The sequence below is a fragment of the Suncus etruscus genome, chromosome 9 (assembly GCF_024139225.1).
Source record: "Suncus etruscus isolate mSunEtr1 chromosome 9, mSunEtr1.pri.cur, whole genome shotgun sequence".
Lineage (NCBI taxonomy): Eukaryota > Metazoa > Chordata > Mammalia > Eulipotyphla > Soricidae > Suncus > Suncus etruscus.
In genome coordinates, this window is record NC_064856.1 from 94,145,041 (window position 1) to 94,216,021 (window position 70,981).

The following is a 70,981-nucleotide window of genomic DNA, read 5'->3' on the forward strand; positions in this document are numbered from 1 at the left end:
TTCGTGCACAGCTCTTCACAGAACTTCAGCCAAGTGTCGGCCAAACAGAGACACCAGGTTCTGCTCTTAGAGATAGGACTTGAATTTTTAGTGGGGACATTCAGCAGTCATCAAATAAGTAAGATCAATGCAGAGGGAGATCATGCCTATGAGACAGAAAAAGCAAGACTATGTGCTCAGAGAAGCAGCCTTTGCAGTGTGAAGAATCCAGACTATAGAACAGCCAGTCTGAGTTTTTCCACATCCATGAACAGGGTAGAACTGGGGAGAGTGCTTATAGTGACTGGAATTGGATGTGCTAGTGCCCTGGGATAGGAAGGGGATTAGGACATTTGAGATACCTAGTGTGGTAAATTGGGAGGGGAACAAAATTTGAGCAAGGTTCAGATGCCATGCATGCTAACAGACTTAGATTTTTGTCTAGGCTAGGGCAACTAGGCACCATAGAAAAGTTTGGAGCAGGAACAGAAAATTGCACTTTGTTAAAAGGATTGCTGAGAGAGAAAGTAGGATAGTTGAACGGTGGTTATATTCATGTAGAAAAAAGACAATGGAGGATGAAGTGGGTTGGAAGTGGCATAACTCAGATAGAAAAGTTCAGTTGTATTTGGGGCAGAAATGACTGGGCACACTAAGGGTACACTTGAGGAAAGGGAGTGGAGTGCATCCAAAACTAGAAAATTCAAAGGTGTGTTCTAACATTTGGGCTGTGATAGATGATACTCTGACTTACTGAGATGAAGAAGGCTGGGGCACACAGGTGGAGCAAAAGGCAGAAGGTAACAAGAGATCTGTGTGTGGTTACTCATGAGACAGGACAGTCATAAATGGAACATGAGTATGGGAACTGTCAGATAAGATCTGGAGTGATAAATTTGGGTGGCATCTTCTTAGGAAAAGTCAACTATGACTGGAAGAAGAGAGTCATAATTCTATACCCAGACAAAATGAACTCAATATTACCATCAACACCACCAATGTCAACACCATACCCATAATCAAGGATACAATCAATTCAGTACATTATTGGTAGTATCATCACTCACTACCAGCACTACCATTACAGTGAATGATGACACCACTGTCACTTAGATTATCATACCACTATCATCACCACCACCACCATGACCACCATCATTACTGTTGTATATGAAAATAAGATTATTCTTTGCTTGTAGACACCTTCCAGGTGGGGGCGCTGTTGAGAGCCGAATAAATAGCTTGGGTGCCAGTGTTCGGGGTCTTTGGCCAGAGTTGGCTGGCTGGCTCGAGGTATGTTTTGGAGCTAGCAGCAGGCTGACAAAGGACTCTCTTCACCCAACCTTTTACCCCTTAACCCTCCTGTCTGTGTGGATTATTTGCTGCGGATAAATATTACCAAGGTCTCCCCCCAAAAGGGGATGGGGATCAATTTCTCATTCTGGGAGCTCTTTGAGGATTCACAAACAACCAATAAAAGAGTAAATGGGACCCAACAATTACCACCATCACCACAATCTCACCATGATAACTGCCACCATTAATACAGAGCAGTGGGGTTGCAGAAAGGAGATATTTGTTACCACAGCATAAACTCACCTATGCTGACTAATGCAGATACAGGGAAGTTCTGGAAGGGATCTCAGATCTCTGCTAGCTCCTATTCTAGATTATCTGAATCTTTCTCAGCCAAGGAAACAAGATAGAGCAGACCCACCCTGCCACAGGGAGGCAAGCAACAACCCTGATTGGAGTCAAGCACAGCCACTCGGCAGCTATGAGCCAGAACCTAGCTGGCTGAGTTTTTACATCTTTCCCTCATGATGGCCTCCAAAGGGCTTCGTAGGGCCTAGGGAGCTCAGCCTGCCCGTGCCTGGTAGGCAGTGTCCCTTCTATCCCCAGAGTTGCGTTGACGTCGCTTTCTAAACAGGAGTCCTCTGTTAGGAGACAGCATGTTCTCCACACCCCTTAACCCCCTGCAAGTGGGTCTGGGAGCTCATGTGCAGCCTCCTGGGAGACAGTGAGTAGCTGAGGTCTCCTGGCATTGGAAAGAGGATGGCTGGAGGCCAGGAGATGCTCAACTGGCTGAGCGCAGGCTTTGTTTGCCAGCCTGGGTCTATCCAGCCCCAGCACAGAGCTGTGTGTGTAGTCTCTGGGTGTGGGCCCTAAAGAAAGAAACAAAGTTGACAAAATATCACACACAAAAATATATCTCACAAACAAAAGCAAAGCAAGGTTCAGAATGGAAAGGAAAGGAGGCTGGCCCTCTGTGGGGTGTTTATCTCAGCCCTGAATCCTGAGACTGTGGGTGATGATTCCGTGGGAGATTCTGTGGCCACTAAATGTGATAGCTTTGAAGAATCGGCCACTAAGTGTGCCCAAGAACAGTTCCAAATTCACGGCACCGTGAGGCCCAGGCGTCTCTGGCCACACTCCTCAGGTGAGCAAAGGCCAGGAGTGGGGGAGATGGAGAAGCCCTGAGTTTCCTAGCTGGGCTCTGCAGGAACTCGTGGGGTCTCATCCCTGATTTCAGGTCTGAGTCTCAATCTCAGTCAACAGCTCAGGGGCTTTACAGATGCCTTTTTATTTAAGTACTTATGTCAAATTCATTTTATGGTATGTCTGATCTTGAGGGATCACAAACAATAGTGCTCAGGCATCACTCATGGTGGTGGTCAGGTTTCACTACTGACAGTGGACCATATGGGGTGCCAGGGATTGCACTCGGGTCAGCAGCATGCAAGGCAAATGCCCTATCCACTGTACTATCACTCTGGCCCCACAAATACCTTTTTATGTGGTGGCCATACCGGCAATGCTCAGGGGTTATTCCTGGTTCTAAGCTCAGTAATCACTCCTAGTAATGTTTGGGGGACCATATAGGATGTTGGGGATCAAACCCAGATTGGCCATGTGCAAGACAAGCACCCAGCCTGCTGTACTATCACTCTAACACCATGTGTGCCTTTTAATACTTTTCCGTGAACCCACCAGGTTCCCTGTACAGTGATGGCCATGGTGTAGTTTCCTATGTACTGTATGTATAGAGGGAGCAGTTTGAGTTATATCTGAGAGTGCTGGGGGAGTCACAACTGTCAGCGTATAGACCAGGGGTCCTCAAACTTTAAACAGGGGACCAGTTCACTGTCCCTCAGACCATTGGAGGGTCTGACTATAGTAAAAACAAAACTTATGAACGAATTCTTATGCACACTGCATATATCTTATTTTGCAATGAAGAAACAAAACAGATACAAATACAATATGTGGCCCACGGGCCATAGTTTGAGGACCACTGGACTGTATAGCTTGAAAGGGGGGGCAAAGAGATAGCATGGAGGTAATGTGCTTGCCTTGCATGCAGAAGGATGGTGGTTTGAATCCCAGCATCCCATCTGGTCCCCCAAGCCTGCCAGGAGCGATTTCTGAGCATAGAGCCAGGAGTAACCCCTGAGTATTGCCGGATGTGATTCAAAAACCAAAAAAAAGAAAGGAAGGAAGGAAGGAAGGAAGGAAGGAAGGAAGGAAGGAAGGAAGGAAGGAAGGAAGGAAGGAAGGAAGGAAGGAAGGAAGGAAGGAAGGAAGGAAGGAAGGAAGGAAGAAGAAGGAAGGAAGGAAGGAAGGAAGGAAGGAAGGAAGAAGAAAGAAAGAAAGAAAGAAAGAAAGAAAGAAAGAAAGAAAAAAGAAAGAAGAAAGAAGAAAGAAAGAAAAGAAAGAAAGAAAGAAAGAAAGAAAGAAAGAAAGAAAGAAAGAAAGAAAGAAAGAAAGAAAGAAAGAAAAGAAAAGAAGAAAGAAAAAGAAAAGAAAGAAAGAAAGAAAGAAAGAAAGAAAAGGGGTCAACTAAGAAATCCCTGAAAACCCTCTGTCTTATCTCATTGGCCCTTGTAATTAAATCATTTCATTATTAAATAAGAATCACCAAGTCCTTGAGTTCTCTAGACCCTTAGAGACACTCCAGGGCAATCTATAAGGAACAATCTGTCAGGGCTACACCTGACATGGCTCCTTGCCCATGGGAGCTTGGGTGGAAGAGGAACCTACAGTAAATGGCTGCTAAAGAGGCCTTATCGTGGAGACCAGAGAGATAGCATAACAGTAGGGCATTTGCCTTGCACGCAGCTGACCCAGGACAACGGTGGTTCGGTGGTTTGGGTGGCATCCCATATGGTCCCCCAGAGCCTGCCAGAAGCGATTTCTGAGTTCAGAACTAGGAGTAACCCCTGAGCCCCACTGGGTGTGACCCAAAATACAAAAAAAAAAAAAAAGAGCCTGCCTTCCTTTGGTACTCAGAGTTCAGCTCTTCTTGACTCCAGGACTGTGTAATCCCATGAGGAACCCCCCATACCCCATCCCTCTTCCTGACCCACCATTTTCCTTTTCTTGCCGGCTTTTCCTCGCTGGCTGCCCTGAGTGCTCTGGACAGCAGAGGGCGATAGATGCTCGTTTTGGAGAGAGGGGTGAGCTGCAATGTTTGTTTCTCGCTGTTTGGAGAAATGGAGAAATGACTCAAGGACCTCTGACAAAAAGAAGTGTGTGTGTGTGTGTGTGTGTGTGTGTGTGTGTGTGTGTGTGTGTGTGTGTGTGTGTGTGTGTGTGTGTGTGTGTGTGTGTGTGTGTGTGTGTGTGTGTGTGTGTGTGTGTGTGTGTGTGCTGGAGGGATGGCTTCAGGGGCTGAGAGAGAGCATGGTTGATATGCAGGCATGCAGGAGACCCCAGTTTGATCCTTGGAATCACATGGTCCCTGATCACACCACCAGGAGTAACCCCAGCCCCAACCAAATAGCCTCTGAGCACTGCCAAGTTTTGGGCTAGCACAAAACAAAAGAACAGAAGTGCAAATGATGGCTGCACGCTGTGACATACTCTTGGAGGTGTAGAAGACTCAGGGAAGGTGCTTAGAAAGCGAGTAGAAACCATACAGCTGTAACATACTTTGTACTGGTTCCGGAGAGAGAGAGAGGAGATAAAGTGGGGGTGTATGTTTCCTCGCAAAAATATCTGGACTCCCTTTCAATCTCAAACCCAGGCTGCAAACTCAGGGGCCTGGCCCAGGGAAAGAGGAATAAGAAAAGTGGGTTCGGTGGGTGCTAGAGTGGTGGGAACTGAAGCCAGCAGGTGCTCAAATATTACCACTACAGAGGGCATCTGAGCCCAGCTTCTGCTACCCTAGGAAAAGGCTCCTCAGGGTGCTTGGGCTTCTCTCCAGTTTAATAGTACATTGAGATGCTAATGTGAAAGTTCCTGGTTTTGCAATGCTGATGACAAAGTCAAAACGTTTCCAATGCAGCAATTTGCTGCTAGGAGTAAGAGTATTTATACCTTGGGAAAGTCCACTTCACTGGTTTCTCAGGCCACCAAAGTTTCTTGTGTTTGTGGTGGTGGTTTTTCTTTTTTTAATTTGAAAAAAAAAAATTTTTTTTTTTTGTACTTTAGGCCATGTCAAAGCCTAGGACTCCCATATGCAAAACATGCACCCCACTGAACTGTTTCTCCAGCTCCATGGTGCTCTGGTTAACCTCAGGCCCCATTCAGAGAAGGACCCCACACTGGTTTTTACGCAGCTGGGAAGGGGCTGGTACCCAAAGGCAGCTCTCTCATCTGTACCCAGCTTTCTTCTATCTCAGGGATTTCCCAAGAATCCTGGGAAACCAGTAATAAATAGACCCTTTGAGGGGTTTCCAGGATAGCTGCTCCCTGCACCCTGCTCCTCCCTTCTTCCTGCTCTTTCCTCCTCCTTATTGCTCCCAGCTCCTTCCTACTTCCTGCTCCTTCCTAATTCCTGCTTTCCTGAGGCTCCAGCAACATTGCCTGGGATTCAAGGAGAAACCCAGCTCAGAGGGTTTAGGGCTGGGATTTTTTCTCTGTCAGACCAAAGGACAGGCTGGGACATTGTGGAGCCCATTCAAAAGCAGAAACCCCTTGAAAATGACAAGACTGAGGGAACCTTTGTTTACCATGTCCTGGCGGAAAGACAGAATATGGAGCCTCCCAGGGGCCTACTCCGGGCCTCCCAGGAGAATAAACAACCTGTTTCCTGCTGGGACAAACCTGACATTGAGCATTTCAATAAAACTCAGCCACAGGAGCCAGAGAGAGAGCAGCAGGCTAGGCACTTGCCTTCACTCGGCTGACCCCATATGATTTCCAGAGAACTGCCAGGAGTAATCCCTAAGCACAAAGCTGAGCCGTGAGTAATACCTGAGCACTAACAGGTGTGGTTCAAAATCTAAACAAAAAGAAAAAAAGATCTCTCAGCCACAAAGAACCAGAGCAGATAGGGCATTTGCCTTGTACACAACCAACCCAGGTTCAATTCTTGGCATCCCCATATAGTCCCCTGGAGCAGGAATGCTTCCCGAGGGTGGAATCAGGAATAACTACTGAGCATCTCTGGGTGGCCCCCCCAAACAAAACAAGGCAGCTACAGAGGGCAAAGGATGGTACAGTATTTATAGTACATGAGCATGTACCCAAACTAAGTAACTGAGTTCAATTCCCAACACCACCTGGTCCCATCCAAGCATTGCTGGCTAAGTGCAGCCCCGGAGGTTCCAAGCACTATCCGGGTAGCTTGGATATTCCCAAACCATGAGGGCCAGAGCAACATAGCATTCCCCTCTGGTCCTTGCACTGAATCCAGGGGTTGACTGAGGATCACTAGTGATTCTCCTAGAACTCCGAAGATTACTTATAAGGTGTCCCTTTCCTCACACCTTCTAATCACCAAGTGGCAATAATTCTTCACTGAGTATGCCATGGACAGTCTATCTCATGTGGAATTCTGAAGTGTGGGCACACTGTATACAGAGTGGTTCTGTGGAAGCTTCTACAAGGTAACCACTTCCAAGGAGCCACAGAGAATGGAAAAGGTGCCCGGGGTGCATGATAGCTCCAGAACAGGCCATCTCTGATGGCCCCAGGACTTCCATCTCTGATGGCTACAGCTGCCAGCACCTTAATCTGGAGTGACAGATAGGGCAGGGATAGGATAGATAGGACCACAGGGATCAAATGTCAACCAGGAGATGAGAATTTGTTGCAGGGACCCAGCTGTCTTGCCCACTGCCAATCAATCACCTCCCAAACAGCCCCAGCATAAGGGGGCCATAAGGTAACATGAAGTAGAGGTTTTTTGGGGGAAGGGACTGTTTAGGAACCTAAACCCAAGAAACAGCTGCATGTGGCTCTCTAAGCCTGTCCCAGAACTAGCCTCAGGAACATCTTCTGACCACCTGCTACGTTCTTGGCCCCTGACAGGAAAGATGGGGTCCCTGGGTAAGAGGGAGGGTGGGAGGGGCACCATTTGTCACTGCAAGTGTCCATAGTCCACCCCTCTGACTTGGTATAAAGAATCTGAAGCAGAGACTCTGTACTGGGAAGATGCATTTATTAAGCACCACCAGGGGATGAAGAGCGCATGCCAATCTTAGTCCTTAGCAGCCACCCCTGGGACTGCTGAGTGTGCTTGGACTTTCCTTGTATTTTGTTTAGTTTTTGTTTTGAGTCACACTCAGGGAAGCTCAGCAGTTATTACTCCTGGCTCGCTCGGGGGAACATATGGTATTGAGGTAGATCAGCAGCGTGCAAGGCAAACACCCTGCCCAGTGTACTAAGTCTCCAGCCTTAGTGTGTGTTGTTATTATTGTTATTATTGTTGCTACTGCTGCTTCACCTTTATTCCCAAAGGCTGACCATGGACAAAGTCCATCAGGTTCCTCAGAGGTTGCCTTGGTCTGTGCAAACCGGTCTCAATGCTGCATGGAGATACCCACTCATGTTTCTCAGGCTTGTGTGTAAGCCCCAGTCACCTGAAAGTCTTTATGCTCTTCATCCACCTGTGATTGGCCCACCCTCAGCTGATAACACCACACACGTCTTAGATCAGAGCTGGAGAAACTGGGTACCACAGAGTCTAGGTTCTCCCCCCAGACATTCTGGTGCAGGGGAAGAGGGTGGGGGGCAGGGCACATTCCTACCAAGTCCCTCAATTGCACTTGAGGCACCACCACAAAGCTGGGCTGGGATCCAGCTCCCACCTACTCCCCCCACCCCAGCCATGGGCCTGTAATTCTTCCCTCCCCACAATGGAGCTCCTGGGAGAGAAAGAGCTTTGTCAGCAGCCAGGTAAAGGGCCTGCTCCCACCCCTGTGGGCTGATCCCAGGCCCTGGGGAATGCAGATGTCTCGAGATCTTTGGTGACCCATCTTAAATTCTCCACCACTTCTCCAGGAGAAAGCCACATTCTGACCTTAACCCTCCCACGCCTCTGCCTCTGGGACCTCAGACAGCCTGGCTGCCCCAACAGCTGGTTCTCCCAGCTGGCCTCTTTTCCAAAGGCCAGTCCAGGCAGGCAGGGGCAGCTGCAGGCCTGAGATCTGGAGTCCAGGGCTAGCTGGGCTCACCTCCAGTGAGTGACTCAGAAACCACACTTCCCCTTTAGCTCTCCCTTAGGTTGGTCATGGGGCAAAAGCATCCACTGCCCAGAGCTGCGAACTCAAGTGCCTGGTACATTTTTTTTTCCCAGCAACTGGCAGTGAGTCCGTCCCCTCTGGCGAAGGTCCAGTCAGTGGTCACTGCTCGAAACCGCCTCCTTGTAGAGGCCTGCCTTGGAAGGAGAAACACTTGCAGGCTTACATAGGCTGTAGCAGGGTTGTGCCCGGATATACCCACCCTGGAATGCCAGGGTGGGGCCTAGCCTGCCAAAGGGCTTGGGGTTTGCTTTGCAGGACAGGGATTAAGGAGTCCTGGAGGTGGAAGGGACACGCCTGGGACGTGACTACATCCTAAGAGGACAAGAGTAGGCGGAGAGCAGACTATTTAAAGGAGGGAGGGTCTCCAGGGCTAGAGACCTGGGAAGAACCTGGGAAGAAATAAAGATCTGGGGTCGTTTGCCTTGCATGCAGAAGGATAATGGTTCGAATCCCGGCATCCCATATGGTCTCCCGAACCTGCCAGGAGCGATTTCTGAGCGTAGAGCCAGGAGTAACCCGTGAGTGCTGCTGGGTGTGACCCTAAAAACAAAAAAAAAGGAAAGAAATAAAGATCTGCTGCTGAGCGAAGAAACATTTAGAAAATAAAGTGAGAGCGGTATTCCTATACAAAAGGACTCCAACGCCTAGCAAGGGGAACCCCCAGGGGCACAGCACCTCGGGGACAGGTACGCAGCGGAGTTCAGCTATAGCACCTGCTCGACTAGGAGGCCCGGACTGACTGATAAACACGGCAGCCCTAAGGGGGCGGGGCAAGGGGCGGGGCCATCCTCTCGCGAACTTGCGACAGGATTGGCCAACGCCACGAAGGGGCGGGTCCCGTTCCAGTTCCGCCGGAGGCGGGGCGCGCCAAGTTAGAGTAGAAACGCCATAAGTGGGCGGGGCCAGGCTACATTCTGGGGGCGTGGCTTCAGAGCATATTCAGGGGCGTGTAGGGGCGGAGCCTCCGAGAGTGGGCGGAGCCTGACCCAGACTTTTGCATTCTGCAGCCGCCGGGAGGCAGACGATCTAGTTCGCAGGGAAAGAGCCCAGGATTGCTGCGCAGTCAGTCGGACGCTATCTAAGTCGGAGCAAGCAAGCGGCGGACTTCGGACTGGTGCAGTCCAGCAAAACTGCAGAACAGGTGAGAAGGGGCTCTGGAGAGGAGGCGGGGAAGCCGGCCGGCAGCGAAGTTAGTTTTTGTGTCCCACTGCCTGAGCCTGCCTGGAAGACTTTCTCTCCAAACAAGTGACAGGTCGGCCGGGCCAAGGAGGAGGCAGCTGTGTGAGTGAGAAGGCACAAACGTTTCTGGGTCCTATCCCAGTTGGTCTGGTTGTGCCAGGCACCAGCTGTTTGTGCCTCTGGACCCGGACCCCGCCCCCTTATTCCCACTCCCACCTCCTGATCCGACTGGGATTCATTCGGGTTCCAGGGGAGGAGGCAGGCAAAAGCAATTGCAAAGTGCCAGGTTCCGGCTGCCCTTTTTCATTCTTAACCCTGGAAGGTGAGGACAGGCAGGTGAGAGCCAGCTGCAGCTCAGCCACAGATATCTAGATCGCCCTGCTTAGATTGCACTTTCTGAATGCAGAGTGCCTCTGGGCAAAGCGAACTCGAGTGCCTGGACTGCGTAGGGAAACTTCAGACGGGGTTGGAACACTCACAAGGCAGTGTGAGGGCTCTGGACAACCAAATCTGGGTTCCCCACCTCTGAAACCTTTGTATGACTTCAGGATATATGAGCAGTGAGGGGGTTATCATATTCTCTTCTCCCTAGTCCTTAGGACTCTTCCAGGTGCATGATTCTGGGGCAACAGGGAAAGACTCTGGCAAGTTCTGCAACTCCTAGAATCCCAGGAGATTTAACTGCAGCTTAGTCGAGTTAGTTCTTTGAATTGGAGGTATTCCGCCCCAGTGGAAGTTGGTGCTCTTGGGCCCTGGCCATGGGGAGCTGGGGAACCCAGTTCCGTGATCAAAAGCTTGGACCTTGGCACCCAACAGGACTTCGATCCCACCTTCCCTCCAGGTGGTTACTGCTTCTGTAAAATGGAACCTGGGTACTCCGGGGTCACCTGGACAATTGCAGAGAATATTGTACATGTGGTCTTGCACGTGATTGTCACTCTCCCCCGGAAAGACTGGCTTCCTGTTTGGGGATGAACTCACTGATAAGGGATAAGGGGTGGGGTGAATTATGGGGCGGGTGGGATCCAGGGATCTGGTCACAGCCCTTCCTGATCCTGTGAGCTCCAGGCCCTGTCCCCTCTCCCCCTGTCTCCAGCATTCTTCTGCCTACTCAGGAGTGGGGGAGCACACAGCTGGACCCAGAGTGGCTGTATTCTTGTTTAGATTGCTGGAGGTTGGTGATTGTCCCATGTGCACTGATAATAGTTACTGAGTACCTGCTAGAAATTAGATAGTTAGGGGAGACATAGTTGATTCTAGATCTGGGCTCTTCCCTCATCTTTTATTTGGGGAATTGGGAGTGGGGGTGGAGCTGCTAAACAATGTTCAGGGTCATTCCCAGTGACAGAATCCCGGTCACCTGGTGCTACTTGGCCATAGGTCACCTGAGCCACACCCAGGGAATCCTCTGGGGGATGTGTGGAGCTGTGGATGGTGCTCAGGACCCCTATACACTAGACATGCCCTCCAGCCTGCAGTCTCTGCCTACATTTTTTGTGGCTGATGGCAAGTTGCAAGGCTCTGGGTCAGGCTGGAGGTGTCTTTGCAGGCCTATGCTGCCCGTTCAGTTCTAGCCATGCGTTGGGCTGGGACAGTGGTGCAGGGCCATGAGGATACCAGTTTACACCTGCTCAGGCAGGACTGAGTGTCCAGGGAGACTGACAGTGCTGCCTGCTGGCTGGTACCTGCAGCTGCCCCTGGGATCAGGCATCTACTTAGGAATCAGCTGTAAAAAGGACAGTGCAACAAGGTCTGGTCTGATCACAGGTTGTGTTGACTAGAGAGGGGGAGAGAGAGTGAGAAAAGAAAGAGAAAGTGTATGTGTGTGCTTAGAAGTGAGACCCTGTTTGAGAAACTGGGACAGGGAGATGGGGGTTTCCTGAATTGGTGAGGCCTAAGCAGGACTTTCTGCCTGGCCTCCCAAATCCTCATTGGACTTGGATCTTTAAGCATTCTTTCTTTTTTTTTTTTTTGGTTTTTGGGCCACACCCGGTGACGCTCAGGGGTTACTCCTGGCTATGCGCTCAGAAGTTGCTCCTGGCTTGGGGGACCATATGGGACGCCGGGGGATCGAACCGTGTTCCGTCCAAGGCTAGCGCAAGCAAGGCAGTCATCTTACCTCTTGCGCCACCGCCCGGCCCCAAGCACTCTTTCTTTAAGCATTTGAGAGGCATAAGTTCAGAGTGTGTGCATGTGTGTGTGTTTGTGCGTTTGTGCAGTGCGTGTGCATGTGATTTCATGCAGAGTGCAGTGCAGGGTAGTTGGTGGTTTCCATGGGGAGAGATTCATTTCTGACCGTGCTCACTAAACTGCTTGTGGAAAGCCTTTTCCACTCCCCACATGATAACTGCTATACCACCTCATACACACACACACACACACACACACACACACACACACACACACACACACACACTCAGTTGCCTGCAGTACTGACTGCCTTAGGCAGGATCACCATGACTGCCGGGAAAGATGTGATGCAAGGACTAGTTTCTTGGAGGAGGTGTAGAGTTTGGGGGAAGGCCCGGAGGATCCCAGTTTCAGCAACCAGTGATGAGATGACATTGGGATAGAGGAAAATGCGCAGGCGCAGGCCAGCTCAGAGGGTTCTGGAGATTCTGCAGAGACATGTGGGCTGGCTGGAGGAGCCGCACAGGCTGGGGTCAGGGATGCCATGGGTGCCAAGCTCTAATGTTTGTGCTTGAGGTACAGAAGTTGGGAAGTCATGGCAGGTTTGAGAGCAGGACTAAAAGAAGCTGGGATTCGGATATGCTGGTCTGGGGATTCCAGTTGTCCAATTGTCCATGGAGCAGTTCCCCAGAAGAGGGAAGAAGGGCCTGAGAGGGTGCTGTGGGGTACCTACAGCTGGGAGACAAGGCAGGGCCCTAGCAAAGGGGTAGGAAGAGAGCCTGGGCAAGCAGGACAAGAAGCAAATGTGCCAAGGGGAACCCTGCATAGCTTTCTATGCCTCCACCCAGCCTAGACCCTGCTGCATGTCTGGGACTCATGATGATGAGTGCTACAGAGTATTCATCACTGTGAAGGGGGTGACCCCCCCCCAAGGTCAGTGGGGGAGGTCCCAGGACTTGCCAGGAAACAGAGATGATAGAGGAATGGGAAGGAGGCAGTGGTTTAGGGTATAGGGAGGTGGGGAAGAGATGCTGGGTGCTTCCTCCCTAGCCTCCCCCAGGAAGTGTGGGGGTGAATGACACATCCACCCTGCATTTCCTGGACATGGATGGATGGGTGGGGAGATCAACAATCCCTGGGCACTTCAGAACTTTCTCTTTTATTTTTGATTTTGGTAACATCTGGCAGTGCTCAGGGATTACTCTTGGCTCTGAGCTCAGGAATCTGTCCTGGTGGTGCTTGGAGGAACCATATGGGACTCCAGGATCAAATGTAGGTCAACCTCATGTGCAAAGACAAGCACCCTACCCATTGTACTATCTCTAAATCCTTATTTTTCATTCTATTTTTAAAAATATGTTTTAAGGAGTGGGGTTGGACCTCAACCAGCAATGCTCAGGGGTTACATATGGCTTTGTACTCAGGAATCATTTCTGGTGATGCTCAAGAAACCCAATGGGATGCCAGAGTTCATCCGTGTGCATGGCAAGTGCCCTCTCCATTATACTATTGTTCCTGGCACTGGAGGTCTGACTTTTGAGTCATAGCCTATCCCAAAACCCGGACACACACTTCTGGAGACCCCCTGCTTCACCCTAACCCCAGCTTAGAAGATCCAAGTTCAGAGTCTTCCTTGGGAGATGAAGCTTTCAGGCCAGTGGTCATCCTGGGTTGGGCTTGACCTTGACACCTAGTTCCAGACCACTCCAGCCATTTCCTCCACCACAGGGGAAGCTGAGAGGAGCAGAGGGTTTAGCCCAGAGTGGTAGTGAATAGTGAATGGATTTTGGGAGCGGCAGGAAGGGAAAAGAACTTGACCCTTTCTTTGGTTGGAAGGGTTGTGGGGGAGACAGCCAACTCTCAATTGCCCTTGCCCAGACTACCAGCTTGCCACCCTTCATTCAGAGATTGAGGAGCCCCTGGGGAAACCCAGAGGAAATAATGGGCCATGCCATGGGGGTAATTCCATTTTGCCCTATGCCAGGGCTGCCTCAGCCAAAGTAGGCAGCAGCAGCCCCTGCTTTGAGAGCAGGCCCCAGTGGTAGTCTTGAGGAGATAGGGGAGTGGAGTGTGGTCGTCCCTGACTCACCCCTGGGGTTCCCCTGCCCCCTGATTTTCCTCTAGCAGCTGATTCACTCTGTACCCACATAGTTAGGTCACAGAGGAGAGGCAGCGGGTTCCAAGAACTGGCTCTGGTGTCTCAGCACATCTGCATTGCATCTTTCCTCACTTCCGACTAGGTGGGTACCTGGCCTGGTCCCTTTTTATGGGGCTTTCTGGGGATGCTCCAGGGTTGGTTATTTGCAAGGTAGGAGAGGAAAGCCCCATGGGCAGTGGAGCTGGCACCAAATTTCCAACAGAACCTCTGGATCCTGCCCCAGGAGACGTCCCAGCAAGGTGGTGAATGGTGGCCTCTGCAATGGACTCTTCCCAGACCTTTCTGCTCATTGGCCTCCATTTCTGGACCTGTACTTTGTGCTATAAGGATCACTGTATGTGCCATGTATGGGTCGTTTCAGAGGGATGATGAATCTCTGAGCTTCTAGAGGGATGTGGTGTGAAGGTGGCTGACAAGCTTCCCTCAGCCCTCCACCCATTCCTTCCCCTTGCCCCTCTGTGCATGTCTGCCCATAATCTCCTCTACTTGGTGGTTGGCATTTCCGTGACCCGACCCAGCTGCCCTCTCCATCTCCACCTTCTGGCAAAGGCTCACCAGACAGCCGTCACTCAGGAAATACTGGTTGAATGCAGAAGGAATGATTTTTTTTTGTTTTTGTTTGTTTGTTTGTTTTGTTTTGTTTTATTTTATTTTATTTTATTTTTTGGTTTTTGGGCCACACCCAGCAGCGCTCAGGGGTTACTCCTGGCTGTCTGCTCAGAAATAGCTCCTGGCAGGCACAGGGGACCATATGGGACACCGGGATTCGAACCAACCACCTTTGGTCCTGGATCGGCTGCTTGCAAGGCAAATGCCACTGTGCTATCTCTCCGGGCCCAGAAGGAATGATTCTTGAGGGACAGGAAGGAGGGGTCTGCAGGACACTGAGGAGCAGGTCTTTGGCACAGCTTCTGAGCAGGGTCTGGCTTCCCCTGCCAGGCCCTCTGGTTCCTGGAACCCAGGCCAGGGTGCAGGAAAGTTCTTGACCCAGTCTTGCTGTGTCCAGAGAACTTGGCTTGCCAGACTTCCTTCTGCCCCTGGCGGGTGAGGTTTCTCTGAGGCCCTCGGTGACCCCTGACTCAGCCAGAAATGACACTTTGAGTCAGCAATTAGTTTCACAAGGCATTCAGACCCCGAAGAGCTGGTCTGGGAAGTTAGGGGACTCAAGGGGCCCTCAAAAGAGCCCATCCCAAATCATTCCTGGAGAAAACTGGTGCGACTCTCTGGGAAACCCCTGCCCTCCATTCTGACTTCTTTCCCTGCTGTCCTTCTAATGGGTCCCAGGCTTGACTTAACCCTGGATGGGATTGGCTGAACACTTTGAGCCAGACTTTATGGAGCTAATGAGAGGAGCTAATAGTGATGGGAGCAGGTTATGAAGAAGATTGCGATCTTGTTTTGGCTCTGCTTGGCTCTTCCTGGGACCCAAAGACCTGTTCGACTCCTTCCTACCACACTCACTTTCTTGGAGCCTGATACCTATCACAAGCCGCTCGGGGCTTTCCTAGGGAAAAAAAGCCCCATGTGGAAGGGACAGTGTGTCAGTGAACACTGTGGGGGACACTCCCTGAGAACAGCCTGAGGGTTAGGATACATGTCAACAGCCGTCACTTCAAATGATTTGATTTCCTCATGTTGAAAATAGGATAGTATAGGGCTGGAGCTATAGCACAGCGGTAGGGCGTTTGCTTTGCACTCGGCCAACCCGGGACAAACCTGGGTTCGATATTCCCGGCATCTCTTTTCTTTTCCTTTGTGTGTGTGTGTGTGTGTGTGTGTGTGTGTGTGTGTGTGTGTGTGTGTGTGTGTGTGGTTTTTGGGTCACACCCGGCAGTGCTCAGGGGATACTCCTGGCTCCATGCTCAGAAATTACTCCTGGCAGGCACAGGGGACCATATGGGACACCGGGATTCAAACTGATGACCTTCTGCATGAAAGGCAAACGCCTTACCTCCATGCTATCTCTCCGGCCTGATTCCCGGCATCTCATATGGTCCCTAGAACCTGCCAGGAGCAATTTCTGAGCACAAAGCTAGGAGTAACCCCTGAGTACCTCCGGGTGTGGCCCAAAAACAAACAAACAAAACAAAACAAAACAGGATACTATTATAGGACATGTGAGAGAGGGAATCTGAGATGATCAGGGAAGATTAACAACATTCTGACTGCAGAGTTGGGCTACCCCTAGCCATGTTCAGAGCTGACTCCTATTTCTGTGATGAGAGATCATTCCTGTGGTACTTGGGGATCAAATTGGGCTCAGCTGTGTGCAATGCAAATGTTCTACCTGTTGTGTTAGCTCTCCAGCTCCATATTGATATTTTAGAGGAACCTTTGGAATTTGGAACCAAGTGAAAACCACAAGCAAATTTGGGACTTTCAACAAATTCTTGTTAGTGAGAGAAGGTTGGACAGAGAATGTGGCTTTACTTAGGCACCCACGAGAGCTTACTAACCCTCTGCCCAAGGGCCAGCATTCTTCTAGGGCAGGTAGTAGCTACAAGGAGCAGCCCAGAGACAGAACAATTCCTGATCCCTATGCACAGTGGACACCCTCTCTCTGCTGAGGACACACACTATAACATGACAGAGAGCCACTGGAGGGGTCCATTTGTGACTGACTTAAGATGCAGTCATGGAGATTGGGGGAGTGTTGGGGGTGTTGTCAACAGGGAAATGAGAAGAGAGAAGGAAATATGTTCCCCTTCATGCCTGTACGTACATGGGGCACTTTGACTGTGAGCACTCAGTAAATACTAATATGTCATAGTTATTAAGAATAATAATGAGTCATTCTACTACAACTACTGCATTCTGCTACTTGGAAAATCGCTCTTCCACTCTTGTCTATGGGGATGGAATATTTAGAATGTTGATGTAAGGGGGCCTGACGACATGCCCTTATTTATAGAGGAAACAGAAACCGGATGTGGAAGAGTTGGTGGAGGTTTTGAGGCAAAAGAGTGGGTGGCTCGATCTGGGGTCATTGTTAGCCACAGTCAAGCCCGTCACTGCCTGAATTTTCCAAATACCCTGTGGAGGAGTGAGTGGGCAGGGAGGCAGGCAGTAAGATTTTTGCATCTTTCCAAAGACCATCGGATCCCTTCCTACTACACTCACTTTCCACTTTGGGCTCCACTCTGGGCACAAGGAGCCTGATGCCTATCAGAAGCCCTTAGGGGAGCAAGATGCAAGTAGGGGGACACCTGGAGTTGTGCTGACAGATAGGGTTCTCAGTTTCTCAGCCCTTCCTCCTAATATCTGCTTGCCTTGGGGCAAGTTTCTCAACATCCCAAAGCCTTGGTGTCCCTGGGGGTGATGTGGGGCACAAAAGTGATAACCTGCTTCCTACTCATGAGGTTCCTGGGGTATAATGTGGATGGGTTGCATGGATGCCCTTAACGGGCCTGTATGGATGCCAGCTGAGGGGAACAGGGGTTTTTCCTGCATCTTCTGTGGGGAAATGGTAAGGAATCATCTGCTCCGAAAGCTCAGGCCTCTGATCTGGAGAAAAGGAACTGGGGTGGGGGTGGGGTAAATCTCTTGGGGAGGTGAGATGGTCTTTAATTGTTTGGTCTTTGGGTCACACCCGGCAGCGCTCAGGGGTCACTCCTGGCTCTATGCTCTGAAATCACTCACTCCTGGTAGGCTTGGGGGACCATATGGGATGCCAGGTTTCAAACCATTGATCTTCTGCATGCAAGGCAAATGCCTTACCTCCATGCTATCTCTCCAGCCCCTGAGACAGTCTTTACTAACTGTAGAATTAATCCTTGATCAGACTGACAGCCCAGCTTCAGTCTGGTCTGGAGGACTTTTAGTTCTTTAGTCACCAGCAGAGTTGGGGGTGGGGTGTGTCTGTTTGGGTTTTAAGAATCTTTATCTTGGAAGCAGCTGTGTTGATCATAAAGCCAGCTTTCTCCCAGCCAAGGCCCCCGAACACCATCTCGCCTTTGCTTGTATCCCTCAAGGCTCAGAGAGCTCAGTACCGTCAGCTCTGGGCACCTAACTTTAAAGAACATGGCATCAAATTCAGGCAAACTCACCCTCCCCCTCAGCTTACACTCCATTTACGAGCCCTAATGGTGCTCTTTGGGAGCACATAGAGAGTGGGCACTCCCTGAGGGGACCGTGTCTTCAACAAGAGCTTGATAAACCAGAGATGCTGTGTGGGAAAGAGATTGTTTCTGGCCATGTTTCCAAACAAACACTCCCATCTCCAACTGAACCCAATGGGCACTTACACAACAAAGGTAACAGGGGAAGAAATAGTTTCTGTAGAAACATGTGGTCGACATAGAGCTGGTGTAAAAGTGGAAGTAACCGTTGAGGTGAATACTAGGAACAAATTTACTGCGTACACACACACACACACACACACACACACACACACACACACACACACACACGCACATACCCTCACACACACAGAAGAACTGTACGAACCACTTCCTGTGTGGCAGCTTTCAGGTAAACGGAGCCAAGTGAGGTTTTTCCATGATATCCAATATCCTTCCACCGGTTCCCAGCTCCACAGTATCGCGCCCCATGGACTGGCTGTGCCCCAGTTACACGTCCCCCTGCTGGCGCCCGTTTAAGGCTCTTTTGAATTTTTTATGAGTATCCACATTGCAGCACTGACCACATTGTCCAAAGCTGTGTTTTTTGCTCAACTCGGATGTTTTTCCACTCCCAGTTCCGTTCCTAGCAACGGCTTTCCAACCCTTGAGCGAGGATCCGATTGAAAGGTTGCACGTGTCTGTATATCTTCTGTGGGTGTTTATTTGCGCCCATGCTTGCATGCATTTCTATATATGTGTGCAAATGAGAGGCATGTACCTGTCTCTAGGCATGTGTATACCTGTGTCTTTGAGTCTTGTGTGTGCCCAGGAGTGAGTGCATATGTATACATGTGTGTGTATGTATATAGAGACATGAAGAGGCTTGGGCAGCAGCTCCCCTTGAATCGTGTCTGGCTCTGCCTCTCTCCTGGAGACTGCTGCATTAAGTAATGATGGTTCCTTTACTATTTAATGACCTGCCTCCATCCAACCTTCTTCCTCCAGGCAGGCTTCCAAAAGTCCAGGGATGAGTGGGGGATGGGCCCTGTGGGGGGAAGTTTCTCTGCAATAGGAGATGGGAATGGGCAGGGTGGTCTGTTGGTATACTCCAGATTTCTGATTCTGCTGGTCCGGGGTGAATGTGCTTTGCCCACCTGCACCCAGAAGCCGCTGCCTTTGTTGGTGCAAGACTCACCATGGGGGAGCCATGGGGGAGCCATGGGGGAGCATGGTGGAATAGGCCAGAACAGTCAGAAGTGGCCTTTCTGCTACTGGTGCTGAGGACCTTCAGGACTGGGCTCTGGTAAACAGAGGCTGCATGTGGCTTGCACAGCCCTCATCCCACTCACACCCCTTACCCCTATATGCCTCTAAGTGCCAGAGGAAGTTGTTTCTGCTTCCATTTTACAGAAAGGAAAACTGATTTCTGGCAAGTGACCGAATGTGTCCACAGAGATCCAAAGCCAGCAGGAGGATGCCTGGCTTGTCACCCCTCCCAGTTTTTTTCTGCCTTCTGGAGCTTCAGTTCGGGGCTTCCCCATATAGACACAGAAGCCCCGGCCCCCAATGCCCCACCTGCCTCATGGACCCTGAATAAGTCTCCCCACTGCTCTGAGTGTAGGTCTATTCTGAACCCCCACTGGTCCCTGGTGTTATTTGGTAACATGATCTTCCTCCAAGGTCTCGTGTTCTCCAGCTAGTTTATGTTCCCAGTTATTGTTCTGGGCAGATTTTCTTTGGAGCAGGAAATGCTACTGGGGAGGCCAACAGAGGGAGAAGAGGGAGTCTGCAGGGCTGAGGCTCCACCAGGCCCAGGCTCTTTTCTGAGAGCCCCTAACAGTCTTCTCTTCCAGAACCCTCTCACCAGCCCCCCAAGAGGGGTCCTCAGCAGCCTCCACCATATAGAGATGGAAATAAAGGTCCCTGAGCCAAAGCTCTGGGGGCAAAGGGATAGAGCTGAAGTTTTAAGTCCAAACCCCAAAACTGGACTTCCTGGTCTGGAAGAATAGGGGGTCCTGGAGGTAGGGGTGAGGAGATCTTAGAGTTGGGGGCTCTGGCAGAGGAAGGGCCCTAGCCCAGCCATGAGGAGGAGGAGGAGGCCTTGTCCAAATACTGCTTTGCTATTCCCTGGCCCTGTGTCTTTGGGTAATCACTCCCCTTGGGGTGTGTGAACCCTCAGTTTTTATAATGATACCTTCAGCTTTATGACTCTTGGGGTGCTCAGTTTCTCACGTTCAATCCTGCCTGCCTTCCGGTGCCCTGGGATAGAGACGGGAAGGTGTTATTATTGGCCCATTTTACAGATGATGGTGAAAGCGCCCAGGTGCCTGAGATCCTATGGTATGGGTGAATGTGGACAGGGGTGGCTGAGCCCCCCTCCCCATTTTTCATCAGTCATTTTTATTTAAAAAAGAAGTATTTTAGGGCTGTACCCAGCAGTGCTTAGGCCTTATTCCTGGCTCTGCACTCAGGGATCATTCGTGGAGGGCTCGGTATGGTTGAGATGGGGAAGTGGGGGAAGGGTGGGGACCATATGGGGTGCTGGAGATGAATCCTACTATGTACTATTACTCCCCAACACACACACACACACACACACACACACACACAGCCACAGCAATCTCCTAAGCAAAGAAGTTGGCTCTCAAGTTCTCCTTACTATCCTCAGCCTGGGGGAGTTGGGGAAGGGAGACCTGAGGACCAGTGTTTCAAATTAGGCTGATTGAGAGGTGGGGACAGATAGGGGTCCAAACTATCTTCCGACACCCCTGGTCCTTTCCCTCACACTTCCAAATGTGCAGGATGAAATTTTCTAATTAGGCACTAGGTGGGAAACCTGAGGAGCAGGGATATGCCCGAGTACCCAGAGCTGCTCCTGGCTCTACATTTCTTCCTCATTCTCTAGACCTTGCCCCAGCACCCTCTTCCAGAGGAGGGGTGGGGAGGGAAGCAGGAGCCAGCTCTGTGGGCCAAGGCACATTGTCGTCACCTGGCTTAAGTTCTGACCAGTGGCTGGGTGATCTCACTCCTGGGATGAGACAAAAACCCAGGTTGCTGGGACACTCAATGACATGCTGGGACATACTGGTAACCCATTGCCCAATGATCTGCCCTTTCTTGTCACCGTTGCCTGCTCCCTTGTTTGGTGGGAGAAAGTTAAAGTCATCTCTCTGGTGACTTGTGGGGGGCTAGAGGGAAAAAGCTTGCAGGGTGTGATTCCTGGCTCTGGGGCACAGCATGCTGAAAGTGTCCTGCCCCACGGTGCACAGAGTCAACCTGGCTTTGCTCCAAGACTGAGCTCTATCAACTCTGCCTTGTAGTACCCTGGCCTGATAATGGGGGGGTGACGGGCAAAGGGGTAGATGGAATCGGCTGTGCCCAGGCTGTGGCCTTGGCTGAGCCTCAGCTTTTTTATTGTGGCAAGGTTTGGGGCATGTTATGTCTTGCCATAGCACTGGGAAAGAAGAGCTGGGAATCCAGGTCCCTTGGACACCCTCACCCCCAAGAACACACTGCAGCAGCTTTCTGTGCCCATTTCCATATCCTGTTCACTGAATATCTGCTTTCCTGCAGCCAAGCAAACAGCCAGAGAGAGAGGCTCCTGGCTCTGGGCCTGGTGTACTGGTTCACCTGGAAAGCAGGTCCCTGAGCTCCTAACCTCTCTCACAGCCCAGGCCTGCACCTGCCTGCCTCCCTAACCCTGGATGCTGTGGCTCTGAGTTCCTTTGCAGGCCCTGGGGCCGACATGTCACAAATATGTGTGTGTGTTCTCACAAGTATGTGGGTGTGAACACCTGCTGCGTGTGGGGTGTGGGCATCAGAGTTACGTGTACATTCCTGTGTGGAGGTATGTGTGTGCATGCATGGAGTCCTCTACATGTGTATCCACATGTATTCTGGCATCCTCTCCTCCCTTTCCCTTTTTATCTGTCTGTTCCGGGCCTGGAAGTATTCCATGGAGCCAGCAACCATTATGCTTCCCTTTCTTCTGCCAGTGTCAGAACACGTGGACACACCAGGTGGTGTTTGGGATCTCGTCCTGGGTTGGTGTTTAGGGGACCACGCAGTGTTGGGGATCAAGCTTGAGTCTCCTGCATTGTAGTGGTTATGCTCAGCCCACTGTGCCCTCTCCAGTCCTACAGAGTACTTTCCTACCAAGCTTCACCTCTGCAGAGCTCCTTTGCTGCCCAACTTCATCCCCATGCCCTGCAAAGCCCTTTCAGTGCCCAGTCTCACCCCTTCACCCTTGCTGAGCACTCTTACAGCCAAATCTCCCTGGGAGGCACCAAAGTTCTCTCCTTAATTTCTTTTTTTCCTTTTCTTTTTCTCCTGAGAGGAGAAGGCTCTTGCCAAAGCTGCATCTGAGACCATTCCCACACCACACACCCCAAACCTTCAAGGTTTTTTTTGTTTGTTTGTTTGCTTTTTTGGTTTTTTTGGACCACACCGTGTGACACTCAGGGGTTATTCCTGGCTATGCGCTCCTGGCTTTGGGGACCATATGGGACACCAGAGGATAGAGCCGTGGTCTGTTCTAAGTTAGTGCATACAAGGCAAAAGCCTACCACTGCACCGCTTCGGCCCCGGTTTTTCAAAAGCACCCTCATGGGAAGGGAAGTGGGAAGTGGGTTATGAGGTGAGAATAGAGTTCTGAGGGTCAGACCAATAGGCAGAAGCTGGATGTCCCCCCCCCCATGATCAGGGCAGGTTTGGGGACTACCCCACTGCTAGAGAGGGAAGCTGGGGTTTCTGGGGGGAGTAGTGAGCAGCCAGAGTGTTCTCCCCCTGGCCCTCCCTGAGCGGTCAGGTCGGGGCATTCCTAGGGGCTGTTTGGGGCCTGCAGGCTCCTGTTGGCTGAACGCCAGTCCTCACTCCCTGCCTGGGGTCTTGAGTGTAACCCACACATACACTCTGCGAAGGAATTTGTGTGGGGTGTGAGTCCAGACCAGGCACCCTTGGGGAGGACAGGAGAGGGAAAAGAGGGGAAGAAAGGGCTGATATTGATGGGGTGTTATTAAAGATAACGGGCCTATAAGGGGGCCTCTGGGCTCTTGACTGGAAGGGGGGAGGGCAAGCTGGATGGTAGCCCAGGAGGAGTTAAGTTGGCTCCAGGGGAATCATGCCTGGTCATGTGGGGGGCTTCCATGAGAACAAAGGGGCCTGAGTCTGGGACGGGGTATCCTTCATGCAGCTCTGCCCTTATTTTGACTCCTTTTCATGCCTCAGTCCTACCTCATGGGACTCTCTCTGTGTACCCCTTTGCACACGACTAAAGCCAGAGCGAGTATTGGGGGTGCAAAGAGTGAGTCTTCAACAGACCAGGCAGACCTGAGGGGGTGCTGGACTGGATAGGAGCTCTCTGGAACTACCTTCTCCCTGGCAGCCATGCCTACAGAGAGGGCTGCCTGGAGTCCTTGACCTATGCAGGGTGAAGCTGTCTTGGTTTTTTAGATCTCATATGTGAGGGACCAAGAGAGATAGTCTCAGATTAAGAGGATGAGAATACAGTGAAGGGGTGAGCCAGGATAGGGAGAGGTGAGGGAAAGGCCCTAAGGCCTGCTTTCTGACTAGGTCTGAATTAGGAAAAACCCCTCCACAACACACACCCCTCAGCTCCCTTCTCTCCTGTGGTTTTACCCAGAGATTCATGAGTAACAGAGATGAGCATGTGCTTGTTTGTCTAGTTTACTGCCCTCACTCGCTGCTCTAGGCTATTTGTCTCTCCATTTATTTGTCCCTTTAATTCTGTCTTTGTCTCTCTCTCTCTCTCTCTCTCTCTCTCTCTCTCTCTCTCTCTCTCTCTCTCTCTTCTGTCCCTTTCTTTCTCTCTTTCTTCCTCTTTGTTTTTCTCTCTCAAATACCTCTAAAACTAAAATATGGTTGAGCCCTCGGAAGGTTTTAAGCCACGGAGACCTGTGGTCAGGAATTAGGAGCCCACTGAGGTTTTGTGGATAGGAAATAGGAACCACTTTACAATGAGAGTACTGAAACTCATAAAATGGGACTAGGGGTCGTGACAGGGTTCGTCTCTTTACCCCCTAGAGATAATCTGGTTGCCAGGCAATGTTTTCCAAGGGCTCACCCAGGAAGCTGTTCTTCGAAGGCTGCTTGGAGGAGAAGGCACCCTTTCCCTTTCTGATCCCAGTGCTCAGGGAGGGAGGAACATGCCTAACCCGCTGCCAGGTGGGGTCCCTGATAGCATACCCTCTTCTCCCTATCACCCGCAAATGGCCCACACCCAACACTGACTTGCCCCAAGGTTAACCACTTGTGACACAGGGGCTCGACGACCCATGGGATACAAGCTGGTCCCCAAGGTGCCATGGTATCCGGATGTGTTCTGTGGGGTTCATTGGGTACTAACAAGCCCCATGAAGGCAGGAATCCTTGATGACTGGTCCCAGGCTATCAGGATCCACCTCCCCATCCGTAGCAATGCCTCAGTATTTTTCAGCTGTAAAATGGGTGAAAAGCCACACTGCCCTCCAGAGAATTAGCACCCCCTCTATTGTCGGGAAGTCTTCCAGGGTCTGTCATGCCCTGTAGGGTTTGGGTGTTGGTCATTTCCTGTCTTGACCCTCAGCACCCACTCCAAGTGCCTGGTTGGTTTCATTCATTCATTCATTCATTCATTCATCTTCTGAACACAGCTCCAGATTTATCTAGTGAGGGCCCAGGCATTGCAGCAGGGAGAGGACAGAAGGCCTACAATGTCTGGTCCACTGGGTATCCCTCACCCCATCACCCTGCCTTTAAGTCCTGAGCTTTTACAATGGGCACTGCCAGTGGCCTGGGTCAGAGTCTTTGACTCAGTGAGGCTGGACTGGGTGGTCAAGGGGTTCTCTCTTGCATTGGCCTCTCCTGTGTGCTGAAGGCCTGGGACAGAGTCTTACCTTCTCCAGGGCTCCATCCCAGGTGCATTACTCAGGCAGGCAGCCATAGTTTGCTGGGTCCATCTTTCCTTCTTGGCAGGGAGGAGACCGTGGAGAGTTGGGGCCCCAAGGTACTGTGGATGGGGGACCAGGCAGACAGCACAAAGTGAGAAGGGGGCTCCTCCATCTCTCTCATCCACTTGGGCTTCGTGGGGCGGAAGGAGTAAGGACTGAATTTGAGTCATGGCTTGACTGACTACCTTCCCTGTGTCTCAGGCAAGTGACTGAAACTGAATCTCAGTCTTTTAGTTAGAAGGAAACTGTGGAAAGGAGTTGCAGAGGTGATAAAGATGGAGAAGGAAGGAAATGCCCTCGCTCCCCTGCCACCATCTAGCCAAGGGTGGCTGCTTGCCTGAGTTCCTCTGGGGACCCTCTTCCCCCAGCTTTCCCAAATACCAAAGAACAGTTCATCTCCTGGTGGTAGATAAAGGGAAAGACTTGAAAAACTGCTTTGTGGGATTGTGAGTGGAGCTGAGACCAACAGAAAGCCAGGGGCTCCTTGTGCTTCTTGGGGGACTGGGTAGCTTCGAGCTAGGCTGTCCCAGCAGGGCTAATGGAGGGGGGTAGGGGAGGCACTTACTGCCCTGAGTAGGGAACAGTAGACAGTGACCCCCCAAATTCCCCATACCTTTCATCTCAATTCTCTGACTAGGAAGGTCCTTCCAGGACCCCCATGTTGAGATGAGGAACAGGTCTGAGAGAGGTTGGGGAAGTCCTGAGTGGAGATATTGGGGGAAACTGTAGACCCCCCCCTTCATTCTCCATCACCTCACTGCTTTCTATTTATTATTGAGGGTAGGACTTATTCCTCTGCTTTGGGCTCTGTGCTCAAGGATTACTCCTGATGGGGTTCAGGGGACCACATGCTTGGCTGGGATTAAATTTGGGCTTGCCACTTGCCAGGCAAAGGCCCAGCCTGCTTCACTCTCTCACTGGATCCCTAGATCTGAAATTAATTTTCCAACTACAAGTCTGCGAGTATCAAGGCAGTAGAGACGCTCAGGAGGTGGCCACTGGGGGCCGTCCAGGTTTGAGGAAACTTGCCCTATCACACCTGCGCACAAACAACGGCCATCCTCTTGCGGGACAATTAGGACAAAGTCCAGCCCAGCTGAGGTGCCGGTGGTGGCCCAGCTCCAGCCCCCACTTTGGCTCCCATGGGATCAGCTGTCCCACTGGTCAGACTGGCTCAACTTCGGGGCCTGGGGGGTGCTGAGAGACAGAGAGACAGAGTTCCACCCACAGAGTTCCATACCTCTTCACACTTGTGCAGTTGCTCTTGCACAGTCCTAGAGACCCACTTTGGCTCCCATGGGATCAGCTGTCCCACTGGTCAGACTGGCTCAACTTCGGGGCCTGGGGGGTGCTGAGAGACAGAGAGACAGAGTTCCACCCACAGAGTTCCATACCTCTTCACACTTGTGCAGTTGCTCTTGCACAGTCCTAGAGACCTCCAGGCCCCAGACACCCCTGGAGCCTGAATCTACTCCCCTAGGGGTTCCCTCAGACTGTTGATGAGGAAATGAACAGCTTGTGGTGCGTGTGGGTATCCTCCAGGGCTAACTTGACACCTGCAGATCCCCAACTCCCATTAAGCAGCCCCAAACCCCATGATTAAGACAATTTTATAAGTGGGAATGCTGAGACCTTGCCCAGAGGTGTATGGCATGGAGGAGGGTCAGAGTTGATATCTTGGGGTGGGGAGTGGAGGTGTCATAGGCACCCCTGTGCATGGATGGGCCCTCCAGAACACCAGCCTGGCCACCTCTCAGCCTGTCAGGTGTGTTGGTGAGGGCTCAATGAGAAGGAAATGTCTCTGCTGAATTCTCAGGAGCAGGGCTGGTGATGGGCATTAGGCTAGCCCCGAACACCACCCAGTGCTAGGGCCTCCATGTGCAGGTAAATAAGCAGGCTGGGAGCCACAGGGAGAGATGGGGGCTCTGACCGAATAATGGGGCCCGTGTCTTGGAGCACAGTTTTGACCTTGCTCTGAAGTAGGCACCTGCTTCCACCACCCTGCTGAAACTTGTAATGATCTCAAAAGTCAAAGGTTGGTTTCTACTAGGCCCATATTACTCTGGGGTGAATGACCAGGGAGGCCTATGTGCTAAGATCCTGTGGAGCTTTAGATTCATACAACTCAGCAACCTGACTCTCCCCTTCCCACACCTGTCTGCACCAGCCCTGAATAGGCTGATGCATCAGTAGCATCCCTTGATTGGCGCTGAAGCCTACCAGGGCAAACTGGGTAGGACTTCACCATCCACAAAAGAGTCTGCTTTTGTAGCAAATGTGTGGAGAGTGATGGGATCTGACTTGCTAGTTTCAAAGACATGCCCCTGCAGGGCAGATGGCTAAGGGGGATGTGTTGTATACCCCGATACTGGGTGGATGGTTTAGGAGCTTCTGAGGTGCTGGGAAGGCCCTAGGGAAGCACTTGGAGGTGAGATGGGACCCAGAGAGCATTGTAGGAGGGGCACTGGGCCTATGAGTGTGGGGTGGAGGCAGAAGGAGCCACTTAAGGTGTTTGTGCTAAGTCATTTGTGGATCCAAGCAGTTCCCTCTAATGGAATGCCTGAGTCTTCCCCCACCTGAACTCTGAGAGCCTTTGTTGTAGTTTTTGAGTTGTGTCCCTGTGGTGCTGTGGGTGGCTCAGTGGAAAGAATTTTGGGGCCCAGACTCAGCTCTGGGTGACTCACTTGTTTTAGCAGCCTTGTGATCCTCAAGTCCTGGGGAGTGGACCTGCACCCCGATACCCCAGGTAACAGAAACACACCTTTTTTTTTTTTTTTTCAGCAGCTCATCCTCCAGAACTGAGTCCTGAACTACACAGGGAAGCACTGCTGTAACTCAAAGCATCAGACAGGTGAGATTCCCCCCTCTTGGAAAAGATAGCTAGATGTGTGTCCTGGAGCAGCAGGTGGTCCCTTTGTGTTTGGAGGTTTCCCACTACCTCTGTGTGCTCCACAACTGGAGGCTCTGCATGGACCTTAGGTGATGGCCAGACCCAGCATCCTAACCCCTAGGTACAGCTCTTGGGGCCCACAGAGGGGTTCTTTTAAAGATAGATATCATATCTCACACAGTCATTTTTCTATCCATCCTTTATCACCATCCTTCTGTCCTACCACCACCACCATATACCCCTCCATCTGTCATTCATCTATCCCTTACCTGCCTGGCACTTAATTCCACCCATCATCCATCCATCCATCCATCCATCCATCCATCCATCCATCCATCCATCCATCTTTCCCTCTCTTCTCAATCTGTCATCTCTCTATCCCTTGTCCACCTAATATTCTATCAATCCATCCATCCATTAATTCATATTTCTACCCACCCATTCATTTACCCCTTCATCCCTATCACCATCCTTCTATCCAGCCATCCCTCCCACTTCCCATCCATTCATGCATCCATGTATCCTCCATCTTCCCCTCATCCACATGGCCCTCCATTGTAAAAAAAAAATCCATGCACCATATTTTCAACCCTGGGTGAGCTGGTCTGAAGCAGGGTCATTGCACGAATTAATAATAAACCAAGCGGGGCCGGGCGGTGGCGCTGGAGGTAAGGTGCCTGCCTTGCCTGCCTGCGCTAGCCTAGGACGGACCGCGGTTCGATCCCCCGGCGTCCCATATGGTCCCCCAAGAAGCTAGGAGCAACTTCTGAGCACATAGCCAGGAGTAACCCCTGAGCGTCACAGGGTGTGGCCCAAAAACCAAAAAAAAAAAAAAAAAAAAAAAAAATAATAAACCAAGCCAGGCATAGGGGAGAGAACCATGGAATCAGGTGGCTTCTTAACTCATGGTTTCTCCAGTCCAGCAAATGACACCTCTCTTTATTTTACCAGTTCAGCCAGGAGGGGGACAGTCTAGTGAGAAACAAAAGTACCTACTTAGTTGGACTTTTACAAGTCAACGGGTGTGGTGAAAAGAATGAGAAAGTTGGGGAACACCTTTGTTTTGAATAAAAGCAGAGTGTAATCTAACACTCCATCTATTCATTCCTTTACCCATCTATCATTCCATCCCTCCATCTATCTTTATATATATTATCTACCCCCATCTTTTGTCACCTGTTCTTTCTATCTGATATCTGACTCTCATCTACCTGGCACTTCATCTGTCCTCCACCCATCCCTCCATGTACCCATGCAGCCATCTCTCTACCCACCCACCCATTCATACTCCCATCCTTCATCCATTCATCTGTCAGTACACCCATCCATCTACTCATTCCTTTATCCACCTGTCCCTCCATCTTTCTCTCTGCCTGTCTTCTTACTCATCCCTCCTTTTCTCTCCCCCTCTACTCACCCCTCTATCTATCCAATCATCCATTCACAGCATTTTCTGGGAGACCAGCTGACTTTCATAAAGGAAAGTATTCCCTCAAGACATCACAGCCCACTATGTGAGGCAGACAAGCCCTTTGTCCAGTTTCATGAGTTCTGATAGTAACATCCACGTACTGACAGTCTGTCACATCCAGGTATTTCTACCTTAGCTGAATACTTCTATTGGCATTCACCCATGAGTAAGATGAGGTTGAGAGAGACCAACTCACTTCTCCAAGGTCACACAGCTAGAAGGTGACAGAGCTCTATTCAGGCACTGTCAGTAGAAAGCCAGAGCCTATTCTGGGGACTGCTTCAGGGCAGGGAGGGGGGTCAGGGAGGAGTTTCCTGGTCAACAATATGATGGAGTGGGGGGTGGCAGGGATAGTAGTGGCCTGCCTGCTGCTACAGTCATTTCCTAGAGGTTGTGATATGAAGTCACAGCTCAAGAAGGAATAGGAGTTAGTAAAATCACACTATTGTGATTTCATTGTACAAACGGATTTAGTATCCAGTGCAACTGTTGGGTCTATTTACAGGGTAGCTGTTGAGAAAGGGTCCATTTATCTGCTGCAAAGTAGCATCTATAGTTTCCCACTGCACTCAGGATTCTGTATTTGCTTTCTCTCTTCCTTGCTCTGTGGCTATTAGCATGGCAAACCCTTCTGCACTTATGGAAAGCGTTTAATAAAGCAGAAGCTCGGGAGATGCAACTCCCTTTCATCTGCAGGTGAAGAGCTCACCCCTCACTCCTCCCACCTCCTGAGAATTAGGGCCCTGATTATAAGGATCCTCACTGCAGCTGGCAGCTGTGCTGGGGTGCCAGTTTTGCTATTTCTTTATAGTAGTGGATTCGGGAGGGAGCCCCACTTTGTGGTGAGGAAAGCCAAGTCTCTTTCCTTCCTATGGTGGACATTGGCCAACCAGAATTTGAGCCTATACCCAGGCCCTGCAGCATCTGTTCCAAAAGCCTTAGTGGGGAGCAATCCTGCTACCTCTTTTCCATTTGTTTTTTCCTTTTGGGGCTGTACTTGGCAGTGTTCAAAGGCTTCTCCCAAATATGTGCTCAATAATGAAGGGGACCAGGTGGTGCTGGGGATAAAACTCAGGTATCCCAGCCTGCAAAGTTTGCACTCAGCCCTGTGAGCCATTTCCTAGTCCCCTTGTTGTGAATCTGACCATTGGATTCCCTCCCTGCACCAGGGGCTGGCAAGCGTTTTCCCAGATAAACACAGGCAGGAGCCTGAGAGGTGGCTTAAAGGGCTGGAGCTATGCAAGCGCTGGGTCTTTGCTGACAGCTGGGCCACTGTGTGGTTCTGGAAAAGAGCCACAGACAAGACCTAAGCCAGTGGCTATGTTCATGGAGCAAATTCATCATGAGCACTGAAGTGGAAATTTCATGTGTTACAAAATATTTCCCTTTTAAACTTTTCCCCAGTGAACTGCAAATGTAAGTTTTTTTGTTTTGTTTTGTTTTGTTTTTTAGCATGTGGCCTTAGGAGAGATAGACAGTGGGGTGGATTTCACAGGTCCTGGCTGAGTGACCCTGGCCACGTTTGCTTACACCTCTCTCAGACCCCTCTGAGGTCACATGCTTCCCAGGCCCTTTGAGTCCATGCTTCTGGGACCCCTGGGGCTGGAGGGAGGTTGTAGTTATGGGTTCTCTTTGTTGATGACACAGCAGGTGACCTGGGTGTGTTCCCTGTCTGTGTGTGGCACAGATAATGTTGCTCAGCTCCTGGTTTGCATTGAGTGGAAGCGTCTGCAGGAAGGAAAGTGCCCTTCCCCTAGTTCTGGGACAAGGTTGCCTGGAACTGCCCAGCCCACATGCAGTGTCTAAGCACCGTTTTTTCCCACTCTGATTGGCCCAGCACAAATGCCAGTCGCTCAGTTTCCTCTCCTCTTGCTCTGATTGGCCTATCCCAGCACCTTGCTCCGATTGGTCCATTTCGCAGCTTCTCAACACCTGCTTTGATTGGTTTAGTCATCTGCCAGTCATAGTGCACCTATTCCCCCAACACCTCTTTGCATATCTGAACCCATCTACCTGCCTCTTGGAGAGGATGGAATAGCCAATGTCCGTGCCCAGGTACTGCATCAGGAGGCTAGTCATCTCCCGCTCTGAGAGTGTGGAATTAATTCGAGGTGCAATCAGTGTGAACATTCAAGAGATCAGCAAAGTGGACACTAGGTGTGTGTATGTTGAGGATACCAGCCCGCAGCCTTCATCTCCTGAGAAACCAGAGCTCCTGAGAGCGTATTTACTGTCTCCTTAACCTGCTCTCCATCTTCTTAACCTGTGAAACCAGAGCTCCTGAGAACAATACTAACTGCCTAAGTGGCCACCAACTAGGACACCAGCCCTCTTGCTCTCCATTCTGCATCTTTTCACAAAGACTTAACAATCCCTGAAAGGCAGATTGCCATCTTGGAGAGAGAGATCTTGGGGCTTGGGTAGCCAGCAGTGCTGACAGGGTATGTGACAGAGGTCATTCACTTCCTATCCCTGATCTCAGGTGCACCCTCCTCGCCTTTCTGTTCATTGTGAAGACTAATAGAGATCTGAAATCCTTCATGGTGGTTCCCATCTTCAGCAGGCTCAGGATTTACTATTATCTAAAAAGTGCTCTTTTGTTGAATGGCCCCAACTTACAAGGCTGCAGGCATCCCAGCTGAGCCCAGGACACAGGGGCAGAAAGTGTAGAAATCCCTTTCTTGGACCTTCTAGAAAGAAACGTGGGCAAAGCCTGTCCCCGACAGTCGCCAAAACCCCGTTTCCACACTTCTCCAATTTCGCAAGTGCCAGCAACCCACCAACCCCCTGGCTCTGTGAGACCAGGAATGCTGAATAGAGTGTGGTAGGGAAGTTCTGTGAAAATAGGGGCTGTCCCAGCAGGCCCAGGGGAGGAAGAACAGTCACCCAGGAACAGAACATTCTTTGCATGCATGTTCCATCCCTGCCACCTCATGCTTCCTAGAGCACTGCCTGGCATGACTCCAAAAAAGAAAAAAAAAAAAAAGGTCACTTGATTCTAGCAGGATTCCCACCCTTCCCTCTCTGGCTGCCTCCTTTCACACAGGCTTCCTTAGGGCTGTGGTCTGTCTGTCTGGTACAGGGGAAGGAAGATGGACAGACAAGCACACCCTCACTTTCTCTGGAACATGGCTCAGCAGGCCTTCAGGGCAGGCCCAGATGGTGTGGAGGTTGTCTCAGATCCTTGGATTTCCTGACACAGCACTGCTCTATACTCCTCCACTTTTAGTCACAGAGTATGTTCCACATTCCCAGCCCCAGGCTTGGGCCTTAGGTCCTGCATACTCACTGTCCCTCCTTTGTTTCCATGCCTCTCATGACAAGGAGCTTACTACCTCACAGAGCATCCCTTTCCCTTGTACAGCTCAGCTTCCAGAAGTAGCAAAGCTCCCCAATACCCAGTAGAGTTGGAGCTCCTGCGTGGCCAGAGTGCTAGGAGACGGTTATGCCCAGTGGAGAAGAGAGGAGGGAACTCCATAGGGTCAGGCCTTCGCCTGCCTTGAACCCAACAGGGAGGAGGGGAACGGGGTGAAGTCGTGCCTGGGGCCCTTGGTTCTCTCTGCTCCCCCCCCACCCCCTCCATGGAGCACTGGGAACTGGGCCCACAGCCTGTTTCCCCACCCCCAGTCCTGTATGCTCCTTGTCCATGCAGCTGTCTCTGGCCAGCTGTCCTGGCCCCAGCTGTCCTGCTGCCGCCCCAGGGCTCCACCGGCCTAAGGCTTCCCATTGTCATTCCTGGGTGGTTTGGCACCAGGAGGGGTGAGGGAGCCAGGATACCCTGTCCCCCACCAGGAGGGTCTCAGCAGTGTGTAGGGGGCTCCCAAACTCTCATGCCATTGGGGTGACTGACAAATGGAAAGCTCTTATATTTCCAATTCTGGCATGTTGCTTAACGCCTCATGGGACATCTCTGACTGGGAACCTGGGGCCCCATAGGGGATCTGGAAAGACCTGAATGGACTCCATAGTGTCATGGAAGTTCAGAGGTTGATTTACAAAAGGATTCTTATACCAAAAATTTCTGGGTGATTCTACCTCCCAAATGTCTATGAAGTATTCCAGAATATGGCCCTTTACCTTTGTGCACTGAGATGGGATTGGTGGGGAGGGGCAGATTGCAAAATTCCCCACAGCTGAGTCCTGTAGCTTGAGACCACAGTGCACGTGCATTCACTCACTCATGCACAAACCGGAAGTGAGGTCATGGATGGGCTGAACTTTGTCTCTGGGGTGCTGGTTAGAGGGTGTTTTCACTGTATGTCAGGGGCCTGGAGGACTCCATCATCCCACTTTGTCCTAGGAAGGTAGCATTACTACGTTTTTGTTGTTGTTTTGAGGCCACACTCAGTACTTAGGAATCACTCCTGGTGGTCCTTGGGGATGCCAGGGATCGAACCCTGGTCAGCTTGTTAAAGCAAATGCCCTCCCCACTGTACTGTCCAGAAGGACCCCCTTTTTGAGACACTCCTACCCCCCACCTCTGACCACAGAGGGACTCTTCTTGGCAGTGGAAAAAAAACAAGAGCTCATCTTGGCGTCTCTCTCTATAGCTCTTCATGGATGACCTAGCCTCCTGGCCTCCACCAGGGACCATCTAGGAAACTTCTAGAGTGTGTGGGTGGTTCCTGCAGTTTTGTTCTGAGAATCCAGATCCCAGTGGTGTGCTGGGCTGTGTGAAGTGGGGCTGGTGCCTGAAATCTGGGCCTCAGGGTGCTGCAGAGCAGGACTCATGTCTGCAGCTGTCTGGCAGGGTGAGGACAGCAGGCTGGGGTGAGTTGGGACCAGAGGGCCCCTTTCCCCAGCAGTCCTGAGCTCACCTGTATATTCCTCTACACCACCCCCAGGGACCAGCAGGATGGGCTCGGCCTGCATGAAAGTCACCAAGTACTTCCTCTTCCTCTTCAACCTGCTCTTCTTTGTAAGTACTGTCTGAGAGACTCCCTCCCAGATTGTGGGCCTGAAGGGGTGGGGGCAGGGAGACTTGGACAGAGGGTTCCAGGGATGGACCACAGAGAGAAGGGAGCCTCTGGCTACAGCTGGCTCCATGGGGGTGTCCCAAGTCTGGCTCCTGAGCACTGAGGCATGGTATTGTCAGTCAGGGCAGGAGGAAGGCTGGAAGACAGGGAGACAGGAGAGCTTAGAAATAGGTAGGGCACTCGTCTTGCTCACAGCCAACCGAAATTTGGTCCCTGGCAACCCATATGTTCACCATGCCCTGCCAGGAATGATCCCTGAGCTCAGAGGGGTAGCTCGGAAAATCAAGCACATAAACAACAACAAAACACCACACACACACACACACATACAAACACACGCACAATCTTGCTTGAGAGCCAGAGAAAAAGCACAAGGGGGCTGAGAAAATGCTTTGTGGGTCAATTACCAGCATCATCTGCATCCCTGAGCCTGGAGCCAGGCGTCCCACCCCATCACTGCTGTCTCTGGTCCCCAAACAGACCCAAGCTGCTGGAAATTCCTCCTAATTATCTGGGTGGTGGAGTTTCCAGTGCCTCTTTACCCAGAGACAAATGTTACTGGATCTTATTCAGGCCCTTGCTCTTGTCTCAGTCATGGCGAATGGACAGGCAGGTCCATGCCTGCCCCAGGCTGTTGTAATCAGCAGTGAGGGGGCCTAGTGATTGTGGCACCCAGGGCTAGTGACAGAGAGCCTGAGGGAAGTAACTCCTTCAGTTGTGCCCAGGCCAGGTGAGTGACATCTTCACAATGCTTCATGAACTGATCAAATGAAAGAGGAAGGGCTGAGGCTTGAGAGGTCATACGGAGGTTAAGGGGCCAACCCTGGTTCAAATCCCCTGCACTTCATCTAGCCCCGTGAACCCCACCAGGAATGATTCCTGAGCAGAGAGCCAGGAGTAAACCCTGAGCACTGCCGACTGTGGCCCCAAAACAAAAAACAAAAAAGAAAAAGGACAAGCGAGCACACACACACACACACACACACACACACACACACACACACACACACACACGCACACACGCACGCGCACACACACACACACACACACACACACACACACATACACACACACACACACCAGTGACAAAGTAGGCATTCAGTGTACCCCATAGTTCAAGTAAAAATAATCAGGAAGCTTCCTGCAGGAGGTTGTCCTAGAACTGAACATGAAAGTGAAAGGGGTTCACAGAGGTTTTTGTATCTCCAGGCTACCTCCCTCTCCAGTGAACAAGCATAAGGTTCAGATGGTGGGAGGGGTGAGGAGTGGCCCAGAGGTATGTGGGAGAACACACCAAAGGCTTTGTGCTGTCATATGTGTGGGTCCTCCCACATCCAGCTCTGCTGTGAGATTTGCCACTACAGTGTGAGCAGGTAGCTTCTCTTCACCCACCTGCTCTCAAGGCCCCTCTCACAAACCCCATTTTCTTCCAGATCTTAGGTGCTGTGATTCTGGGCTTCGGGGTGTGGATCCTTGCCGACAAGAGCAGTTTCATCTCTGTCCTCCGTAAGGACCCTCTATTCCCACTCCCTTCCTCACCCCATCCCTATAAACAGGCCATTCCCTCAAGGCCTCTGTCTCAGGGCCCTCCCTGGCACCCAACCGTGCCACCTGGGTGTCCATGCGGGGGTTGCTGGGACTGAGCTGCTCTCTGCCATTCCCCACACAAAGCTGCTCTTGTCTGAAGAACACTGTGGGGCACCCAGGATGACTCTCCCATGCCAACGCCTTCCCAGGGCCCTGACCTTGAGAATGCTGTGCCCAGTCTCTGGCCCTGCCTGTTCAGCAATTGTAGGCACCAGCCCCACCCTCTGCCAGGGTGGAGAGCTGCAGCGGGCGAGGCTTGTATGCCAGTGAGCTGGCATGTGCTTCAGAGAGGACTGCCCAGGCTCTGCTTCCGGCATTTGTGTTCTCAGGCTGGGACCTGGGGCTGGCATCGATGGCCTGTCCCAGTTCTGCATCAGCCTTGGAACGTTTGGGATCCCAACCATACAGGTGGGAAATCGAGGCCCAGAGAAGCAACATCCTTCCCTTGCTCAGCTTCTCTGTGGCAGGCTATGTCTCCAGAAGAGAGCTTTGTTTGTCACTGCTGTCTCTGGCACAGGAGAAGTTCATAAAACTCATCAGAAGCATGAGGAAAGGAACCCAAGGGCCCCTGGGTGGTAGATAAGGGGACCTGTGGGCTCTTGCTATCTCCAGGAAGCTCACCAGACTTGTTCGTTTGCAGCGTGACCCACTCGCTGTGGAAACTAATATTTGAGAGAGGCCGCCCAGCCTCCAGGCCCACGAGACTTGTCCCTCCTGTCAGTGAGCTTGTCCTTGGCTCCTTTCCCTCCCGGCAGCTGTCCCAGAGTGGGTTTGAACTGGGCCCTTTGACAGCTGCTGGGAGCCAGGCCCGTGTGGGTTATGGAGGGTTGCACCTGTCACTCTGGGTCCCAGGTTGGGGGGGGGGGGTGAAGTCGCACTTCAGAATAATAGAAAACAAGGGGAGTCTTCCTTCAGTCTTCATTCTGCTGGGAATGGACAGCAGACTGTGGCCTGTTCTCTGGCCAGCACCCCACTGCTCTCCTCTCTGTGGCTCATCCCCATGTTTCTGTACCCTGCTCTTCAGGCTTACAGACCAATCCTCTCATCCCAGTTCAGGCCTAGAACCCAAAACTGGATGAACTTCCCAGAGCCCCTTAAAGCTCTAGGGAAGCTTCCTTTTTTGATGTTGTTGTTGTTGTTTCTATTTTATCTTATTTTGGTTTGGGCAAGGGCACATCTGGCAATGATCAGGGCTTTTTCCTGGCTCTGCACTCAGGAATTACCCCTGGCAGGCTCAGACTATATGGGATGCCAGGGATCAAACCCAAATCAGCTGTGTGCAAGGCAAATTACTATCACTGTACTATCGTTCCAGCCCTAAGTCGGGGGGGGGGGGGATTATTTTAAAACAAATACCAGAATAGAACCATCCCCAGCTTCCTCTACTATCTGATCAGTTAGGATAAAATTTTTTTTCCAGGAACTGAAGCTATGGTACTGTGGGGAAAGTGCTTGCCTTGTATGTGAGAGGCCGAGGTTTGATCCCTGGCATCCTTAATGGTCTCCCAAGCACCACCAGGAATGATCCTTGAATATTTCTGAGTGTGGCCTAAAAACAAATAAACAAGGGCCCAGAGAGATAGCACAGCAGCGTTTGCCTTGCAAGCAGCCGATCCAGGACCTAAGGTGGTTGGTTCGAATCCCGGTGTCCCATAGGGTCCCCCGTGCCTGCCAGGAGCTATTTCTGAGCAGACAGCCAGGAGTAACCCCTGAGCACTGCCGGGTGTGACCCAAAAACCAAAAAAAAAAAAAAAAAAACAAATAAACAAAAATGCCTCCTAAAAACTAAAACCTTTTTACCAAGCATTTGAAAAAGTTTCTCAGAGATTGGTTAAGGCAGTCTGAACCAGGACTGCCACTTGCACTAGACTAATACTGCTACCGTTCATGTGGGTAAACAGAGGCTCAGAGAGGGGACAGAGATTGCCGACAGTCATAGATCAATGAGGGATTATGTTGGACTCAGGGGTGGGACTTATCCCTCTCTTGACCAGACCCTTGCTGTATCTGGCTATCTGTCCATCCATCCACCTGCAGGGCTGGGCCTGGCCATCCCAAGTTGTTAGAACAGAAGCACTACAGGGTCCCCACACATTTGCCTTTGGGGCTCAGGGTGGATAGCTGGACCAGGCTGCCCAAAATATGCCCTCTGCTCAGGTTTCTCTACTTTTTGTGGCCTCTCATCTGTGCAGGGAGAATGATACAGAATGCACATTTATGAGGCAGTTGTGAGAGAAATGAAGCCCCTGGAAGGAGTCTCACACAGACTACCTTGAAGAAGTCCCACAAGTGACTGTGGAAGTGTCTTAAGACATCTTCATTCTCAACATATTCGTTTTGTTATTCATTTAGAGCCATACCCAGCTGTGCTCAGGGGGTTACTCCTGGCTCTGCACTCAGAAATCACTCCTGGCAGGTTGAGGGGACCATATGGGATACTGGGGATTGAACCTGGGCTCATCCTGGGTTAGCTGTGTGCAAGGAAAATGCCCTACTGCTGTGCTATCTCTCCGACCCCATCCTCCTCAATATCATTGAGAAGGGGATTTTAGTTCTCTTTTACAGAAAAAGAAACAGAAAATGAACAGCTTAGGGGCATGTCCCAATAGCAGCAGCCCTGCCATGCTAACACCCATCGACATAGAAAGATCTAGAAGATTTCTCTACCATGCCCCTTCCTTCCTTTGCCAGGCTGCTTAGAGCTTGGACAGGCTGGAGACAGGGATGGCAACTGAGGCAATGGAGATATCCTGAACTGGGGGAGTCTCACCTGAGACCATGTTATTAGGCACCCAGACAGCTTTACTAGCTCTTGGGCCTCCACACATATGGGGAGTCGTCTAAGCAGCTGTTAAAAACCACTGGTCTGCCCACAGCCAGCACACAGCCCATTTGCGGAAGTTTCTAGGCCCTTCTCTCAGGAAGTATTTGCTGGGAGAACATGCAGTTACCCCCAATCTAGGCAGTTTGGGAAGAGTGAGTGCTGAAGCCTCCAGGGAAAGGAAGATTTATTGGAATCCTGGAGAAAAATGGCAGGATTGACCCCCTCCCCACCTTATTCCACCCCATTAGGAACTCTGCTGAGAGTAGAGAGAGTAGGGTGGACCTGGGGTTCCAGAAAATTCCGAGATCAAGATGTGAGGGGTGGGGCTGGAGAGATAGTACACCCAGTAAGACAATTGTCTTACATGTGGCTGACTAAGGTTTATTTTATTTATTTATTTATTTATTTATTTATTTATTTATTTATTTATTTATTTATTTATTTTGGTTTTTGGGTCACACCCAGCAATGCTCAGGGGTTACTCCTGGCTCTATGCTCAGAAATCACTCCTGGAAGCCTCGGGGGACCATATGGGATGCCGGAATTTGAACCACCATCCTTCTGCATGCAAGGCAAATGCCTTACCTCCATGCTATCTTTCTGGTCCTGACCCAGGATTTTTGTTTGTTTATTTGTTTGTTTTTGTTTGTTTTGCTTTTTTTTGTTTTGTTTTTTGTTTTTGGGCCACACCTGGCGGTGCTCAGGGGTTACTCCTGGCTGTCTGCTCAGAAATAGCTCCTGGCAGGCACAGGGGACCATATGGGACACTGGGATTTGAACCAACCACCTTTGGTCCTGGATCGGCTGCTTGCAAGGCAAACGCCGCTGTGCTATCTCTCCGGGCCTTTGACCCAGGTTTAATCTCTGGGTCATATGGTCCCATCTGGTCCCCCAAGCACTGCCAGGAGAGATGCCTGAGTGCAGAGTCAGGAGTCATCCCTGAGCATTTCTGGGTGTGACCCCCAAACAAACAAACAAACAGAGAAGTGAAGGAACCTCTCACCTACACCTCACCCTCATCCCAATGTCAAAGCTCAAGGTTTTTCTTCCCCAGGCCAAGATGGTTGTGCGTGGGGGAGAGGGGGTGTCAGGACTCATGTCTGATGTATTCCCCTAATTACCGTATGGTGCTTATGGTCACTGACTACCAAACGAATAAATGGGGCAACCCCCTTATATCCAGCCATATAGAGTGAGGCTGGTAGGTAGTATCCAGTTTCCAAACCCCACACCCTGCCCCTCACCAGGCTCCCTCTCTGGGCCTCAGTTTCCCTGTCTATTTCCAACCATCACTGCACGGCTCATGGGCATGGCAGTGATGAGCCAAGTAGCACCTCCACAGGCAGAGGGGGTAAAGGGGAAACTGAGGCAGACAGGAGGCGGGGAGAAAATCAGGTCAGCGATAGGTTCTACAGGAGCCTGACTTTTGCCAGGGGTGAAAGAAGGAGCAGGGTCCTGGGCTGCGGCTCCCCGAATGCATAGCAGGATTCTGGGCTGCCAGCCATTCATCCCACCTGTCTCCCCACAGAGGCCTCCTCCCACACACTCAATGTGTGCTCCTACATCTTCATCAGCGTGGGCGCCGTCACCATGCTCATGGGCTTCCTGGGCTGCATCGGCGCCGTCAAGGAGGTCCGCTGCCTGCTGGGACTGGTGAGTGGGTCCCTCTGCCCAGGCGCCCAGGCTAGAGGTCATGGTGTGCGGAATTGGGGCTGGGGACTGCCAAAGAGGGACCGCAGCTCACCCTGCTTTGTGTCCACAGTACTTCGCCTTCCTCCTCCTGATCCTCATAGCCCAGGTGGCAGCAGGGGCCTTGCTCTACTTCAAAATGGAAGAGGTAAGCACCACTGGAACTTGAGATTGAGGGAAGAAGGGTCTCCTCCATCCTGTAGGTGGTGCCAGGCAGATTCCTGGGTCTCCGCCCTTGCCCCACCAGCAGATTATCTCAGTGAAAACATTTAGCACAAAGGCCAGGGAGATAGTGCAAAGGGCTGGAGCTGTATGTGAGTTCCTAAGTTCCACCCTGGCCCTGCTTATCTGGTCACAGCCACCACCTCCCCTAGGTACCATGAGGGTGGTCTTGGTGGCCCCCAACAGCCCTGAGCCTGGGCATTGCACCCTCTGGACTAACTGGTCTGAGTGGCCCCACAGCCTCTGAACATTGAGAGACCCCTCTCCCAATTAAAAATCAGCACAAAGTTTGTGCTAGGTTGGAAGGATTCAGTGATGCTTGTTGCTCTTTTCATATGAAAGTACTTTTGTAAGTGTGAAATCCAAGCCAGGAAGGTACCAATGAAGTCCGAGAAGGTAAATAAAGGCATTGCTAATAAAGATAATGTTAATAAAGACATTCATCCCAAGTCAGAGGGAAAGTACTCGACCCTCAGGTAAAGAAAACCTTTGTGGCTCAGACTCTTGAGGAGGCTGCTGTTGATATCTGCAAAAAAAAAAAAAAAATGGGGGGGGGTGTTTGCAAACCTGAGACCCCCAGTTTTGGCTGGCTGTGTCATTTCTCTCACCTTCTGGACACCAAGTGGTTGCCACAGCACTGGGTTCATCTGTACTGCCAGGGCCAATGGAAGGGGAAGAAGGTAGTTAGCCTGTCACTATTATCCCTTTGATCAGAAAAGCTCTTCCAACCATCACCCCAAGACAAAATCACAAAGGCACTTCTGACTTCAAGGGGGATGGAGAGAGGGTGTGGAATGTCTTGTTGGATGCTCCTGTTTACTATAGCATTTAGGGAACACGTATATCTGGTTCCTTCTTTGTGTGTGTGTGTGTGTGTGTGTGTGTGTGTGTGTGTGTGTGTGTGTGTGTGTGGTTTTTGGGTCACACCCAGCAGTGCTCAGGGGTTACTCCTGGCTCCATGCTCAGAAATTGCTCCTGGCAGGCACGGGGGACCATATGGGACACCGGGATTCAAACCAATGACCTTCTGCATGAAAGGCAAACGCCTTACCTCCATGCTATCTCTCCGGCTCCTATATCTGGTTCCTTCTAGTAAACTTGCCAGCCCATAAAATTTGAACTGGGGACAACCTGACTTCTGGCTTCCTGCTGGAGAAATCTTGATTGTTGTGGTTTCCTACCCAAATGCATTTTACTTACTATCCACGTCCAGCCTGTTTCCGGGGAGGATCGGCTCAGGCTAGCTTGAAGGATGAGAGATCAGTAGCCATGTGTGCAGAGACAAAGACCGTTGTTCCGAAAGTCAGGGAACAATGAGACCCTCACAACCGCCGAGGCCCCACTTAACACCAAGCTTCCTGGCAGCCAAGGCAAAAGGGGAAATAATGGTTTTACTCAAGGAAGAGCCAAGTGTGCTGGGCAGGCCGACCGGAAGCTGGGATTTCAGGGAGTGAAACCCCTTTCCCAGGGTTGTGGAGTCAGGTCTCAAAGCTGCCCTGTAGCACAAGGGGTTTCTCTGGGTCCCTGTTGTTACTCCAATATATATATATAAAGAACTGGGCATTTGCCTTGCAAGCAGTTGATCTAGAACCAACAGTGGTTCAAATTCCGGCATCCCATATGGTCCCCCGTGTTTGCCAGGAGCAATTTCTGAGCACTGAGCACTGAGCCAGGAGTATCCCCTGAGCACTGCTGGGTGTGGCCCAAAAACCAAAAAAGTAAGCAGGTAAGGCATGTATCTTCCATGAGATTGACTCAGGTTCAAATCCCAGCATCTCATATGGTTCTCTGAGATATGCCTGAGTAATTCCTGAGTGCAGGGTCAGAAGTCGGCCCTGAGCACCACTGGGTGTGTTCCAAACAAAGCAAAAGAGAAAACAAGTTTCAGGGCAGAACCTATGACCCAGAAGCCACTAATCCCTGATGGTCTAGCACCCACCTCTTCACCCCTGCACATTTCTCCATCTTGATAACAAAGGATGAAGGGTTGGAACTTGACCTCCATTTCAGTTGTGCAAGCATTTCCCAGTTTAAAAAGAGAAAAATGGAGGGGGCTGAAATGCTAGTATAGCAGGGAGGGTGCTTGCCTTGCCTTGCATGAGGGCAGCTTGGGTTTAATCTTTGGCATCCTATATGACTTAGGGACCATCCAGGAGTGATTCCTGAATGCTGAGCCAGGAGTAAACCTTGAGCATAGCCAAATGGACACACACACACACACACACACACACACACACACACACACACCCATCAGAACAAAAAATTGAGAAGACAATGGAGGCCCAAAAAGGGAGAGTGATAGGCCAGGTCTGTACCCCACTGTTGCCCTCTGTACCCAACTCTCTTCCACAGTCTATATCACCTTTGCTGGCTACCTTAGAAGACCTTCCATCCCCAGGGCAGCTCTCCTGACTGTTCCTCCTCCTTCCACCTGCCTTTTCAGAATCCCTTCACCTGCCCCCCCCCCTTTTTTGGAAGGCAGGGGAAATTTCCTGGCCATACTGGGGAAGCCCTGGCGCCACTTGATCCCCCACACCAGGACAGAGAATTTATTTGTTCTTCCCAGCACATTGTAAATGCCTGAGGCAGACTAAACATGCCCGCTCTGTGTTTATTCCTGCGCAGGGCCCATCCTGGCCTGGGGAGCTTGTCTGAGCCTGAAGGAAAGGGGCCCTTTGAAAAGCAGGATTGAGGAAGGACCATCCCCACACTCCCCACTGGGTTGCCTGCACTGCAGTTCAAGTGGTCTCCCTCCTACTCTAGGTCCCAGCAGCACGGTCCCCACAGCCATTCCGAGGGGGGCTAGGGACCATGGTTTCCAGATTCAGAAGAATGATCTCACCCATGCTAGTCCCTGGGACCTTGGGAGTGGAGATTGTAGTACATTTCTTGTTTTGTTTTGGGGGCACATTCAGTAATGGGGGGCCATGGGGCTCTAGGGTTGCTCCCTGCAATGTTTGTTTGTTTGTTTTTGGGTCACACCGGGCAGCGCTCAGGGGTTACTCCTGGCTCTATGCTCAGAAATCGCCCCTGGCAGGCACAGGGGACCATATGGGATGCCGGGATTCGAACCACAGTCCTTCTGCATGGAAGGCAAATGCCTTACCTCCATGCTATCTCACTGGCTCCTGCTCCCTGCAATGTTTAGGGGATTATGTGCTTAGACTTCTTAGACACTAATTTTGTTTGTTTGGGGGGTTACACTCAGCAGTGCTCAGGGATCACTTCTGGTGAGGCTCAGGGACCATATAGGGTGTAGAGAAGAAATCTGGGTTGATTCGTGCATGGTAGTTGTTTTTATTTTTATTTTTATTTATTTATTTATTTATTTTGGTTTTTTGGTCAAACCCGGTGGCCCTCAGGGGTCACTCCTGGCTCTAGGCTCAGAAATTGCTCCAGGCAGGCTCAGGGGACCATATAGGATGCCGGGATTTGAACCACCATCCTTCTGCATGCAAGGCAAACACCCTGTCTCCATGCTATCTCTCCGGTCCCTATTTTTTAATTTTTTGTACTGTTTATCCAGGTCCCCATATTGCTTTCTGATGAGATCAGGATCAGTTCATGGGCCAGGGTCCAAGCTCCCCTCTCCCCACCCCCTCTAGAACCCTTTTCTGCCAGAATCCACGGTCACCTCTGTCCTATCACACAGGTCCTCTGTCCTTTGCTGTGGTTCTGAAAATTCCACCTGAACCTCACCTGGCTTTTGCAGCTTGTCTGGCAAAAGGAGCCAGACAGAAGGGGGGATTTTTTTGTGAACTGGGCTCACCCCACAGAAATGTCCATCAGGAACAGTGAGCGGGTGAGGTGGTGGGGTGCCACAGCCCCTACTCCCTTTCTCAGGACCCTCTTGATAGCCACGTGGAAAGGGCTGCTATGGGCATTGTCAGGTTGGTGTTAACATTTGCAAGGAGCCAGGCCTTGGGGTGCACTAAGGGTCTTGGGCTGTTTCCTCATCTAAGAGGGCTTAGCTGACCTCTGTGTCATGGGCCACTCTGAGGTCTGGGGAACGGGAAAGAGTGCAAAGGGCTGATACTCATGCTTTGCCTTCAGAGCTTGATTCCTAGTCACATCAAGAATGATCTTGGAGGGGCCGGAGCGGTAGCACAGCAGTCGGGCACTTGCCTGGCACACAGCTGACCCAGAACGGACCTCAGTTCGATCCCCGGTGTACCATATGGTCCCCTAAGCCAGGAGCAATTTCTGAGCACATAGCCAGGAGTAACACCTGAGCATCACCAGGTGTGGCCCCAAAACCAAAACGAACAAACAAAACAAAACAAGAATCATCCTGGAGGAACACCCTGAGCTGCATTAGCTGTGACCCTCACCCCAAAAATAAACAAAGCTGAGTTTGGGAGGTGGTAGGTCATATACTGGGGTGTGCTCTGATGTCTGTGTGACTGTAGACACTTCCCCAGCCTGGGAGCCTGGGTTGGTGACTTCATGCATGGACTGTCATAGTTGAGGATGGGGGACAACAGGAGGAAGATGGCATCTTAGTGGTCTGGAGCTTGCCAGCACCAGAGATGGCCCAGGGCTGCCAGTCTCTGAAGGGGGCACCTGAGAGCCCTATGGGGAAAAGACCCTGTGGCTGGGTGGTTGGCTACTAGGGGTTAGGTATCCAGATTAGGGACTGGCCAGATTTCTGAGTGTCCCTGGAAAGGCCTGTCCGGAGGCCTTCAGTCCCTTGGAAGCCCAAGCTAGCTGATATACCCACACCTGCGTGGCCAAGTCTTGGTGGTAAAACGGGTTTCTCCAGGACCTTGTGGCTCTCGGGGAGTGGGAGAGGAGTGGGGGGGGGGGTGGAAACTTCCAGATGCCTGGCCAAGCTTCCTTTCCTGTCCCAGCACTGGTAGAGACAGCCCAACAAAACAGAAGTGGCCTTTACCTATCCTTTGGGGGTTGGGTGAATGAGGGTGATTGAATGCATTCAGGTTGTGTTCTGGAAAGATCGCGGAGAGCAGTGGAGCATATGATATGCACTTGGTGGCTGAGCCAGATCCTGCCTCCAGTGCCTAAGCCAGGCCCCACCCCCAGGTCAAAACCTGGCCCCACCCCAAGTCAAAATCTGGCCCCAGTCTCCAATAACTGAACCAGGCCCACTCCCCCCCCCCCACACACACCTAAACCAGTCTCAGCCTCTAGCACCTGAATGCCCTAATGCCTGAACAAGACTGCTTCTAAGAATTTCTAGGTGGGTTGGGAGGCATGATGTGGGCTCCAGTCCTTCTCTCCCACTCAGAGCCTGGCTGCTCTGTACCCAAAAGCACTCACAACTATGCTGACAGCCCACCATGAGAGCCAAGGGTACCCTTAAGGCAAGGATTCGCTGATGAGGAAGGAGGGAGAGCAGGTGTCAAAGTGAAAGGAGACAGAAGCCTCCTGGGAGTTTGAGGGAGGCCATGTGCCTCTATCCTCCCTCCCTCTGCTCTTTCTGGTCAGATGACAAAAACCCTGTTGCCAGGGCCAACCTCTGGGCTCCTGACAAGGTCCCCTGGGCTCTGCCATCTAGGTCCTGCACCACAACCTCTGAGCCATGTTCAGGGCTGGGGGTTGGTGGTTATTTTGAGGTAACCATCACCTCAACTTAGAGGCCCTGAGTAGAGACTCCTAGAGACACACAGGTGTTGGCCCTGGCAGCCTCTGGCAGGAATAGAGACTGAGGCTTGTGTGTGGAGAACAGGCTGTCTGCGCAGGGATCTCTGGGGATCCCCCCACTCCATGCCTCCCTCTCCTTTCTACACCCCGGGGATCACCCGCTCTCTGGGAAGCTGGACTGGTGGAAGCAGAAAGAGTCAAGCAGCTGTGTGGCCTGGTCGTAGCATGGGACTTTTCCCAGTTTTCCTAAAGGCCTGTCTACCTGAGGTGTAAATGCTGAGGAAGCAGCCAGAAGTGAAAATCTGGGCTCTGGAATCAGACTCAGCTCTGGCTCTAAATTTCTCTCTCTCTCCCTCTCTCTCTCTCTCTCTCTCTCTCTCTCTCTCTCTCTCTCTCATCTCTCTCTCTCATCTCTCTCTCTCATCTCTCTCCTCTCTCTCTCCTCTCTCTCTCTCTCTCCTCTCTCTCTCTCTCTCTCTCCTTCTCTCTCTCTCTCTCTCTCTCTCTCTCTCTCTCTCTCTCTCTCTCCATGTGTGCGGGGTTGAGATAATTAATCTCCCTGGGCCTTGTTTTCTGCATCTCTGAAGTGAAGGAATGAGGTGAATCCCTAGGCCATACAGGTGGGCTCTGAGGACTCAGATGAGATCATGCGTGAAAGGTGCTCAGCAGGTCTCAGGCCTTGCAAAACAGAGCACTGAAGTTCACGAATATGGTGCCAGAGTGATAGTGAAGAGGGTAGGGCGTTTGTCTTGCACACACACACGGCCGATCTAGGTCAATCCCCGGCATTCTGTATGGAACCTGCAGGAGTAAACCCTGAGCGCCACTGAGTGTAGCCCCAAATCCAAAAAATAAAAAGAAGTTCACAAATCTTCTCGCTGCCCAACTGGTTTCACAGTGCTCTATGTGAATGAAAACAAACACTTCACTGAGAGGTTTGTTTTGTTGGTGTAGTTCTGGGGTTGAACTCAGTGTTCATACTGGTTTTGTTTGGGGGGGGGGACAGAATGAAGTCCAGAAGGGCTGATTTCCTGGCTGGGGGTGGGGCAAACGAGGAGCTGTTGTAGACCCATCAGGAGGATGTGGGTTCTGGTTCAGAGCTAGTGGCTGCCTGAAAAGCTCTGAAAGTGTCACCAGGAAACATCTGTCTCTCAGGTCACTCAAATCCCCTCTCTTGGGGAGCTGAGGACCAGGTACTTACTGCCTTCCTCACTCAGGCCCCTGGTGGCTCTGCATAAGCAGATGACCAGGTAACTGTCCAGGCAGGAGGGCAGGAGAGCTTCTGGGGCCAGGCCAGCTGCTGTGAGGAGCCCCTCCTCCTCCTGGGCTGCCTCAATTTGCATGAATGATGTGTCCCTAAGACTTGTCTCAGCCCCCTTCCTAGGTCAAAAAGCAAGTGCTTCTCTCTTCTCTAAGCAGAACCCCAAATTCTCTAGCCCGTTGGAGGGGCCATCAAGGTGCTGAGTGGGTCTAATGAGAGGGGGCAAGTATGTTCCAGAAAAACTCTCTGGTGGGGGGGGCAGGGACTACTTTAGTGGGTCAGGAGCTTACCATGCATGTAATGAAGGGTGGGGTCGTGATCCTTAGTATCCCATCTGGTTTTCATAACACTGCCAGGAGTCATTCCTGAGCACAGAGCCAGGGGTAACCCCTGAGCACCCCCGGGAGTGACCCAAAACAAAAGCAAAAATGGAAAAGCCTCTGATTCCATCTCCCTTCCATTTCTGTTACTTGGGTTCTGGTATCCCCACCCCATTTTCTGGGAGGGGGTTTTGGTCTAAAACACTAGGCTCACTGTTCTTGGGGTATCTCTGCCACAGTCTTGGGGACCGTATTCTGTAGGATGGCAGGAAGCTGAGCCTCACTCTCCCTGTCTTGCTTCTCTGGGGGTAGGTTGGCAGTGGGGTCCCCACCTTGTGAACATGAAAATGAGCATGGAGAGGCACCCCGCTCCATGGTGGCCCTCCTTGGAAGTACCCATGTATTCCGTGTTCTTATATACAGCCCCTTCCTGACCAAGTCTCTTCTATCACAGCATACTGGAGCCCAAAAAAAGAAAGAGGGGTTCCACTGAGTCAGACCTGCTCCTTTTGCTGGAGGAAGACCTATCTGGGGTTGGGCAAGGGGAAAAACGGGGTGCTATTATTTCAGGTAGTACTGGAAGGTCTTTTGGAGGAGGTTGCATTTGAGCAGGGATGATCGGTTTGTATTAATAATTAGGGCAAGGATGCCAAGTCAAACCAGCATGAGCAAAGGGCCTGGGGCAGGAAATGGGAGTCATTGAACAGTCAGGAAGAATAAAACAGAAGAGGTCAGGGCAGAGCAGGGCCAAGGGATTCAGGCCTCCCCTAGAGGGGCCTTTGGGAGGACCCAGAGGTTTTTCTGCAAGTGGAGGAGGCCAGTGGGGAGCTTAGAGCTTAAAGCGCCATCCAACTGTTGAGTATCCAGTGCTCTGTAGGGCGGCAATGTTCAGCCCACACTGGGAGTCCTGGGGTGGCACCTGCATAGAACATTCCTGGCACTCAGGAATGTCAAAAAGCAATGGGAAGGAACAAGGGGAGGGTTTCATCTCCTGAGCAAGTCCCCAGGTTGTTGGGGGAGTGACGATTCTGGGAGAGGTGGCAATTATTTAGGACTCTGACCTTGCTCCCTCGCTCTGCCCTTGCAGCTAAAGCAGGAGATTGGCGAGATCGTGATGAAACTCATCCAGAATTACAATGGCAATCAGGAGGACACTCTGCAGAGTACCTGGGACGATGTGCAGGCTAAGGTATGGAAGCACCAGACGCTGAAGTCTCTGCATGTTTGTCTGTCTGTCTGTCTGGACCAGGCCAGCACAAATTCCCTAATCTGCGGAGTGTCTGATCCCTCTATGAGTTCATGGAGCTCATTACAGTCTTCATTGCATTGGTTGTGTTTTATTTGTCCTAAACAGCCGCTGAAACCCGGAATGGGGGATCTCAACTAGGCAGAGACCACAGTGGCAGAGCAACAGGCATTTTGCTTGAGTATGGGGGACCCCGGTGTCCCTCTTAGGTGCCAGACTTTCTGCTTAAGAAAGATGCGTCACAAAGTGCTGGAAGCAAAGCTAGCCGGAGCCTGCAGGCCCAGGAGCATGCTTGGCACGCCCCCTGCTGGCCGCTGCTAGGATGAGTCTCACCTGGAAGCTGGGAAGATGGCAAGAGAAACTCTTATGGCCAGTTCCTGGGGTACAGTACTCAGCCGTGCCAGCCCATCTGCTCCTCCCAGAACTCTGGCATAGCAGCCAAGATCAATCCATTCTCCAGATAAGGAAACTTCTCAGAGCAGTGCAGGCCCGTCCATCCATCATAGGCCAGAACAATGCTTGCCTGAGAACATCACACTCCCCTTGTCTTTCTGCCATTCCCATCCTAGTCCCTGTGATCTCGGGGCCATTGGGAATTCAAGCCTACATGTGACCAAGAGCATCTCACCCATCAGGGGACCCTTCCGAACCCCTAAAAAGATTCCCCTCCAGCCTTAGCATACAGGACTTGAAAAGGCTGTTGTTGTTATTGTTGTTATTATTTATTATTCGCTTTGAAACTAGCACCTTTTCTCCCCTCAAAAGGCAGAATGGAGCCTGCTTCCTTTTTCACTTTGGCCACCAGGCTGCTCAGACCCGAATCTCAAGGCCAAGGGGTTGGCTGCTTTACAAACCTCATCCCTAACTGTTCTACCTCACAGCTCCCTCTAACAACCCTACAAGTTAGAAGCTACTGCCTCCCCTTTTTGCACAAGGGGAAACTGAGGGCAGAGCTGGGGGCACCGGGTCCGAATCCACATGTCATAGCAGCTGCCGCCTATGTCCCATCTGCTTTTCTCTGAGAGCTGGAATTTTGCTCCTGCTCTGCTTCCTATGGGGGTGTGGTCCAGGCATTGTTTGCTGCTGGATGAAATATTTATGATGTATGTGTGCATTTCCCTGAAAGACCCCTTCAAGTCCCTTGTGGCTCGTAGATGCCACAGGGAAGTGAAACCTAAATGTCCTGTATTGAGTTTGGGCTGGACTGGAGGAGGTATGGCTAGGCCACAGTGTGCTGGCCTAAGCTGCCTGTCCCCTTCTCCTGTGCTCAGGCGGAATGCTGCGGCTGGGTCAGCTACCTCAACTGGACGTCCAATGAGTGGCTCATGAACAACACCAATGTCACCTACCCCTGCTCCTGCAAGATTCGGGAGAAGGACGATGACAACCGTCTGGTCACCAAGGGCTTCTGCCAGGCCTCTAGTAACCAGACTCAGAGTGGCAATAACCCGGAGGACTGGCCTGTGAACAAGGAGGTGTGTGAGAGGATGGAGGGCTGGGGGTTCTCCTGGTCACAGGCTCTCCAATTCCTTCATTCCACTTGCCCCTTCCTCTCACCACTTCTCTCCTTCCCCTCTCTTTCCCCCTTTCTTCCTCCCTGGGCCCTGCCATTCTGAACTGTCCATACAGGAAGTACACAAACCAGGGCAGAAACTCCTGATGGGGCAGGGAGAGGGGGAAAAATCTGTCGGCTGGGCTCCTATTTGGGGTGACTGACATGACTGGTCTCCACGCAGGGCTGCATGAAGAAGGTACAGGAGTGGCTGAAGGAGAACGTGGGTGTCATCCTGGGCGTGTGCGCGGGTGTCGCTGTCATTGAGGTTCGTCAGGGGCCCCTGTTCTGTCATCCCCAAGTGCCCCTGGTCGTCCCGCCCCATAACATTGGGGGTGGGGTGGAAAGGGGTTGGGGTTCCTCATAAGCTTTTAGAGGTTCTACGGCTTCTAGACATACCCCTCTGGCCCTGCCTTCACATACCCCCACCTCCTGCTGAGACTGCAGCCCCCCTGACTCTTGGCTGTCCCCCACAGCTCCTGGGGATGCTGCTGTCCATCTGTCTGTGCCGGCACGTCCACTCCGAGGACTACAGCAAAGTCCCCAAGTACTGAGGTGGCGGAGCCCCAGCTGACCTCAGAGCTCCCCACCCCAGCTCCAGACCCATATCCCACTTCACTGCCAAGGGCCCTCTCCTGGCCAGCCTGGGTGGTCCAGAGCCCCCACCCCCCGTGTCACTGCCTTTCTGCTGCCAGCCTGGAGCCCCTGTCCTGTGGTCCTGGACCCTGCTGCCCACCCTCACCCCTGGGGGTCTCCTTAGCAAGTTGGAGCAAATGTTCCTTGCTGCCTTCCTCAGGACCCTTGCTCCGGGATGGGGTCGGGTCTGTGGGGAGCTATTTTAAAAATGGGGTTGGGGGGAACTGCCCCATGGCAGGGGCTGTCCAGGCAGCTTTGAGCACTTCTCAATGCTCAATGTCTATCTGTCTGTTTGTCTTTGGTTTCCACATTTTCACTGGAGGAGATGGGATGGGGGCTCTTACCTGAGCATGGTACCTGGGTCCCCAATATGAGCCCACTGATTTCTTACTCCAGTAGCTCAGAGCAGCTGTGCTGCCCAGGGTGATGGTCCTAGTGGCCGAGATCTGGCCCAAGCGGTCCCAGGAACTAGGATGTGGCCTTCCCCCCCCACCCCCACCCCCACCCCAGCACACACTCCCCAGAAGCTAGCCTGGCCTATGCTTGGCCCCTGGGGACTGGGGGGGGGGGCTGTGCTAATGGGGAGCAGGCAGGGATCAGAAACATACACCTGGGTTGAGCCACTGATGATTAAAGAGGATTTATAATGATCTGGCTGGCATGGTGGAAGCCTTACTTTCGGGAAACGTCCGTGTTTCAGGGACCCTTTCTCTGACCCCATCCCATCACCCAACTGGTTCAGCTGAGAGGTTCGGTTACGTCTCAGGCACTGAAACAGTCATAGATGAGACTCTGGATTCCCAAAACAGTTGTACTCAAACACCACAACACGGGCTGGTCACAGCATAAATTGGCTCTATTAGAGCAATTGGGACGTGGATGTTAGGAGGTCCCTTGGGGACCCTGTTAGAGATTCTTGCCCAAAATGCTAAGTACAAGGACATGGCGCTGCTCACGTCTTGCCTGCTGGGAACACAGAGCTTGGGGGCCCTCCAGATCTGTATACCATGATGCTTGGGAGACAATGTCGGATAGTAGGGACCAAACCCAGATCAGGTAACTGAAAGACATCTGAATTATTTACCTGATCTAGCTTTTTTTTTTTTTTTTTTTTTTTTTTTTTAAAATTTTTTCTCCAAAGAATGAAACTTTTCTGAGTTGAGGGCCTCACCTGGAGGTGAGCTCAGGGATCACTCCTGGTGATTCTTGTGGGATCATATGGGGTACCAGGGATTGTATCCAGGTCAGCTATTTGCAAGGCAGGTTGCCCAACCCACTGTATGATATATCACTGCAGTCCCAAAGGAAAAGTTTTTGTATTGAGGAAACATAACAGAAGATGTGCGGAAGAAGAAGCGAATGCGAGCCTTAAGGAATTAATTTTTCCATTTGGAATTAAGGAACATTTTCCATGGTTGTTCATCAAATTCAGGAGAAGAACAAAATGTCAATTGACATCAGCTCAGGTGATTCAGAGACATCTTGAGAGATCAAATACACACGACACTGGAGATCTAGTGAAGCCACACACACACACACACACACACACACAGACACACAGACACACACACACACACACACACACACACACACACACACACACACACACACACACACATAACACACATCCTGGGTCTGCAAACTGGGGGAAGAATGAGATTCAAGAGACGAGTGACAGAGACACGCCCCCTGCACAGGCTTGGTTAGGATACTATGGGAAATTCCAGTAGTGAGCACCAGGTGGCGCTACTGCTCCAGTCAGGAGTTCAGCAAGGGCCAAAAGTCCTCCTATGACAGTGCTTTTCAATTATTTTCTGTCATGCCCCCAGGAAGAAAAATCATTTTTCGCGCCCCCCACGCGGCTGTAAATAGTATCTTTATTAAAAAAAACTTTAACCTGCAAAACAAAAATATATAAAATAATTTGACTTGATTTTTTAATCAGAGGTGATGTCTGGATTAATGGCTACAATGAGTCTGTTTTGTAATGCATAGCTTTTCAAAAGCGGGATTTGAAGCAGGACACAGCAACTCTTAGTTCCAGAGACAGACAAAGACATAAACATGGGGCTTAGCTTATTATGACAGTATTTGCTGAGGTCAAACGCGCCCCCCCTTTAGGGAGCCTCGAGCCCATCCCTGGGGGGCACGCCCCACTATTTGAGAAGCACTGTACTAAGGTTACTACAAGCCTCTCCCCATCCCCTAGTCTGGGGGAATCTCTCCCTCCAAGCATCAATCACCCTAGTGAAAAAACAGATACCAGGGCTCAGGATTCCTGTCCTAGCATATCTTGGCTGGGGCCAAGCGATCAGCATTTTTGTTGTTGTTTGCCTTTGTTAGGAGGGGGTTATGGTTGTTTGGTTAGTTGGTTTTTGTTTTTGTTTTTTTTGTTTTGTTTTGTTTTTTTGTTTTGTTTTGAAGTCAGACTGGGTGGTGCTCAGAGGTTATTCCTGGCTCTGCACTCCTGGGTGACTCCTGGTGAACTCAGGGGACCTTATGGGATGCTGGGAATTGGACTTGGGTCAGTGTGCAAGGCAAGCGCCTTATCCTCTGCACTATTACACCGGCCCCAAGGATTCTGCATTTCAGCAACTTTCTTAGTGATTCCTGAGTCTGTTTTGGCAGCTCAGAACCAGTAAATTGCAGCCTCCTCAGTCATTTTCCAAAGAGAGGGGGCAACACATGTGCTCCTCCTTGTCTCCCTCCCCCCCCCCCCCAGAAGTAGGGGACAACATACCTTCATCACCAACACACTTTTTTTTTTTTTTTTGTGGTTTTTGGGTCACACCCGGCCATACTCAGGGGTTACTCCTGGCTCCATGCTCAGAAATTGCTCCTGGCAGGCACAGGGGACCATATGGGATGCTGGGATTCGAACCAATGACCTTCTTCATGAAAGGCAAATGCCTTACCTCCATGCTATCTCTCCGGCCCCCCCAACACACTTTTTTTTTTAATTTAAACACCTTGATTACATACATGATTGTGTTTGGGTTTCAGTCATGTAAAGAACACCACCCATCATCACCAGTGCAACATTCCCATCACCAATGTCCCAAATCTCCCTCCTCCCCACCCGACCCCTGCCTGTACTCTAGACAGGCTTTCCATTTCCCACATACATTCTCATTATTAGGACAGTTCAAAATGTAGTTATTTCTCTAACTAAACTCGTATCTCTTTGTGGCCAACACACTTTTTTAAATCGAGCCATCAGATACTGTTGCAAAGTTGTTCATGATTGAGTTCCAGTCATAGTGTTTCATCACCCATCTCTTCATTCCTACACATTTCCAGCCACCATTGTCCCAGTTTCCCTCTTGCCCTCCTTGCCTGCCTCTATGACATTTTACTTCATTTTCTTCTCTCTTCTCTTTTCCTTTGTTTCTTTTTGTTTGTTCGTTTTGGGGAGTACACCCAGTGACGCTCAGGAGTTACTCCTAGCTATGCGCTCAGAAATCGCCCCTGGCTTGGGGGACCATATGGGACACTGGGGGATCAAACTGCGGTCTGCCCTAGGCTAGCTGCACAAGGCAGAGATGCCTTATGCCCTGTGCCACCACTCAGGCCCCTCCTGTTTCTTGTAGAAACTGTGGCTTGCAATATTGTTACTGAAGAGATATCTTGCAGATCATGTTACCTCCTTTCAGGACCCAGTTCTTGTCCAGAGTGATCATTTTCAACTATCATTGTCATAATGGTCCCTCTTCTGTCCTAACTCTGCGTGCCCACTCTGTGGCAAACTTCCTACCTCCTTTTTTTGTTTGTTTTGGGGCCACACCTGACGGGACTCAGGGTTTACTCCTGACAGGCTCAGGGGACCATAGGAAATGCTGGGGATCGAACCTGGGTCCTAAGTTGGCCGTGTACAAGGCAAACGCCCTACCTCTGTGCTACAAGGCAAACGTCCTACCTCTGTGCAAAAGCTCTGGGCCCTCTTCCTACCTCATTTTTTTTTGGAGGGGGGGTTACTCCTGGCTTTATGCTCAGAAATCACTCCTGGCAAACTCGGAAGACCATATGGGATGCCGGGATTTGAACCACTGTCCTTCTGCAATCAAGGTAAACCTCTTGATCTGAACCTTATTAGCTGCCCGCAAGAAGTCTTTCTGGGCTGAAATTCATGGTGAACCCCCTCTGAGCCAGTGGGAGGCGCTAGAGAGCCCAAAGCTCTGTGGGATTCCTCCACATCAGGGCTTCTCCACAGCCGCTCCTGTGCTCAGTGGGCTGAGGGCAGTACATAGAATAAAGCATTAAACCCAATCAGGAAAATAAACATTGATGACCGGATGTGGACAAACTGGAATGAAGTCAACAGCCAAGCCACCTGGCCAGCACCCTGGCAAATGCATACTCTACCCAGGCTGGCGAGGCCAGTACACACCCTACCCCTGGACACATTGATTTTGTTTGTTTGTGTATTCGTCTTTGTTTTTTTTTGTTGTTGTTGTTTTGTTTTTGTTTTTGTTTTTTTGTGGTTTTTGGGTCACACCCGGCAGTGCTCAGGGGTTATTCCTGGCTCCAGGCTCAGAAATTGCTCCTGGCAGGCACGGGGGACCATATGGGGCGCCGGGATTCGAACCGATGACCTCCTGCATGAAAGGCAAACGCCTTACCTCCATGCTATCTCTCCGGCCCCTCGTCTTTGTTTTTGTTTTGGGGTCACACCCAGCAGCGCTCAGGGGCTACTCCTGACTCTACATTCAGAAATCTCCCCCCGCAGGCTCAGGAGACATATGGGATGCCGGGATTCAAACCACTGACCTTCTGCATGCAAGGCAAATGCCTTACTGCTGTGCTATATCTCCGGTCCCTCATTGATTTTTTTTTTAAAGGTTGGGAGGGTGACAAGGCGTCATACCTGAAAGTGCTAGCTGGCCATACAGCCTTGTGATTAGCTCCTGCTGCTGCTTGGGGTCCAGTGCTGTGTTGGGGGTTGCTTGGGACTTGCACAGGGCAGGACTGCTTTGCAAGTATCCACACCTGTCCCAAGAGTCCCACAGATATGGACACTGGCCCTCAGTGGTGCAGGTAGCTTGCTCTGTGTGTGTGTGTGTGTGTGTGTGTGTGTGTGTGTGTGCGTGTGTGTGTGTGTGTGTGTGTGTGTGTGTGTGTGTGTGTGTATGGGGTCTTAGGATCTCTTAAGGACCTTGAGGGGAGGGGCTGGAGTGGTAGCACAGTGGTAGGACATTTGCCTTGCACACAACCGACTCAGGAAGGATGGGAGTTCGATCGCCGGCATCCCATATGGTTCCCCGAATGGGGTGATTTCTGAGCACAGAGCCAGGAGTAACCTCTGACACCACTGGGTGTGGTTTCCCACTTCGGAAAAAAAAAAAACCAACTAAAGTTTAGGGTTTTTTTTTGTTTTGTTTTTGTTTTTTAAAAAAGGACCCTTGGGACCGGAGAGTTAGCATGGAGGTAAGGCATTTGCCTTGCATGCGGAAGGTCGGTGGTTTGAATCCCGGCATCCCATATGGTCCCCTGTGCCTGCCAGGGGCGATTTCTGAGCGTAGAACCAGGAGTAACCCCTGAGCGCTGCCGGGTGTGACCCAAAAACCAAAAAAAAAAAAAAAAAAAAAAAAGTACCCAGAGGGGAAAGCCTTAGAAACTGGAGGTCTGACCATGCACCCTCACTCTCTCCCCGCCTCAGGCCTGGGTTGGAGAAAGAATGGGGTTACTGGGACATCAGGTAAGCTGAACACCACTCCGTCTCCCACAAAAGAACAGTCACAGATACACAGATATTGACCAGGAAGAGGGTCAAGAACATGACCAGGTCAGAGCTGACCAGGAGTGTTGGGAAGCCGGCAAGAAGGATGCTAGAGAACAGTGGAGAGGCCAGCAAACAGGAAAGAAGACGGAAGTACTCCTCACCCCGTCCTTTCCCCTTCCTTCCCCTGGAGAGAGGTTGGGATCCGCGTTCCTTAGCGCCCCCCCCCCCCCCCCCCCGGCCTCACTGAAATCCAATCCAATGCAAACAGGCCTGGCTGCGCCTCCCTCATCCTGCTGTATCTCCGCTACCTACAGGAGAGCTGGGAAAGAAGCTGCTTCCCAGCACAGCCAGTTCCCACGGCCCGGCTTCAGGCTTTCTCATTCTCCTTCCTGTACAAGGTCTCCCCAACTCTGAAAAGAATGGGCTGATGAAAGGCTTTAGGAGCCTCTCAAGGTGGGATCCACCAGGGAGAGCCAAAATAAGTGTGTGTGTGGGTCGCTTGTCCTAAGGACCTTTCCCACCCTCTTGGGGGGAGAACCTCCTGACTTCCAGGTTAGGCACCAACCACCCCCACCTGCAGCTGCCCCCCCCAAACCCCTGCTGAAGTCATTTCCCCAACACCTGTCTGCTGAGCTGGAGGAAGGGTCGGCACAGAGCCAGCCCCACTCGCCCCCGCCCCACACCCTAATGTCACCCCAGATGTTCCCTAGGGAACAGTAGTGGGCTTCCTGCAGGATGTGAGGTGTGGGGGCGCAACAGGCAACAGCTGGGACTGCGGGAGGGCTGAAAGGAGGGAGGTGAGGGAAGGAGGGAGTTAGAAACCCCAGCGATCTCCTGGGGGAGAGGGTCTGACCCCTACTCTGTATCACATTCCTGGGGTGTCCAGAGCGACAAGCCATCCCAGCATCCAGTCATCTTGGTCCTGGTTTATGGAGGGCTCAGAGCTTTGGGAGAAGGGAGAGGAGCACATTCTCCATGGAGAGATTTTAGATCCAAGAGAATCCACAGAAGAAGGGCTGGAGTCAGAGCAGCCAGAGCTGTGGTGGCCATTCAGGCTGGGACAAGTGCCTCTTCCCATCTCTGTCACCTTCAAGATCACCACCACCATAAACATCACTATCACCAACACCTTTGTCACCAGTACCACCATCAACATTATCACTATTAGGGGCTGGAGTGGTGGCGCAAGGGGTAAGGTGTCTGCCTTGCCCATGCTAGACTAGAACAGACAGTGGTTTGATTCCCCCAGCCTCCCATATGGTCCCCCAAGCCAGGAGCGATTTCTTCCTTCCTTCCTTCCTTCCTTCCTTCCTTCCTTCCTTCCTTCCTTCCTTCCTTCCTTCCTTCCTTCCTTCCTTCCTTCCTTCCTTCCTTCCTTCCTTCTCCCTCCCTCCCTCCCTCTCCCTCCCTCCCTCCCTCCCTCCCTCCCTCCCTCTCCTTCTTTCTTTCTTTCTTTCTTTCTTTCTTTCTTTCTTTCTTTCTTTCTTTCTTTCTTTCTTTCTTTCTTTCTTTCTTTCTTTCTTTCTTTCTTTCTTTTGGTTTTTGGGCCACACCTGTTTGACGCTCAGGGGTTATGCCTGGCTATGAGCTCAGAAATCGCCCCTGGCTTGGGGGGACCATATGGGACACCGGGGGATCGAACCGTGGTCTGTCCTACGCTAGCACTTGCAAGGCAGACACCTTACCTCTAGCTCCAGCTTCCCGGCCGGCCCCTCTTTCTTTCTTTCTTTCCTTTCTTTCTTTCTCCTTCCTTCCCTCTTTTCTTTCTTTCATCTTTTCTTTTATCTTTCTTTCTTTCTTTCTTTCTTTTTTCTTTCTTTCTTTCTTTCTTTCTTTCTTTCTTTCTTTCTTTCTTTCTTTCTTTCTTTCTTTCTTCTTTCCTTTCTTTCTTTTCTTTTCTTTCTTTCTTTCTTTCTTTCTTTCTTTCTTTCTTTCTTTCTTTCTTTCTTTCTTTCTTTCTTTCTTCCTTCCTTCTTTATTTTATTTTATTTTTTTTTTGGTTTTTGAGTCACACCCGGCGGCGCTCAGGGGTCACTCCTGGCAGGCTTGGGAGACCATATGGGACACCGGGATTTGAACCACCATCCTTCTGCATGCAAGGCAAATGCCCTACCACCGTGCCATCTCTCTGGCCCATCAGGGGCGATTTCTGAGCGCATAGCCTCACAGGGTGTGACCCCCAAGAAACAAACAAAAAACCATTATCACTATCACCCATCAACATGATCCTTATTGCTAATTGTTAATATCCCCACGAATTACGCTATCTCACCACCCCCAGTATCAATGCCACCACTATCAATAGAAATTGTAAAGAAATCACCTTTTGTCTGAGACTGCACACGAACAACTCTGGCTAGACAGGTGTTTTGTTTTGTTTTGTTTTGTTTTCCTCAGATCAGATTTAATAGGAAACAGGTAGGATAGAGAAGCCAGGATCCTTTTAGCCAAAGTTGATAATGAAATCTTTCAGGAAATCCAGCCAGCATCCAAGAGATATAGTCAGAAGAAACTGCCAAAAGAATCAGCACCAGCCAACCAACCAACTATCCAACCAACAACGCCTGCCACACGCCAGCTGGGGGTTTTTATTCCTCACCCCCACCGTACAACTGCTCCTAACTTAGATAACGGGGTTCTCTATTTAAGAGATTTTTCTCACCCAAGAATCATCATCATCAAGAACATTATCACCATCACTATTACCATAGTCATCATCATTGCTATTAACAACACCATCACAGAAGCCACATTAACACTGAGCTTCTTGGGGCAGGAACTATAGAAGAGCAGGCAAGGTGTCTTGCATGAGGCTAACCATATGATTTTCCTGAATGCTGCCAAGAGTGATCCCTGAGTGCAGAGCCAGGAGTAATGCCTGAGCATCACTGGGTGTGACCCCCAAACAATAATGTATTGACCTCTAACCTCGCTTCAATGAGACAGCTGTGAATCTTGCGGAAACCACATTTGTCTGCTGCACTATCCCAGAAATCATTTACACTCATCTACATCAGTGGTTCTCATCCGTCTTTCTACTTGCAAACTGGCCTTTATGCTCATGATGATGATGGGACATTTCTGATCTAACTGAAAGATTCTGGGAGGAGAAGGTGAGAGCCTAGTATGATTGCACAGGGCAGCCTGTGTCAATGGCCCCATAGATGGTGTGAGCTGGAATTGTCCCCTGGAGCCTGTGACTATCCACGTTCAGTATATCTCCACCCTGCTCCCCTCACTTCAAGGCCCAATGATAACAAAGGCTGTTAGAGATCAGGGTAAGGTGAAAAGATGGGCTGTCTCTAAGGAGGTTCAGTTAATTGATTCTGACATTTCATTCATCCATCCATGAAATAAGTATTGGCACTAGCTATATGGAAGGAATCAGGGCACAGTCTTACTGTGTCTTACTGTCACCAGTGTCCTTGTTGATGCCAGAGAAGCTCAGGAACTGACCAAAATGTGAATGTAGGGGTCAGAGAAACAGGATAGTTGTAAGGTGCTTTCCTTGAACAAGCTGATCTGAGTTTGGGTGACTCAAAAACTAAAACAAAACAAAACAAAACAATGCAAAAAATGTGAATGTGGGCCTGGAGAGATAGCACAGCGGCATTTGCCTTGCTAGCAGCCGGTCCAGGACCAAAGGTGGTTGGTTCGAATCCCGGTGTCCCATATGGTCCCCCATGCCTGCCAGGAGCTATTTCTGAGCAGACAGCCAGGAATAGCCCCTGAGCACCGCCCGGTGTGGCCCAAAAACCAAAAAAAAAATGTGAATGTGGGGCCGGAACTATAGCATAGCTTCACCTTCACCTTGCACTCGGTGGGTCCAGGATGGACCTTAGTTCGATCCTGGCATCCCATATGGTCCCCCTAGCCAGGAGCGATTTCTGAGCACATAGTCTGAGTAACCCCTGGGCATCACTAGGTGTGCCCCCCCCAAAAAAGTGAATATAATTAGGGACTAGTCCTGCTGTCCCAGAGAAGAACCAGTCTGATTCCATTTGGGTGGGAGGAATTTGTGATGACGTGAAGAGCCACATGAAGGTCAGAGAGGCAGTTTTAGAGCATATACTTTGCTAGTATCACTGGACTATGACTCTGTCACAAGCAGCCAGCCCATTTGGGGAGGGGGCAGAGCTGCCCCATCCCCACTGCAATCAATAACAGATCCCAGAAGAGGAGCGGAAAACCACCCAGCAGAGCCCAAACCTTGCCACCTCGGCGAACCAAGAGCTCCATCAACAGGGCTTTCAGGCTCCTATACATGCAGGTAGTTGTGATGTGGTTGTTGCTTGCAGGTCCAGGTCATCTGCTGAGGGCCCAGAGAGGCCAGATCTGCCCACTAAGCACTTAGGCATAGGTTGCTTTGTTAGATTCTTGCAGAAGCAATGAAAGCTGGGGTATGGAGCCTTATGTGGTTAGACGGGAAGATAGAAGTGGGAATGGCCCAGCCAGGAAAATGGAGGACTCTGGGTCTGTTCACACGCTTCCACCCAAGTCTCCTTGGCAGGCTGGCAATCAATGACAGAGAAGGGCATGGGCTCCAGCGAATTCGAGCTAATATATTCTGCACACAGGCGCTGGCGTCATTAGAGTCTCAGCCTTCCGCTCCAGGATGGTGCTTTGCTCTCCTGCTCCTCCCTCCCTCCCTGCAGCCACCACTACTCATCCTCACCAGTCCCCCCACCCCTCTCAGCCCCCATCAACCTCTGTGCTTTGCAGAAGAGGAGGAGGAGGTGGGGTGCCAACTACTTTTTCTCCCACCTCCTATTTCACCAGCACAGATTTGCAGATGAACATCCCTAGCCCTTCTTGGCCATCCATCCTGTCCTTTGTGCAGTGCTCAGGGGTTATTCATGTCCTTTGTCCATTTCCTGGACCCCCTTTTATGGGACAGGCCCTCACAAAATCTGCGACTCAGGAGGCGTCTTGAGTGAGCCCGCCTTGCCAATGGGAAGACCAGGGTTCCCAAGGAGTGCTGAGTGAGCTTTCCCTCCACCCAGGCCCCTTCTCTATTAGGCCAGGCCAGGACTCCGTCCTCTGCTGGAATTCAGGGTCTATTTATGGCCACAGCTGCATCTTTTTAAAAGGGAGTTAGGAATGTTCTCTTTAAAAGGCTCGCACCAGGGTCAGAGCCATAGTATAGAGGTATAGTATAGAGTTTGCATGCAGCAGATCCAAGTTTGATCCCTGGCATCCCATATGGACTCTTGAGCATCACCAGGAAGTTCAGACCCCTGAGAATCACTAGATGTGGCTTAAAAACCAATGAGAATCCAGCCAACAGCTCTTCTGACGACTCTTTTGACTGGCACAATGTTCTGTTTGGGGTCACACTAGCCATGCTCAGGGCATACTCCAGGCTCTGTGCTCAGAAATTACTCTTGGCAGCGCTCAGGGGACCATATGGGATGCTGGGGATTAAACCCAGCTTGACCACATACAAGGCAAATGCCCTCCCCACTGTACTATCACTTGCATGATACAATAACCAAGTCTCATAAACATCTAGATCTAGGATGACCCTGCAAATCCCAGTTCTTGGGGAAGTTGTCCCTCTTACAAGCACCTTGGTGGAAATAGCGACTGAGAATAGAGCACAGAGAGAACAGCAGAAGCGAGGAAGCACATGTCAGAGAGAGAGATCTGGGGGCCTGTTTGGAGGAGCGGAGCCTGGATGACTTTCTGAAGGAGGTGGTATGAGAAACAGTCCTGAGATTCATACCTCCAGGATAGCCAGGAAATGAAGATGTGTGGTGAAGGAGAATTGGGTAAGATGAGGGAAGAGGGGTAGAGGGTAAAGGTCAAACCCCTGCCTGCCAAGGACAGTGAGGGCAGGAGTAGGGATAGTTTCAATGGGGTTCAAAGTTATAGCCATGCTGAAATATCACATCATTAACCTGCCTCTGTGTCTGCCACTGTATGGAATCAAGATATTCTGTCCTCTAGCAGAGGGCAGGAAATGTGAGGAACTGTCCAATGCCCACCCAGGCTTTGGGACAGAGCCTCCTGTGGTGCATTAGTAAGGGAAGGTGGGGACAGGAACAGAGTCCACCCCTGCAGTGTGGGACGTGGAGACATGCCCTAGCCTGAGCACCAAGGCCCTCACTTCCTCCATCCTTCCTCCCAGGCAGGGAGGGGTGGTAGTCTCGCAGGACCAGACAGAGATCAGGCTCATCCTTCCGGGCATCTGCACATGTCCTGTCGTCAATCAATCGGACAGTCCAGCCAGGCGAAATCACCGGACAGCTCAGTATCAGCAGAGCCTCCCCCATCAGACAGACAGACAGACTGTCTGAGGATCAGACACCTCCATCTGATGCAGGACGCCTCTCCCCAGAGTCCCCCTGCAGAGAATGTCTTCCCTCTCTCATCACGGCTCCCGAGCACCCTGGGGATGGACCCGGGTGCTGCTGGCCACATGCCCGGCCCTGATCACTGACTTGGCAGGCTCTTTGCTCCTCCGGCTCCGACTCAGCCCCCTCCCGCCTCTCCCTCCCAAGGTGGGAGCTCGGGGCTTTGCCAAAGCATTACTAAGAGTGTGATGACAATGACGTCACCCTGGCCCGCCCCTCACCCTTGGCTGCCCCCTGACAGATGACGCAATCTTGGTGGGGAGGGGGTCGTCGCTGTCCCCACGGCACTGCTGCCCCATGGCTCAGCAGACTCCTGCTGTCTGTCCCCCACCCCTCATTGCAGGGTCACATGGGTCATAGAGGATCCTCAGTAGGCCTTAGACAACTGGCTTAGTTTCCCTGAACCACATCTCTTGGAGGACTGGTCCCAGGGCAGTGGTTATGGGTAGGGGGTCAGGTTAATTATATTTTTGTATTTATTTTTGGTTTTGGGGTCCTACCCGGCAGCGCTCAGGGGTTACTCCTGGCTCTGTGCTTAGAAGTCGTTCCTGGCAGGCTCAAGGGACCATATGAGATTGCAGAATTCAAACCGGGATCCGTGTGTTGGGTGCATGCAAGGCAAATGCCTTACAGCTGTGCTATAACTCTATTCCCAGATAGTCAGGTTTAAATGAGACCATGGTGCTGGGACAGAATTGTGGACATGTTCCTTCCTGATGAGGTGAGAGTGACTGCTTGTGGGTCCTTCCAAAGTTCTATGGCTGGTCCTTCACCATCAGTTTCACTAGGAGAACAAGCCTTCTCACTCCTGAACTCCAGGTTCCTGGCATCCTCCAAAGCTTCCACGGCACGAGGTACCACATTTTGAGCGCTGATCCTTAATGCCTGGCTTTGTCCCCTCCAGCTCCTATTCCTTCTCTCAAGGGCCTAGACCACCTAAACAGACATCTAGGTAAAAGTTGTTTTGATGTAGGGTTGGGGTGTTGTTCCAGGAGGTACATGGAGGCTACATCTATCTTTAGGTTCCTGGCAGTGCCCAGGGACAACGAATGTATTAGGAACCTGAGACTCCTGCATACTCAGCCCTCTGTATTCTCTCCCCAGCCCAATGGATGGAGGTTTTATTCCAGTGGGGGGCAATTATAGCCCTGCCAGCTGGATTTTGACACCCCAGGATTACCACTGCAGAGTGCTGCCAGGTACTGTAGATGGGGTAACTTCCACATCTCCTGTAAGACTTTGGGATATTGCAGGGACAATCCCTCCCTACAATCCAGTCCTCTGGGTTCCAGGAGCCCTACAAGGAAGAGATGGCCAGGATGTGTCTCCCCCACTCCAGGTTACATAATGAACATTTCAGGACCATCATCCCACCACATACACACACATCAGCACTACACCTGCCAATGAAACACTAAGAATGAAAGAATGTGGTTGAGTAAGCCCTAGAATTGATGTAAAAGTTTTCTTAGCGCCATATGTGGTTTCCTGGATCACTGCCAGGGGTCTTTCTTGAGCATAGAGTAGGAGTAGATCCTGAGATCATCACCAGGTGTGCCCTTCCCAACCCCAATTAGCATAGAAGGACCTTCAAAGACTCCCAGAGAAGAAGGGAACACTCCTTTGTTTTCAGGACTTGCCCTCAGCTGCAGTGACATGGCATAGTGGGTCCTTCAGTATGTGGGTTCATGTCGATGACCCTCCAAGGAATTCCACACCGCCATGAATTCTCCACCTGTTGGGCTCTGGGCGATTCTGCCAGTGGTGCTCAGCAGGAAGCAAACTCCCTAAAAGGGCTCTAGAAACACTTACTTTGTAGAGAGAACTAGGAACTGAACTCAGCTCTAAAGACCTTACTGACACTTTCTTACTTCCACCTTGGCATTATCCAACCTCCCTGCCAAGCATGCATAACACATAGATGGAATAACCTTCAGAGTCAACTCTGGGAGCCACTGCCCAGTAGCTCAAACCATACATCATACATCATCAGAGCCCTTCACTCTGGACCAGGGGGATGCTCACAGGGCTGCAGCCCATGCTTTGAATGTGGGAGTCCCAGGTTCAACCCCTGGTACCTCTTGGTCCCCTGAACATTACCAACAATAACTCTCTAGCACCCAGCCAGGGATAGCTCCCGAACATCATAGTGTGTGGTTCCAAAACAAAAACAAAAAATGATAAAACACAGGCATGTAGAGGTGAGGGATTGAGGAAGTGAATTTGAGTGTTCTGGGCTGTAAGTCAGTATCAATATCTGGTTTCACCCATTGCATCCTGGTGGCCTCAAACTTCTGTTCTGGTGATGCTGTGAGGTGTCAGCCATAAGGAGTAACTTCTTTTTTTTTTTTTAATAGAAAAAAAATCCCATCAAGTATCCTACAGCAGTAGCCTCTTGGTATAAAGGTACATGATAAGGTCTTCCCTGGAATCAGAGGAAAACAAAGGCATATGGTGACATGATGTAGAAAAAAAAAAGCATAATAAGAATATGTTTCCTGCTGTGAGTTAACATCATGAACAGAAGTGCTGATTCAAGCTACTAAGGACCCAGCAGGGATTTCAGTCCAACATGGATCCAGGTTTAAGATTCTCACACTGGACTTATAGGATCAAATATAAATTCTAGGAGATAATTGCCCTAAAAGCTTACAGCATAATCGTTAAGATCAGATCCTAGTGTACAAAGGGGAGGAAGCACATAGGAAAATAATGTCTGCTCCAGCAAGATTCAGCAGAAACAATAGACAACAGAACCAGACCAAAAAGGGCAGGAATGATGTTGGAATTAACTGCAAAATATGGAATGTCTGAAAAAAAAATTTCAAAGAGGCTGAGAAAGACAAACAAGTAACAAATGACCAGTCAAACAATAGATCTGGAAATAAAACCTCTAGAAATGAACTACATAATCTAGAAACTGCAGGATTCGAGAGATGAGCCACATGGGAGATTTTATGAAGCTGAGTAGATAATTAGCAAAATGCAAGGTAGAACTGCAAAGATTATCCTCAGTGCAGCACAAACAGAGAGCTGGAGAAAGAAAGGGAAGCAGTGGAGAGTAAAAAGAAAAAGCATGTTTGATCAGAATGCTAGGAAAAGAGCAAGGCCCTGAAAGAGAAATATTTTTGTGGGTTTTTTTTTTTGTTTGTGTTTGTTGTTTTTTTTGTGGGGGGATCACACCTGGCAGAGCTCAGAGGTTACTTCTGGCTCTACATAGGTTCAGAAATTGCTCCTGGCAGGCTTGGGGGACCATATGGGATGCCGGGATTTGAACCAGCGTCCTTCTGCAGGCAAGGCAAACACCCTACGTCTATGCTATCTCTCCGGCTGAAAGAGAAATATTTTTAAAATATCCTAACTTGTTTCTTTGTTCTTTTTTTTTGGGGGGGAGGATTTAGGCCCCACCTAGTGAACACTGGGGTAACCTCTGTCTCTGCATTCAGGAATCACTCCTGTCAGTACAAGGGGGAATATATGAGTTGATGAGGATTGAATCCAGGTTGGTCACATGCAAGGCAATAGCCCCTAACTGCAAGTTAGAAGGACCTCTAAGTTTACAACCAGAAAACTCAATAATTTCTAAACGCTGAGAAGGAAATAAAATACACAACTGTGAACATTAGAGGAAGCATAAATGAGCAGAGGGAGAGGGAGAGAGAAATGAGTGATGGAGAAATCATCTTCAATTGAACAATGTTTATTTCATCATTTTTAATACTTCTATAATCACATTACTCTGTTACTTTGAGCATGATGTACATTTTATTTTTATTACTTTAAAACCATTTTTATTGAGGTACTTGCATTTAAAATACTATAATCATACCTTTTATGCATGCATCACTGTAGCATCACACCCATCACCAGAATATCCACTTCCCTCTCAGTCTCCCAAAGGTCTCTACCAGACACACACACACACACACACACACACACACCAGGTAATCTCACGTCTACAGACAAAATCTCCAGTTCTGAGGACTTTGGCCCCTTGTACTTTCCTTACTATGTTTCTTTATAGCCCACATCTGAAATAAAGGCATTAAATTTTTTTTTATTGTGGCTGTAGAGATAACATTAAGGCATTTTTTGCCTTGTATGCAGCTGGCTCAGGATGGACCCAGGTTTGATTTTGGCATCCCATATAGTCCCCCCCAACCCACCAGGAGCAATTTCTGAGCACAATTTCTGAGTAACCCCTGAGTATCACCGAATGTGACTCAAAAACAACAACACAAACCAACAAAATTGTATTGTGGAAGTGGTGTTACCTACACACATACAGATGAACAAAGTTAAACTCCTGAACTAGAGGATGGGGCTTAAACATGTGCCAATTTTCCCAACAACAGTGAGGGGAGAGTCACTCCAGGTGGTTCTTTGGGACCACCAGGGCTCCTTCTGGCAGTGCTAGGGAGCCACATAGACCTGGGTATCAAACACAGGACGTCCAATAGGTAAGGCATGTATACTCTCCTATTGAGTCACATCCCAGATCCCTATTCTTAATATTTTTGAAATATATCATTCAATGATAAACTTCTAAAATAAATGCACCTAGCATTCTCTTGATGAGAAATGTACTTTCCAAGAGCAGAGATGTAATAAAATCAGACTGAACCTCAGACTTCACCTCAGGCCCTTCTTTTCCTCCCCTGAGACCAAGGAACAAAGCAAGGATGTGTGTTCTTACCACTTCTATTTACTATTGTGCTGCCTTTTCTAGCTGAAACAATTAGACAAGAAAAGGAAGTTCAAGGCATCACATTGGAAATGAAGAAGTCAAACTATCTTCATTTCCATGTTTTTATATATAGAAAATCCCAAGGAATCAACGTGCAAACTATTTATTAGCCTAGCTACATTCAGCAGAGATGCAGGTTAAGATCAATATACAAAAAATAAACTGTATTTCTATAGACTAACCATGAATTATCTAAACATGAATTCAAGAAGATAATACCACTCATAGTAGTTTAAAAGAATAAAAAAAATACTTCTCACAAAAGTAGGACAAAGCCTATCATCTGAAAACGAACAAGAATAGTTGAAATAACTTCACGAATACATAAAGAGGATCACTCCTGTTCATGAATTGGAAACTTACTATTAAGATAATGGTGCATTTCAAGATTGATTTCCGAATTCAATGCAACCTCTGTCAAGATCCCAGTTGGCTGTTTTACAGAAATTCACAAGGTGATTCTAAAATTCCCATGAAAATGGAAGGTACTAAGTATAGCTGAAACAAACTTGGAGAAGAACAAAGTTGGAGAACTCCCATTTCCGGCTCTTCAGTTACACAGAGCCATAGTAATGAAGACAATGTGATGCTGGCATAATGATAGACATATGGATCAATGGCACAGAAATGTCAATCCAGAAATCAGCCAGTACATTCATGGAAAAGGTTGCCAAGACAATTCAATGGGGGAAAAGAATAGTCCTTCAACAAATAGTGTCGGATGATTGGATATCCACATGCCAAAGAATGAAGTTGGGGGGGGGGTCTCTAGAATTGGAGCACATGTTTTGCATATGGGAGACACAGGTTTGATTCCCCAGTCCTGCATGATCCCTTAACATCCTAGGAATGACCTCTGGCCATGCAGGGAGTGGCCTAAGAAACACACAGAAAAAAAATGAGATGGGAATTCTCCCATGTACCACACATAAAATGAACTTAACAGGGGCTGGAGAGATAGCACAATGGGAAGAGTGCTTGCCTCATCTGTGACTAACCCAAGTTCAATCCCCAGCATCCTTGTGTACTGCCAGGAGTGATTCCTGAATGCAGAGCCAGGAATGGCTCCGAGTATCACTGGGTGTGACCTCAAAATTAAACAAAAATGAAAACAAAACAGATTAATTTAGCATGGATCATATATAAATATAAGAGCAATGCCTATAAAACTCTCCAAAGAAAACGTGGTTATCTTAGTGACCTAAGGTTAGGGAGAATCCCCTTGGCTGGGAAACAAAGCAGAAGCAATAAAATAAAAACTGAATTAGACCTCAACAAATTTTATGATTTCTGTGCTTCAAAAATACCATCGAGAAAGCCAAAGATGGATCTGGAGAGATAATATCAGGGTTAAATCATTTTCTTTTTATACTACCTATCCTGGTTGACTCCTGACACTGCATATGACATTTCTTCTGAACACTATCTAGGGTCATTCCTAAGCACAGTACCAGGAATAGCCTCAAAGTACCATCTTGTGTGACTCAATTCTGTCCAATCAAAAACACAAAGGAAGCAAAAGACAAGTCCAAATAGGAGAACAGATCTGCGCAGCTGACAAAGAACTCATATCCAGAATACATAAAGAACTCCTAAAATGTAGGATTAGAAAGCAAGTGACCTCATCAAACAGACAAAGGATTTTCACATGTCTTCAAAGAATATATGCAAATGGATGATAAACAAAACAACAATAAAGGGGCTGGAATGATAGTATAGTAGGACACTTGCTTTGCGTGTGGCCTACCAGGGTTCAATTCCTAGTACCACTTATTGTTTCCCTAAGCACCACCAGGAGTAATTCCTGAATGCAGACCAGGAGTAACCCTAAGCATGGCCAGGTGTTGCTCAAAAACAAACCAAAAAAAGAAGAAAAGAAAGTAAAAAGTTGGGACCCAAGTGATAGCACAGGGATAGGGCATTTGCTTGCACACGGCTGACCCAGGACAGACCTGGGTTTGATTCCTGGCATCCTATATGGTCCCCTAGCCTGCCAGGAGCTATTTCTGAGTGCACAGCCAGGAGTAACCTCTGCATACCACTGGGTATGGCCCCCAAACCAAAACCAAAACCAACCAACAAAATGTAAAAGTAAAAAAGAAGAAAGCAAACAACAAAATATGTAAAATACATGTCTCCCAGCCTCAGCCAGCTGGAGACACTCATCCAATGGATCAGGTAACTCAGCTATCAGATGAGGTTAAAGCAGGAAGACAAGGTTCAGAGGTAGCAAGGCTACCAGCCCTCACATATTGCTGAGGGGGATGGCAGAGACATGGCAAAGACACTGGGAAAGAGTGAGGCAGCTTCCTCAGGATCCAGGGATGCCTGAGGGCAGCAAAAGTTGGCCACACATAAAGCCTCACACAAAGGTTCTAGAATATTCCTTGCAATAAACCGCTGCTGATGTTATAATCTGTCCTTTGGAGCCCTGCAGACTGCAGTGGAAGTGTGGATCCTGGGAAGGGGAGGTGGCGATGGGTGAGTCTTCATGACTTGCTTGTGGATTCATCCATAAACATGAACCAGTCATGGAGACATGGATGTAGTTGGGCCCTCAGCACTCACATCCTCCAAACTGTCCCTAGTAGGCTCCCCTTTAAGCACTGCAGGATTCTCCATTCAATTTCCTGCCTGCCAAACCAAGCCCTGGAGGATTCCCCCCAAAACTAGTGCCCTAGGCTTCTCAGATTTTGAGAAACCTGTTATTAGGAGGAACTAAGTCTCAGCAAGGTGTTTGCTGTGGGGACCCTGGGATGGCTGCAGGCCAAGCCTGAATACTGATGGGGAACTTGGGAAGGAAGGAAGGGGGCCTGGATGTTTGAACAGCTGGGCTGGATCAGGGGCTACCAGCCACAGCCCCTCTCTCTCTCTCTTCCTTCCTGCCCCAACACCCCTTTCCAACTGAGGGCCTTACTGTGAGACTGTAGAGTTAGAGAATGCTGTGGCTACAGTTATT

The 70,981-nt window shown here is 50.3% G+C and overlaps 1 protein-coding gene across 2 annotated transcripts; it reads left to right on the forward strand.

Moving 5' to 3' along the window:
• Nucleotides 1-9,461: 9,461 nt before the first annotated feature.
• CD82 (CD82 molecule) lies at nt 9,462-51,691 on the forward strand. 2 transcript variants are annotated; one of them, XM_049779887.1, is made up of 10 exons: nt 9,462-9,591; nt 27,707-27,776; nt 34,131-34,204; nt 35,696-35,768; nt 40,202-40,326; nt 40,436-40,510; nt 48,854-48,955; nt 50,284-50,487; nt 50,749-50,832; nt 51,041-51,691. In XM_049779887.1, exons 3-10 carry the CDS (start codon nt 34,142-34,144, stop codon nt 51,116-51,118), a joined length of 804 nt encoding a protein of 267 aa, XP_049635844.1. In that variant the 5' UTR covers nt 9,462-9,591; nt 27,707-27,776; nt 34,131-34,141; the 3' UTR covers nt 51,119-51,691. The 2 variants fall into 2 exon arrangements, with proteins under 2 accessions (XP_049635844.1, XP_049635845.1); XM_049779888.1 differs by having other exon boundaries at nt 27,710-27,776.
• Nucleotides 51,692-70,981: the final 19,290 nt, after the last annotated feature.

Coding starts and splice junctions, on each gene's coding strand:
- CD82 (XM_049779887.1), top strand. CDS start 34,142: ATGGGCTCGGCCTGCATGAAAGTCACCAAGTACTTCCTCTTCCTCTTC. Junction 40,327..40,435: donor TCCGCTGCCTGCTGGGACTG/GTGAGTGGGTCC, acceptor TTGTGTCCACAG/TACTTCGCCTTCCTCCTCCT. Junction 40,511..48,853: donor TCTACTTCAAAATGGAAGAG/GTAAGCACCACT, acceptor CTGCCCTTGCAG/CTAAAGCAGGAGATTGGCGA.